Source organism: Coffea arabica, chromosome 2c (assembly GCF_036785885.1).
Source record: "Coffea arabica cultivar ET-39 chromosome 2c, Coffea Arabica ET-39 HiFi, whole genome shotgun sequence".
NCBI classification, from domain to species: domain Eukaryota; kingdom Viridiplantae; phylum Streptophyta; class Magnoliopsida; order Gentianales; family Rubiaceae; genus Coffea; species Coffea arabica.
The window spans coordinates 59062440-59134528 of record NC_092312.1 but is presented as its reverse complement, the minus strand read 5'-3'; the positions used below and the strand labels follow the sequence as shown (position 1 = coordinate 59134528).

Below are 72089 nucleotides of genomic sequence, written 5' to 3'. Positions count from 1 at the left end.
TAAGAAGAAAAAGAATTTATAATAAAGGTAATACCAAAGATTGGAAAATGATTAGTACTAGAAATTATTATCCAAGACCTAACCCTCCAAATATTCAATATGAAGAAAGATCAAAATTTCGAACTACTAAATATGATGGAGATTCAATTTATGAATGGAATATAGATCGAAAAACAGAAATCAGTGAAATCCTTTGGTGCAAACCTCTCAACCACTCTCAACCACTCTCAACCCACTCTCAACTAATCCCAACTACTCTTGTACTCAAACTATTGTATAGCATTCTCCAAATAAAGTTTTAATAAGAAAATTCAAGGATTATACATTCATCAGCTTCCGTATTGCAACTCAACATTTTGTAAGTTCAACTATTTATGATCATTACAAGTTTTTATTGCCTGGGTAGAAGTTAGGATTTAAATGTGAAGACAATGGTCTATAATATATTCTATATATTACTGTAAAATTCTTTGTGTGTTTTTCAAATTCATTTCCTTGTAGATGAATATCTAATATGACTGAATTCAAAATATGTGGGTCTGTTAGGTCTATTGAAAAATTTGGAGCACAGTTAAAATATATGGGTCCATTACAAACATTTGTTTGAATCATAGAAAGTAAAGAAGTTTTATATCTCTTGAGTCTAGTATCTCTTAATGCTAAATATATTGGAGCATCTACTCCTAGATGGAATAAAGGTTTTACTGCAATTTGTATTAAACCTATATGAATATATCGATATCCTTTACTTAAATATTTTTGAATTGTACTATGATTTAATAATGGAATAGATTGATATTCTTCTTGAATAGATATTGTTTCTTCATGTGTTTTAACTGATAATGCTGTTTTGAAATCTAAAGGGCCTATTTTATAAATATGTTCTATTTTTTCTTCTGGAATTGTCCAATCTAAATTATTAACAGGCATATGATATTCATGACTTTGTACTATATTGTCTTGCTTTGAATTAGATCCTATTTTTAATTGTCTAAGAAATGCAGCCATGTTGTATATTTAATTAAAGTTTTACCTAATCAGGAACAACTGAGCACTATGCCGGAAACATCCTACCCTGGACTTACCAACGGTCTAACAAGGCATCAAAGTCTTACCAATGATTTCAGTAAAAGTTTAATAAAATATGTAAACATAAATGCATGAATTAGCCAAGTCAAAATAGAAACGTAATTCAAAGAAAGAAATAGTAGTTCAAAATCTTAAATATGCATTTGCATGTATAAGTCTGTGTGGCTCTGATACCACTTCTACCCAAACAATAAAAACTTGTAATGATCATAAATAGTTGAACTTACAAAATGTTGAGTTGTAATACGGAAGCTGATGAATGTATAATTCTTGAATCTTCTTATTAAAACTTTATTTGGAGAATGCTATACAATAGTTTGAGTACAAGAGTAGTTGGGATTAGTTGAGAGTGGGTTGAGAGTGGTTGAGAGGTTTGCACCAAAGGATTTCACTGATTTTTGTTTTTCGATACCTCGTCTTCTGATGTTGAATCTATTTATAGAGTTCTTCGAGCTTGCATTTCATCTTCATTTGAATTTCATTTGCTTTTTCTTTGAAATATGGCCGACATCTTTATTCAAAAGTCATTTGAGTCTTGTCCGCATGGTCCTCCGAAAGGATAAAAAATAGATTCGGATGATCCTGCTGACTCCTCAATTTTGTCGGTTTCTTCATTCTTATCCTACTTTTGCAAATAGTCCAAGTATTCTTTGAACATCTTTGGGTCCTGCATCATCTTTTTCATTAAAAAGTCGTTTATAATGGCTTCGGATACCATATTAACAACTTTTTCTTTTTCTTTCTTTATTGGAGTGGTTGGCATAGTTGTTGTAGTGGTTGGCATAGTTGTTGGAGTAGGTGATTGATTTGTCCATTTGAGTTTGTCCCCTGTAGTTAGAAATCTTATCACGTTTGTTTGGTCTCCAAACTGTTGATTGAATCCTGTCCACCATTTGATCTTGAATTCTCTGACCAATGACATTGGAAGTGGTTTTTCTAATTCTTGATGAATTTTGAAACTCCAGCAAAATATCCATGGTAATTTGAATTCCATGTGAAATAGTATTGGCCTTGTATATTCTTCCCCCCTTGCTTTTTTGAGATAGGTTTGAAATCCCATAAGAACATTTGGAGGTAGAATTTCAGGTTGAGGACCGAACCATTTCCACCAATGATTGAACCAAATTGGAAATTCTCTGCTACAACTTTCTTTGAATGTAAAGAACCACGAATGATTGAATGGTCTATATAAAAAAGCACGATACCATGCCATTTTGTAATCTTGATAAGTAAATCCGTTTGGAATAAATCTTACTGAGAAGGATTTCTTGGAATAAAGAGAAGTCCATTCATTAGGAGAACAAACTTTCTTTATAATGCATTTTGAATGGCTGATAATGTTTGAATTTTTCCTGTCTGGAATGGGGAATATTTCTACAGATTGAGTATCTGTACGAATTAATTCATAATAATCTAAAGTTTTGGAAGGATCATCAGGCTGCCAAAAGCATTTTTTAGGAAAGATTCTTTGAGTAATCTGATTGAGTGTAGAATATAAAGGTATTTCTTGAAATCTGGTTAAAGTAATATGTTGAGTAAATGGTTTTGTGAAATAGGTATTTTCATTAGATTTTTCAGAGAGTTTGGGAATCTGTTGGAGAGGTCTTATTTGAGAAGAAGTTGGAGTACAAGCAGCTTGACTATAGGTCAATGCTGGGAAATCTTGTAGTATTTGGAATCTATTTTGAGTTATAGGAGTAAAACTCATCTCATAATCCTGAGGAGTCTTTGGTCTGGAATTTCTTGCTTTTGAATCCATATCCCTGCAAAATCATTAAATAACATCTTTTAATTGATTAGATAACTGTCTATTTCGATCCTTGTAATATTGAAGAATTTCTTCATATTGAGGATTTTGCTCATTTCTTCCAGCTCTTTGAAGAACTTGAATTCTGAGAAGGTTTCTCTGAATACCTTACCTACGAACCCCACCCCTCCAGTTTTAACGAGAATTTTAAATGTGCAACTCCCATAGTGGGTTGGGTATCTAGAGAAGAAAGGGTTGGCATAATCCTAAAGTGAGATTCCCTATATGACATTCCCTTCTAAGGTTGATGCATGATACCAATTTATCAAAATGAGTAAATATGCGAGAATGGAGATTAAACATGACCTATAGGAACCCTTTATATGTCAAGGTAAGCCTAAAAATGAAGTGCAATATTAAAATACAATAACTCGTAATTTAAACGTGTGAAAATTTATCTACTAAGGTGGTCTCTAAAAAAGTACCATGTCAGGACTCTTATTTTCTAAAATTGATGGATGCAAGAGAAAATAAGAAAATATTAGTTTAACAAATAACACATAACACTTTCGAACAATAAATGATATAAAAGTGGAAATTAAAGAAAGTGGGGTAGAACCCCTCCCCTCGTGCCTAGTGTTCCTAGTTGGGTGAGGTTGACTCTATCCTAAGTAATTTCTAACATGGATGCATGAGGTTGGGTTTACTAATGCATCTAAACTCGATAAGATTTCAGACTCTCAAACCTTCAGACTAAGAGGCGAAGGGTCATCAATCCCAAGACCTCTAGTCAGTGGTTCGAGTGATCCCTCAGGCATTGCTACGCGCACGTCGTGCCATGGCCACATGTCCAAGTGAATCGATCCTAATCCTACTAGGGAGAAGTTGTGCGACAACCACTAAAAAGAAAATAAGATGAAGGGTTATAGATAAATAGCATGTGCACGTGTGAAGTGCTCCTTTGAGGGGAGGAATTGATATTAAACACGTGCGAAGTTTCTAAGGTAATATTCTCTCCCCCACCTCTAATGCAAAAGTGCAATAACATAAATGAAAGTAAATAAATCATTCATTACATACACAGAAAGTGGGAGGCGGTCGTGTGTGTGAAATGCAATAATTCTAAAAGGGAAAAGAAAAAGAAAAATGCTACCTAAAACATCTTAATGTGATATGTAAAAAAGTTAGAAAAAGAAAAGAATCGACTAAATCAAGTGCTTGGACTCTCTAAAAATCTCCAGTGGAGTCGCCAGCTATCACACCCTATTTTTTTCGAAAAATAATAAAATCTAAATATTTAAGTATTAGAAAAATGAATTTTTGATTTGGAAAATGAATTTTTTATTTTAGAGAATAAATAAAGAAAAAGGGCCTAAAATGGGACTTAAAAAAGTACGACGGTTTTGGTTCAAAATAATAGTCTAAAAAAGGTTTTTAGGAAAAATAAGAGTCGCCACTTAATATTGAATTAAGGTGTACCAAGTCACCCAAAAATATTTTTTTTAAAAAAATAAACAATACCTTTTTTAGATGACTCCAGGTCTTTGAAAAACAAGAGAAAAAAGTTCCGGAATCATAGTTGAAGAAAGGGAAAGCAAAAATTTGATCTAAACCACCCTTTCAACCTAACCAATGCTAGTTGCGTGATTTAGTCGAAAATTTTCTTAATCTAATCTATAAAATTTATCACATTTGGGTGTTTCTACATGGATGCAAATCTAGGCCTAATGGATATCAAGATGGTCAAAATATCTCCTTAAAATTTAATTGGTACAAATCACATTAATTGTGATATCCAAAAATGATTCTTAAAAGAGGTCATGAATATGCAAAAATGAGACTCAAAAAAAAAGAAAAATTATAATATATAAATATATGTGATCTAAAAGAGAGTAATGCAACATAATGGGTATGAGAGACTAAGATTCGTGACTTAATTTTTCTTTTTATAAAGGAGACATGAGCGTGCTGAGGTTAAGAAGCCATACTCATCCATTTCTCATATTTGAAGGGTGACTTTTCTAATCTAATCAAGCAAATGAACTAACCTATATCTAATTTTCTAAATGAGATGCAAATCTAAATGTCATGTTTCACACATAGGAACGAGAAAGGTAATATACAGGAAATATCATGCAAAATGAGAAAATATCCTAAAAACATAAAATATGTATGAAATGCGATGAATGTCATGCAAAAGGAGTGAATCTAACGCGAGACGGCTTAAAGGGTCTAGCATTGGACTAACTCATTTCTATAAGTCTTCATTAGCATTAGACTAGTGAGAAATCGGGGAGAAAAACTACAACTAGCGTTGGACTAGTGTGGTGATGTCATACATTTATTATAAACAAATAAATCAGATAAAATATAATTAGAGCAAATAAACACATAATGCACATAGAACACATAATGCATAAGCATAATTTTTAGATGAAAAATCATAATAAAAATGAATAAACACGTAAACACACAAGCATGCAAGCACACAAGCAAATAAAGTAAATAGAAACTTAACTATTACATTCGGGGCTCTAATTACAATTTAAAGGGGAGAAATTTAAAAATAATAACCTAACTATTATATTTATCTAACTAAATACATTTTTAGCAAAAATTAAAACATATTTATTACATAGGCTAGCTAAATACATATCTTGAGCGCTTATCTATTAAAATTTGGTATTTTAATGCCTCACAAATAATCATCAAAATTAAATAAACTAAATGAAATTTAAATGAATAAAATGAATAATTAAAACACTTAAAACATATAATTACACATAAAAAACACATTGGAGAATATAAAAGAATTTAAAATAATAAAAGAGGTTACCTCCCTTGAAGTCGTGGTTAAATGGGATGAAATTTGCCCTATTTATTTTCCAAAATCAACAAAATAATCAAGGCACCAATTTAATTATAAAGAAATGAGAATAATCATGAAATCGATCAATTAAAACATTTAAATGAAGTATAATTAACAATTAAAGAAGAAAAGTAACTTGTATTTAAGAAATCAAAACTATCAAGGACCTAATTGCAAAAATTAAGAAAGTTTTTGGGGTCAAATTATAATTATTACAAAAATTAAGGGATCAAAATCAAAGGAAAATAAAGTTTAGAGACCAAATTGTAATTAATTTAGGGACCTATTTGAAAGATATCTAAAGTTTGTAGGATCACAATAAGATTACTAAAAAGTACAGGGACCAAGTTACAATTTTCGGATCTGGTTTTCCTAATCTAACAAGCAATGGGGCCATTCTTTTATTTTCTTGGGCCAGAAGCCACTTAGCCCAACCGAAAGTTCAAAGAAAACAAACAGGCCAACCCATGTTTTTATGACTCAAACCCAATCGAAAAATGCATGGGCTTTGGTATTCAAGTCCAATCGAAATCCAACCAAAATCACTTACAACCCACTATCTAAAGCCCAGCCAAAATTCAATCAAAATAAACCAATGACCCATTCCCTAAACCCAAAAACTAGCTTTCTTACAAAACCCAACAAAATATTAAATCAACTAAAACTATTAAATCCCAATCATGCCCTAAAGTCCAAAATTAATTTGTCTAAAAACATGATTAAAATATGCAAAAGATGATTAAAACTTAAAAGGGATCAAAATGGTTCATTTGTAGAAATTTTGGGGCAACAATAGAATTATGCAAAAGTTGGGAGGTCAAAATGAAATTTTCGAAAGATCCCATGCATCTTGTTCGAAGCATTCTTTCTGCAACTCTCTGGGAAGACTTCCTCCTCAACAAAATGTTGGGAACTTTATGGTTAAGCCTTTTTAGTGACTTTTGAAATAGTTTTTTTAGATGAAATAATTTTTACAACATCAAAAGCAGACGTAAAGCTTCAAACAAGATCTCAATCAGCATAAATATCAATCAAAAACAAATTTTGCAGTCCAAGAACAAGGCTGCAAGTTTCATAACATGTCCGCATCAAACATCAAACCAAAACTCTCATGAGACCCCATCCAAAAGTATAAAACAAATCAAGGGGTCTTCCTAGACCCAAGAGTTGGAATATTAAGAAAAAGTTAGATCTTTAATCCATTAAACAAGTTTTTGTTTCTTTTGCCTATTAAAAGAACCCAGCATGACAAGGAAATCCCACAAAATCGGATTCCAATGAGATAAATAAAAAGGCCGAAGTTTAGAAACGTCTACCTTGATGTATTGGTCAAAAATGAATTAAAACGAACAGGCTTTGAAACTGCAAATTTGATTTCAAACTCCAAGAACTTCAGATACCAGGGTTGGTTTTCTTCCAAATTTGGCGTCAAATTTGATAGCATCAAAGTTGTTTTCTCCCAAAACCTTCAACACAAAAGTTCTTTACCTACATCTGTAGAGTATGCAGAAAAAAGAATCGATGAAAAAAAGCTAAAACGAAAGAGAAAATGGCATCCAAAGATGGCTACTCGATCAGCCTGGCTTTTTCTGCAGAAAATTTTTTCTCTCTCTTTTTTCTTTCTTTCTCTCTCTTTTGCTGTTTTTCTTTCTCTCCCTGCCACTCTTTCTTTCTCTTGTCTATTAGGGCTGTATTTCTATCCCTTTATATGGAGCCAAAACTCCCCTCCAACCCTAATGTCAATGGTGATGTGAAACCCCGATCTAGACAACCAAAACACCATGGCTTAGGCAGTGGAAATTTGACCCAACTAATTCCTAGAAATCACGAACAATTTTGATATTATCTCAACCCGTCACTACTCGAATTAACGAACCAAATTGGAGGTAGTAGAACGCCACAATCAAGGAGATACTCGATTGATAAGTTCAGGTGAATAACTTGAGAAGATTCTCAAGTATTCAAAGGAAACTCTCTTGCCAAAGAGAAAGTGAAAACTCACTAATTGTATTTAATAGCCAAAAACTGCTCCCAAAACAAAGAGGAAGTGGGGCTATATATAGCCCTTACAAGCATTAACCATAATCCAAAAATTGACCAAACTACCCTACATACTTAAGGAAGATTTTGGGCCTCACTTACTAACAAATGGGTTGCAATTAAACTAGCTTAATTACCTAGACTTTCTAAAGCGAGAAATAACCAAAATCAACGAGAAAAATCAAATAACCCTACTAAACTCAAGTATTCGTGCAATCAACTAGTCTTCACTTGAATCTTCCAATTCTCCATGTGCTTGAATGAGCCTTGGTCTTTATATTCTCATCATTCCCCTCCTCTTAAAGGCGATTTGTCCCCAAATCATGACTCTCTTACAAAACAACAGTGATGAGAGCATGTGTATAGTCACCAAGCAGCCTGCATGTCGCCATCTTAAGCGAAGAATGATCATGACATCCTTGTGTGGAACAAGGACAACTCGTGATGGTGATAGATACATGTTGCGGACAGCAAGATTTCCATGACAATGGTCACACAAGCGACGTCTCAACCCTATGGGTGGATCGTGAGCGGACGCCCGGTGAACCAAGGTTTGGTTGGGCTGCGAGTTGTACGCATCAAGACGTGCAAAAACTGCATCAAAGGCCAATGTAACTCGACTACTGTTGGTTGGAATTATTGGACCAGCACTCTCTTCGCAGATCTCTATGGTTGCGGGTATTGCACACTGCAAGATGAAGGATATCTGACCACGAACAACCTGCACAAATGAAAACACGTTAAACACCACAAAGGTGGAACGATTCAGCTCCCAGTGCCCGATGTTGTCCTCAGCCTTAGCGAGCAAGATCAAAGTTCGCCCTTTCTTCTCCTTGCCTTCTAATCGATCCAACTCCCATTCCCTCTGTAAAACATTTTGGTCCTCTCGAACTTGTGTAGGTGAGAGTGGAACAAGTATGATCCTTGTCCCTTTATGCATGAACAAGTATTTGTTGGAATGACCTTCATAAGTAACCTCGCGATTAAATTGCCAAGATCTTCCAAGAATAAGATGGACAGCTTGCATAGGAACCACGTCACATACCAACTCATCATCATATCTCCCAATGTTAAACTTCACAGAAACCTGCTTGGACACTCGCACTTCGCCGCAATCACTAAACCATTGAAGCTTATATGGTATAGGGTGATCCTGGACAGGTAGGTGTAATTTCTTGACAAATAAGGCACTGGTGACATTGGTACAACTTCCCCCGTCGATAATCAAGCTACACACTTTCCCGTTAACTAGACATCGGGTGTAGAAGATGTTGGTACGCTGCTCTTCTTCATTTGTGCGTTGAGCACTCAATGCCAACCTTGTAACAAGGTCTAGTCCAACTGGTTGGTCAGGGGCAATTATCTCTTCTTCCTCAACCAATGGTGGCATGCCTTCATACTCATCCTCCTCATCCGTTAGCACTTCACCACTTGGAAGCATGAGCATGGCCCTTCGGTTTGGGTATTGGGACGCGATGTGGCCGAAACCTTGACACTTAAAGCACTTAGTGTCGCGGTTTCTAGGTTTAGATGCCCCTAGATCAGCCTTAAATTCGGCCCTTTGGGTCGGTTTTGAAGATGACGAACCAGGCACCCATGCTCCATTCGAAACCCCACTCGCCTTGGCTGACTTTTGCTCACTCGTGTGGGTAATCTCGCCTTTATACTGCTGAGTTCTCCAATTTCCAGATTGGACATTGGAGCTTTGGTGGGGGATACCCCTCCTCTTGAGCCTCCTTTCCACCTTGATAGTTTTATCCAATAATTCATCCATGTTAAGATAATGTTGGAGCTCCACAACATCGGCAATTTCAGCGTGTAGTCCTCTCAAGAAAGGTGCCATGGTTGCTTCTATATCCTCCCGAACATCAGCCCGTAGCATGGCCATCTCCATCTCCTTGAAGTAATCCTCAATTGTCAAACTTCCTTGGGTGAGAGTTTGCAATTTATGGTGCGAATCCCTGTGGTAATACGCTGGTATGAAGCGCTTCCTCATGATCCTTTTGAGTTCTTCCCAAGTGCGAATGAGTGGTTCTTCATTTCTCCTTTGTCTGGTGCGAATCTGATCCCACTAAACGGCTGCGTATTCAGTGAACTCAATGGTTGTCAACTTCACTTTTTGGGACTCTGAGTAGTGGTTGCAGTCAAAGAGCATCTCAATCTTCCTCTCCCATTCCAAATATGCTTCAGGGTCCGACTTGCCTGGGAAGGTAGGAATTTTGAGTTTGATTCCCTTTAGTTCATCATCCCCTTGATTAGGGATACGTTTATAATTCCGGAATCGATTTCCATCTGCTATGTCCTCCTCATTGTTCGAATCACCTAACTCCTCCACGTATGGTTGTCTCTTGGAGGCATTCTTGCCTAGGGTTGATTGCTCCACCCTATCCTCCAGTGCATCAATTCTCTGAGCCATGCGATCAATGGCGCCTGTTAATGCTTCAAGAACATGTTTCATGTCATAAGGGTCACTTGTCGCATGAGTTTGAGACATGTTTGTAGAGTACCTGACTTGCACTTAACTGTTTTGAGAAGGAGTAAGATACGGCTTCTTGGACTCTTTTGGGGTAGGTGTTGCTGCTGATGGTTGGGTTTCTCACGGGTTTCAAGTTGCCTAATCAGAAATTGGGAATCCAAGTAGAACTAGGAATTGTTTTTACAACCCAAGTCAGCTTTGGTTTCCTAGTTCTAATAGGTCTCCTTGTAATGGTAGGACCGAATCTGGTTGCCTTTGTTTGCGTCTCCCTTTTTTTTTTTGTAGTATTGATACAAAACCAGATTGCTTTTTCTTCTTCTAATTCGGTCACAACCCAAGGTGAAGGTTTGGTTATGTCTTGTGATTAAGATCAGCCGCTAATACAAGGATCAAGAATTGGTTTCAAGAGTTTCAAGCTACACTCACGGTTTCCAAGATTTTTGTCCAAGAACTTGTTGGCAAGTTCAAGATTTCAATTAAGACTCTCAAGAATCAAGGTGAGTCAGCCGTATAGTAGTGCAAGATACCAAAATATCCCAACCCCTTGTTCAAGAATCTGAGTTGCTTCTCAAGACTAGCGAGCAGAATTTCTGTGTTGAGAAATCCGAATTGCTTTATCAAGATTAGCGTCCAGAATTTCTATTTTGCTTTGTTTTGTTTTTTTTTTTTTTTGACTTGACAATTGAAGACTTGAAGATGCGGCAATTAAAGAGTTTCAACTAGACAGAAACAATATTGTATTCAGCAGCAACTAGACAACAACGGATAGCAAGGAACACGGAAAACTAATGACACGAATTTTTTTTTCCAACATTTGAGACCCAATGGACACGACAACAAGAACACAAAGCTTGGACAGAAACAACAACTAAATTCGGAAACAATGAAAACAACAGCGGACAGCAACGGAACAAGAAACTAAAGAAAACTAGCGATATAATTTTTTTTTATATGCAAACCAGATTGTTTCCTTTTGTTTTTCTCTTGGAATGAAGACGCAATCGGACAGGTTTGGTCACAACTCAACAATAAGAACAAATGACCAAAAGAGCGGACAGATTTGGAACACAAAGACGCGACAACAATCGTGAGCAGAATTTTGAAGCGACAAGAACAAGAGCTACACGGACAGAATATTTGTCTTTTTTTTTTTTTGAATGAAGGCTCAAACGAACAGACCTGGACACGACTTCAACAACAAGGTGAGAAGCAAACGCGGACATAATTTTTTCAACAACTCCACGACCAGAAATTTAACAACAATCAGAAAATTTTTTTTTTTTTTGGTTCTAAACAAACGAACAGATTGGGATAAACATATATGACTCGAAATAAATGAAAAAAAAAAGATATAACCTGGTGGTTGTCGACTAGCTCTGGTACCAACTGATGTGAAACCCCGATCTAGACAACCAAAACACCATGGCTTAGGCAGCGGAAATTTGACCCAACCAATCCCTAGAAATCACGAACAATTTTGATATTATCTCAACCCGTCACTACTCAAATTAACGAACCAAATTGGAGGTAGTAGAACGCCACAATCAAGGAGATCGATTGATAAGTTCAGGTGAATAACTTGAGAAGATTCTCAAGTATTCAAAAGAAACTCTTTTGCCAAAGAGAAAGTGAAAACTCACTAATTGTATTTAATAGCCAAAAACTGCTCCCAAAACAAAGAGGAAGTGGGGCTATTTATAGCCCTTACAAGCATTAATCTTAATCCAAAAATTGACCAAACTACCCTACATACTTAAGGAAGATTTTGGGCCTCACTTACTAACAAATGGGCCGCAATTAAACTAGCTTAATTACCTAGACTTTCTAAAGCGAGAAATAACCAAAATCAACGAGAAAAATCAAATAACCCTACTAAACTCAAGTATTCGTGCAATCAACTAGTTTTCACTTGAATCTTCCAATTCCCCATGTGCTTGAATGGGCCTTGGTCTTTATATTCTCATCAAATGGGTGTGATGAAACAAGTTTTCGCTGGTTTCTTTATAGCCATTCGATGGCTTTAATTCTAGAAAGATCTTGGTATGGATTAGGGAAATGAGGTGGCAAATGGTTGGGGAAAAAGGAAAAGCAAAAAACAAGTGAAATTGGGCCAAAGATGGTTGCTGCAATTTCCATTTCTGTATTGAAATTTTCGTACCTGCACGCACGCGTGGGAAGGAATTTTTTTTTTATTTACAAAAACTACTTTGATTTTTTCCTTTTTTTTTCCTTTTTCTTTCCAAATTTCTAAAATGATTTTTCTCTAGAAATAGAAATGAAACAAAATAAATTAAAATTAAATTAAAATTTAACTAAAAATGAACAAAAATATAAATAAAATAAAGACAAATAAAATGGTAAAATTTTGGTGCCTACAGCAGTTTTACCATCGCAAAATTCATTTGTTTTGGGCAGTGTCTCACGTGATGTCCAGGTTTACCACATCTAAAACATGCACCAGTTTTCCGATTACACAATCCAGTATGAATTTTGTTACAGCTTTCACACTTAACAACTACAAACTCTTCTTGATGTATCCATTCTTTCTTTTCTTCCTCGCTTTATCCTTCATAGCAAGGTCATCTTCACTAGTCTCTTTACGTTTCTCTTTAGTATCCCGGGAGTTTCCTTTACTACTTTTAACTTCATTATTAGGAATGTCTTGAAATGTAACTTGACTAGTTGAATGCACCAATTCAAACCCATTCCGCATCTCCTCCGGTATCCTTTCGTATTTCTTTTGTTTAGTTCCATGTTCTTGCGTAGTAATTCAATTTTCTCCATGTATTCTTGTTTCCATCGGTCTTTTCAGTGATTAGCCAATTTCTTTTGAAACTCTCCCTCCTTTCGAAGAATCTCTATTTCTCAATGTATAGCTTCCCAAATCTACATATCACGCTTCTCTTAAACTCATGTAATCACAAAGTAGAGATCTAACCTCGTATGTTCTTTTGTTTCCAAACCAGACATGAAAGATTAAGCCTTTCTCTTCTCAAATTGACTAGACGCGAAATCTAAACACGAATAGGGTAATACCTCAAGATATGATGACACTTACTCCTATTCTTGGATCTTAACAAAAGGGTTACTATCATCGCTTGTACACACAACAAAACACTAAATCATACTTCTTAGATCAAAAATTTCACACCTCAACTCACTCTTCATTATACACACATCTTAAATAGACTTCCTCAAGAAAAACTATAACCTTTTCTTCCCAACAGTGCCTTTTACAATCTTCACTCAGAGCGGTCATCATAATGTCACCAAGAATTTGTATACAAGATTAGAATCCAAATCTTTTTCTCAGAACTTTCATATACAATCCAAAACTTTCAATCTTAGAAGGATGGGAATAAAGGTCAAGTCCATATATTGACATAGAATGATAGGGATATAGGCAAGGGTAGTCAATCACCGCATCAAAATTAAGTAAACACATATCAGGTTCATACATTCACAGAAGAAATTAAACAGGTCTGTAGTGCTAGCCCTTAAATATTCACGACAACTATCAAATTTCAAATTTAGCCATCATCTATAGAAACCCTAGCCAAAGCTTTATTGGACTAGTCCACAAAAACACTCATTGGTCCAATCTCCTTGATTGGTTCAATTTCAGATCCACTACTAGAATCTTCCGCACCTTGACCTTTGCCGTTAAAACTTACCTCAAATTGAATCATAATTTCTATTTGCATCATAATGCAATATACTATATCCTTCCTAATTCACAAGTATTCCATCAGAAGAAATATTTAGTACTCAAGTACAAGAATTTGAAAATAGAATGATTCACAACTCAGGCTATACACTTTCAAGTGCAAATCAACCAAGTTTGAGATTCCCACTCGACATACATATCCATTTTTTCCCAACACTAGTAAACAGTTTCACACTTAACAGGCCATTCCCCACAGTCTGAGAACCCTCTCCTGGCTTGAATTCAATAAGAGTTCTGATACCATTTGTGACGACCTCACCTTCCCCTAAGGCATACCTTAAAGGTTACCAGACCGTCTGTCCAACTTTCGTCAGGATTCATTCACTAACATTTCCAAATCAATAACATTAAAATCCTTCAATATAACATTTACATGCTACAAATCGTCGCAATATTCAAACCAAAGTACAAGTAAAAAGAAAAATAACATAACAACTAGTACTATGATGTAATGTCGACCAAATACAAGTTCCTATTACAAACTATTACGATTCTTGTCTCTCTCATCCCGCACCCTGTTAAGGACAATAAATAATGGGGTAAGCTAAAAGCCTAGTGTGCTTCCAAGAAAACATATAGTCAAATTGGTAAGATATCAATCACATATATTAAAATCATAAAGCGAAAAAGGTGAACAATTACAAGCAAAGTCATTAACAGTTTACATATTCAAATAAGTAATTTAACACCAGTAAAAAAAGGATATAGTACTAATACGGTGGCTCCCGCTAAAATCTAGGTAGAGCACCCAAAATTCAAATGTTGATACAACTGATACAGTGGCTCCTGTTAGGTTCTCGGCAGAGTACCCAAGATTCAAATATTGATACAATTGATACAGCAGCTCCTGCAAAATTCTAGGCGTAGCAATTAGTCCTGTTCAGTGTTTCACTTGCAACTCAAGGATATAGCGGGTTCTGGCAAGTCAGTTCCGTAACAATATTTTTCGAGTCCGTTGACACTCTATCAATGTTTGAAATGCAGCAATAACAATGTCCGTAAATCCCCGCTTAATTTCGGTTTCTATCCACCGATCAATCCCTTTGCTGGGCCCAAATTTCAAAAATACTAGAATACCAGGTGGTAATACTCGAGTATACTGATTCCAAAGGATGCATACAATGGATGAAACAATAAACACTAAACACTACCCATGATTTTATCAATCTCTTCAACCAAACCCTTGCTGGCTCGATTCGACTAACTAGCTGATGGGGTTTGGGATCCCAAGCACTCAGTTTGATCAATAAGATAACATTTCCAACCAACTTTCAAGTCATGTACATGTGTATCAGTCCACTTGTAAACAGAATAACAAGAGTTCAATCAAATTAGGTCAAGTACGATAAAATACACATTCATCTATGCACTAACAATTTAAGATATCTAGTAATTTCAAGGAACAAGTCACATTTGACATCAATCAAGTAAATCACATGGTCCTAACATATAGTTGGAACACTCACCAATTGATCTCAATCTTTCCACTTCAAACCTTGATTCTTTCTCTTGGTCATTCTCAAGTCCTATGATCATATCATACATCAAGAGTCTAATAATTTAAATCCAATATAAATGAGTAAGTTTCACTTAGCAAACACAGCAATTTACAGGTTTAACCCCAGCATAACTTTCAAGAGGGTAAAGTTTTCTTGTTCAAATCAAAGGACAAACCACGTGCATGCTAAATCAATGTCTCAATCAAAATATGGAGTAAAAGTATATCGATTATAGTCAAGAGTTTGGAAGAAAACTGGTCAAGACTTTTGATGTTCAAAACTAAAAATTTTTTACTGTAAACCAATTTGGAGAAAACTCATTTCCTTTTGTTTAAATCTCTTTGTTTTGGCTCAAAACCAACACACATGTGAAGATCAAAGTTTTGGCAAGTATTTTGAGCAAAAGTATGTCACAAGCACCATAGAAATTCTAGCACTAAAGTTGACCTTTTCTAACTATCAAACGTTTTGGAGCAAACATCATTTTCCTTTCCTTAAATCAAAATATGGAGTAAAAGTATATCGATTATAGTCAAGAGTTTGGAAGAAAACTGGTCAAGATTTTTTATGTTCAAAACTGAAAATTTTCAACTATAAACCGATTTGGAGAAAACCCATTTCCTTTCGTTTAAACCTCTTTGTTTTGGCTCAAAACCAACACACATGTAGAGATAAATGTTTTGGCAAGTATTTTGAGCAAAAGTATGTCACAACCACCATACAAATTCTAGCACTAAAGTTGAACTTTTCTAACTATCAAACGTTTTGGAGCAAACATCATTTTCCTTCCCTTAAATTGCTTTGTTTTGTCTCAAATTCAACCTATATATGAAAATCAAGGATTTCTCAAGTAAGTCGAGCAAAGGTAGATCAAAACCAATCCAAACCTAAAACTCAAAAGTTCCAAATCAACATACATTTGAAGATTAAAATATTAGCAACTATCTTGAGTATAATATGTCAAAACCATCCCAAACTGTCAACTCAAATAAGAATTTCCAACAACTTGTCCTTAAATTCTTTTTCTCTAACTTCAAAGTTTCAACCTTATCTTCATAAAAGAAAAAAACACAATAAATCATGGCTAGCATAACATGTGTCATATGGTATATATTTTTTACAAGAAAAATCATCAAAATCACACATATATAATTTGAATCTAGGCTATGCACTTCATGTACCAAAGTTAAAAATTGACAATATGACTTGACCAAATCATGAAATCTTCTATAAAGATTTTTTCTTTTGCTTCTATAATATCATACATCAAATAAACTCAAAGGTAAGGGAAGAAAACTAAGATTTCTAGCCAAATTTACCTCTTTACCTCCAAATCTAAGGATCGCAAGCAAATTCAAGGAAGATCAAGACTTTCTTCGTCCAATAGCTTCCTTCCAAGCTTAATTCAAGATTTTATGGAGTGGATTAGGGTTTTCTCTTATTTTTCTCACTAATCAAGCAAGAAATCAAGGCTTGAACTTGGAGTTTTTCTCTCCCTTTCTCTCTCTCTCTCTCTCTATTCAACTAAGACAAGAAAGCAAAAGAAGAAAAAAATGATGCAGAACTAAAGCTTTGGTTGAATAAGAATAAGGTTTAGTCTTGATTCAGAAGTTGTAATGGTTTGACAAGTGGTAAGATATGGATTAGTCTTGGTGGTCAAAATATTGTAGTAGTTACAAGTGGCAAGATAAGAATTAGTCTTGGTCAAGGTTTTAGGATAAGTGACAAGTGGCAAAAAAATCAAGTTATCTCTATCCAATTGTCTCTAATCACCAAAATATCTAGTGCTTCTCCAGTTAACTCTTAACATTTCTTGTCTCAGAATCCCTTTGCATAAAACTCCCTCTAATCCACCAAATTTATTACACACACCTCACTAGTTGGTCACACTAGTACAATGCACTATGAAACTCAACATGCATCAAGTTAAATAAAGCAAATGGATGAAAATCATAATTCAACCATTAAAGTAACCAAAAATGCAAGGCAAGTAAATAAAACTAACAAAAATCATAGGAAACAAATTTTCGAGTCCTCACAACTACTCCATTGCCTCCTTTTCAATGACAGCCCATACTTTTGGCCACTAGCCATTGTTGGAATCAGCTTCAATTACTGTCAACAGCTGACCCAAATAATCAATTTTCTGTGGCATCTATCCAATGCTATAATGGGCTACAACCATTAGTGAAGCCCTTTTTCAAAGGACTCAAATAGCAATAAAATCTTTGAATGATAGGTCTACCCTCAGGACCACTTTTTGGCATGTATTGAATATTAATAATTGTATTTGGACGGGTCTTTTGTAATTCAACAATATATTCCTAAATAGTAGCATATTGTTCTGCAACACTACCCTTAACATTCTTCCTAGCCAGGTTCCTAGCCTTGTATGTCTTACTCCTTGAAATCTCACACATATATTGCTCATATACAACTTACCTTGTCAGTTTTACTGGCATGTTCATATTGGACTTGATAATGTCTTCGTACCTTTCGGCTAATCAAGATATGGACATATGCTTGTTCTTCTAAGCATGATTGTACTAGGAATGCACATTATATAATCTATTCACAACAAAATTAGCATTATTCAAGGTTGGGATCTTTGAAGCATAGATACCATAGGCAAGGACTCTCACATTTAGCTCTCTATCTAGATTTGTCTTTTATATACATAAAAAAAGGTCTCCAAGTTTGTCAGGATCAAGCGCTTACCTTGCACCAAAAGCTATAACTGTTAGCGAAAGCGTAACTTTGTTTCCTTAACCACAATGGCAGCACAAAACACCGTACCACGCTCGGCGAGCATGAGAGGCTGCACCCCTGGATGCCACGGGTTGGGCGGTTAGTCCCTTCGAGTCGAGATCTGAGGGATGTTGCTGATTAGGCCAACAATTTCTCTCCCAACAACAGTCAAGGAAACTCGAACCCGCGACCTCGGTCTGATACCAAATGTAAGGATCGAAAACAACCTAAGAGGGGGGTGAATTAGGTTGATTAAGAAACTAATCAAGTTATGGGCATTTTATGCTCAATATGAAATTTACCCTCTTTTCTAGGTAATCACACAATAAAGCAATTAATGAATGAACAATATCAATTGAGAGAAGTAGAAGAGATAAGCAATTTAATGATCACAATATAACAATAAATAAATGAGAAGAAAGGGATTGAAAATCAATTGACTACCAAGCTCCTCTTGAACTTGTAGGTCAATTCAAACAAGGCTCTTCAAATTGATGAAATACAACCAATCTTGTGTACAAAGGAAGTCTCACTTCTTCCTTACCCCAAGTTTCACTCGATCAAGTTAGGAAGTTTTACTATCCGTCAGGACAACTCTCTCAGAGCTATACTATTGAAGTATTCACTCACAAATGAAAAGCTTACAATGAACTTCACACCACCAAGACTACAAATCTTTTTTGGTGAATGTTTTCTCACTAAAACTACTTTAAATCTTTTGTATCTTCAATGTGCAAAAGTTATTTGTATCTTGATCTTTTGTTTCTCAGCATAACAATAAGTAAATAAGAAGAAAGGAATTGCAAACCAATTGACTACCAAGCTCCTCTTGAGCTTGTAGGTCAATTCAAACAAGTTTTTTCAAATTGATGAAATACAACCAATCTTGTGTACAAAGGAAGGCTCACTTTCTCCTTGCTCCAAGTCTTACTCGGTCAAATTAGGAAGTTTTACTATCCCTCAAGACAACCCTCTTAGAGCTACATTATTCAAGTATTCACTCACAAATGAAAAGGTTATAATGAACTTCACACCATCAAGACTACAAATCTTCTTTGGTGAGTGTTTTCTCACTAAACCTACTCTAAATCTTTTGTATCTTCAGTGTGCAAAAGTTATTTGAAATTTCTGACCATACTCTATTTATAGGAGACCAAGAAAGTGCTTCATTAATACTTCCAATGGATAGAAAGTAACTGAAAAGTCAACTAGCCGTTGGGAGTATCGGACGTCCGGTACATCCGAATCATGCGTCCAACAGCAGGCAGTGAGTTTGAAAAATCTTTTTCAATTCTATCGGACGTCCGGTATTGTCTTTGTAAGCGTCTGACAGCTTTCGTCGAATTTGAAGGATTCTATCGGACGTCTTGTACTTTTGTCCAATAGCAGACAAAGAGTTTGAAGAATTCAATTGGACGTCCGATGCTTATGTCCGATCGAGGTCAGTGAGTTAGGGAGAATGTCTTATTTCCTTCGGACATCCGGTAATGGAGTTCTTCATGCGTCCGAAGTTGCGCAATAATTATTGGACGTCCGATCCTGCTTCACAAGCGTCCGACAGCTTTCAGCAACTTTTGTTTCTTTCAATTGCACTTGATCTTTGAAGATTTGTTTCATAACTGAAAGTATATTTTGAAGAGATATTAGTATCATCCATTTGTTTTGTAAATATCAAAAGGTAGACACTAAGATTAACATTCTCCCCTTTTTTGATGATGACAAAATAATAGATGGAAGAAAGAAAAAAAATTGAGCATAAACTCCCCCTTACTTATTGCATCCAAAATTTTTAAGTGCCAAATTTATAATCTCAGAATAACTCCCTCTTACACATAGCATCCATTTCTCCCCCTTTTTGTCATCATAAGATGAGAGTAAAAAATAACAACCATAATCTAGTAACAATAACAGAAAATCCAATATTTCAAACAAAAATGAAAAAATGATACCAGAATTCAGCAATTATCAACATACCAACATTCAGCAACCATCAGCCAAACAATAGAAAATTGATACCAAATAGAGAAATCACAATCAAAATAATTATTAAAATAAATCATCATTAGATCAGTATTATTCTTTTCTTCCCCTTTTTGTCATCGTAAAAATTCAGTAATATCCAAAAAATCAAGGAAAACTCAGTTCAAAACATTAGAAACATCAAAAGAAAATTACAAAAGAACATTATGAACAAGAATCTCACCAATCTTATAAATATCTCCTATTCCAATTGTTTTAGTTTTCATGTCATCTCCAAATGTCACTTGCCACAAGACTTTGGTTTGAGTTTTGATGAATTGTGATGAATCACCAGTCATGTGTCTTGAACATTCACTGTCTATGAACCACTTTGATTACTTAATAATATTCACTAAGTTCACCTATTCAAAAGTTCAAGAACTAATATATGGTACCCAAAAATTTTTGGGTGCTTGAGAGTTAGCATCTTGTCTAACTATCCACATGCATTTCATGCCTCTTCTCATGTTCTTCCTCACATAGCAATTACTTTTCAGTGACCTTTTTGAAAACAAAAATTACACATAACCAACGAGTTATTTGTATAAACAGATTTAATAAATCTCACTTATCTTCTCTTATAAACAGCAAAATCATTTGCAACAGAATTTAACTTCTTCTCATGAGTGCCAAAGATGAGTCTTTGATTCATTCCTTTGAAAACAGTCATGTTTTTTATGTTGGAGTAACTTATTTAAATTATCCATTCTTCTTTTCAAATCACTTTGTTCATTTTTGAACATTTCACAAAATTTTATTTTTCTATCAAACTTATTTTGTAAATCAATGTCATTCTTTTTCAAGAAATCATTTTCAGTTTTCAACTTCTTGTTTTCTTGAATAAGGCGTGTATTATAATGAAGAAGAAAACTAATTTTATGTTTTAATTTCTTATTTCTAACATAAGATTCTTTCAAACTATCATGCAACTTTTTGATGAAAGATTCAAGATTATCATTAATTTCATCATCACTTCCAAATTGAGAGTTAGAAGTCGTTACCTCATTATCTTCAATGACCATAAAAATCAATTGAGCAGCTTCTTTTTCCTCTTTAATTTCACCATCGAAGTTGCATTCATTTCATGTGAATTGAAAGTTGTTGAATCTTGATTTTCTTCCTTCTTCATCATTGGACACTCACTCATGTAGTGTCCAAGTTGGTCGCATTCAAAACATTTGTCAGTTTGCTTTTTGTTGGCATCTTGCTTTCCTTTGAATCTTGCATTGTTGGACTGATTGGAATTTGAATTGCTAAATCTTCCTTTTCTGAATCTCCTTTTGTTGAGGATTCTCGTGATGAGAGCTAGATCATCATCATCCATATCTTCACCATCCAATGAAATTGAGTCATCTTCATCTTGAGATGCTTTTAGAGCGATGCTTCTTTTCACTTTTGCATCTTTTTCTTCTTGTAACTTGATCTTTAGCTTCAACTCATAAGATGTTAGAGAGTTTATAAGAGATTCAATAGGCATTGAATTCAAATCTTTTGTCTTTTCAATAACAGTCACCTTACTTTCCCAATCTTTAGACAAAGCATTCACGATTTTTCTGTTTTTCTCTCCTAAGATATAGTTCTTTTCCAAAACCTCTAAAGCCTTTATAAGATCATTGAATTTACAATGCATTTGATCAATATTTTCATGAGATTCCATTTTAAACGACTCATATTTAGTAACTAAAATAGATTTCTTTTGTTCTCTAACATTCTCACTACTTTCATGAATTTTTTTCAATTTGTTCCAAATTTCTTTAGTTGACTTGCAACTCTTGACTCTAATAGATTCATTTGAGTCTAAAGCACTATATAACACATTCATAACTTTTGCATTTAAAGTGAGATGAGCTCTATCGTCAGCAGTCCGTTCATTTCTCGTTTTTGGTCTAGATCTATAAGTATTTTCATCTATAACAGAAGCATCATATGGACCTTTACTAACAATAAATCACAATTCAATATCAACCGATTGCAAGAAGATAATCATTATTTCTTTACAACTCACATAATTTGACCCATTAAACATTGAAGGTCTAATTACAAATTGATTTTCAAAAAACATGACATTGTTGGTTGTCATCTTTACTCCTAAGCCGCTTAAGCTTAATCTATAGGAGACCAAGATCTGATACCAATTGTTAGGATTAAGTGCTTACCATTGCACCAAAAGCTATAGCTGTTAATAAAGGCGTAACTTTATTTCCTTAATCACAATGGTAGGGCAAAGTACCATGCCACGCTCGGCCAGCATGAGGGGCTGTACCCCTGGATGCCACGGGTTGGGCGGTTAGTCCTTTCGAGTCGGGATCTGAGGGATGTTGCTGATTAGGCCAACAAAGTTAAAATAGAATGGTTTTTAATAAAATTTATAAATAAAGCCTTGCTTCCAAACTTGTGAATGATTTCAAATTCTAAATTTTTCATACACTTCTTTATACCAAAATTATGATACCTTGGGGCTGCTTTCTTATTCTTCTCATCGGATACCAATAATGGATTCTCATTTTCTTCCTGGCTGCTCCTCTTTGCTATGTAGTCTTATTGATAGTAGTGTCCTCATTGGTGCATGATCTTCTTAATATATCACTCCTCTTTTGCTGTTTAGAAGAGTTGGCTGAATTTCTTGATGCTTGAGTCAATGATTTTGAGTTTGATCACCTTGTAGCTGCTGGTTGGCTACTTCTCTATCTTCAACCTGACCTACCAAAATCTATTGAGTTTGAGCCTACTCCTTTGTGGTACACTAAGTGGCCGTTTCAATTCCTTTAATTGGCTTATCTTGATGCATTCAATTAGAATCTTATTCAAGCTGTTCCTCATATATGTCATTATCTCTACAATATTCTTTATAGGGTTCAAAGTCCCTCTCATGACTCATTGAATCATCCTTATTATTCTTAGCTTCTTCCTCGTCTATTACTTGCCCATAAGAGTCGTGATAAGTTTCATAATGTTGGCTATTACTTACATCATCTTGGCCAAGAGTTTTGTCCATAGGAGCTTCATTTCCACCTTCCAAATTAGATTGATGAGGTGCTTCTGTATATCCATTTGCACTATAGTCCCTCCATTCTAAAGCAGCCACTTTTTAAGGGATATAAGAACACTTTCTACCAGATTGACTACTCATTCATTTATTGATTTTGGGATCACAATCATCATCAATCTCTGTTATGATAAATGAAGACTTTCTCAAATATGGTTTGACCACCAAGGTCTTCTAAATTTTGTACATCTCTTTGTTTGGCACGTGATCACAATACACTTCCATCAACTTATACTCCTCAATCCAACTACAGAACTCCCTAATATGGTCATCAGTTTGAAGCCCCCTCAATTCTTGGCTTATATCACTTCTGGTCTCAATATAGTAGTATCAAATGACTCCACTCCTCTGGCCACATTTCTTCACTATTCGGTTAATCTCATGAATTGACATCCTTTCCCTATCACAAATGTTAAAATAATCTATCTCTCCACCCATATAGCTCTTGTACCTTTCTGTTGACCTTAGTCCCTAACTTTTGATGTTTACAAAATAAAAGGATGATACTAATATCTTTTCAAGATATACTTTCAGTTATGAAGCAAATCAGATTCAAAGATCAAGTGCAATTGAAAGAAACAAAAGTTGCTGAAAGCTGTTGGATGCTTGTGAAGACAATATCGGACGTCCGATAATCATTGCGCAACTTCGGAAGCATGAAGAACTCCATCACCGGGCGTCCGAAGGAAATAAAACATTCCTTCTAGCTCACTGATCTCAATTGGACTCAAACATCGGACGTCCAATTGAATCCTTCAAACTCTTTGTCTGCTATCGGACAGAAGTACCGGACATCCGATAGGATCCTTCAAACTCGACAAAAGCTGTCGGACGCTCACAAAGACAATTTCGGATGTCTGATAGAATTGAAGAAGATTTTTCAAATTCACTGCCTGCTGTCGGATGCATGCTTCGGATGTACCGGACGCCCGATACTCCCAACGGTTAGTTGACTCTTCAACTACTTTCTATCCGCTGGAAACATTAATAAAACACTTTTTTGATCTCCTATAAATAGAGCAAGGTCGGAAACTTCAAATAACTTTTGTACATTGAAGATACAAAAGATCTAGAGTAGTTTTAGTGAGAAAACACTCACTAAAGAAGATTTGTAGTCTTGGTGATGTGAAATTCATTGTAAACTTTTCATTTGTGAGTGAATACTTCAATAGTGTAACTCTGAGAAGGTTGTCCTGAGGGATAGTAAAACTTCCTAACTTGACCGAGTGAGACTTGGGACAAGGAGGAAGTGAGCCTTCCTTTGTACACAAGATTGGTTGTATTTCATCATTTTGAAGAAGTTTGTTTGAATTTACCTACAAGCTCAAGAGGAGTTTAGTAGTCAATTGGTCTGCAATTCATTTCTTCTCATTTACTTATTTGTTATATTATGATCTTTAAATTGCTTATCTCTTCTACTTCTCTCAAGTGATATTGTTCATTCATTGATTGATTCATTGTGTGATCACTTAGAAAAGAGGGTGAATTTCATATTGAGCACAAAGTGCCCATAATTTGATTAATTTCTTAATTAACCTAATTCACCCCTCTCTTAGATTGTCTTCGATCCTTACATTTTCTCATTTGATTCTACCACCATGATGCAATTTAATCGAATATAATTGGCATCTCGGCTCTAAAATAAGAAATAAGAAATCAAACGTATTATATATTGTACATGTGATTGTTCTTTGTTGCTAGCTCTAATAAATTGTCTAAAATGTTCAACTTTTAATAATATACCAATTATCTCCTATTAATTGTTCAATCTAAAGTGCATGTTGGCATAATGAACTGACATATGTCAATATAGTATTGCCATCAGTCAACACATGCAACCAAATTCCATCACTCTACCTAATTAATTTTAGCATAGACACATGTTTGTATGGGGACCCATATAACCTACTACGCAGACAAAAAAAGAGGCCCATGTTCTCATGCCTATTTCAACCTAAAATGTAGCTTATTACCCATCATTTTCCTACCAAGGTTCACTTAATTAAGTTTTTCCTTCTTTGTTTACAGAATTTGAGAGAGAGGGTTCTATTGAACATACCATACAATGTGTATAGACCGAGATACTCCCTTCTTCACTTGACCTAGTCCATCTTTAACCACTATATTGATGATTTCAGTCGCTGCTGAAGCTGGTGAGACAAATGCACTGAAAAATTCCTCGTCTGGTGGTTCAATTTGGTAGATCTGAATGGAGAAGGGTTTTCCCCTCTTTCGGATAAGAAGATTCAAAGAGAATTTTTTCTAACTTTTCATGTCCTTTTTTGCTGAGGGCTTCCTTATGTCCGATTACTTTGTTGGACAATTTTGCCCATAAGACAATATTTGTCCAAACAAAAGTTTTTAACAACTAGTTATTTTACTGATAGAATTTGACAAAATGACCTCTGTGGCCCCCTTTTGTCAGCTTAGTGAATAGTGACCTTTGTGTCCACAAAAAAAGTTTGATGACTGACCTATGCCATACTTAATAGTTTAGTCATCATTTTGGTCATCCACTCTAGATATTATGGTATATTTAGTTTTATTTTAGCTCAAATGTTGTTGTGTGTGAAATAGTGGATTAATTTATAATTTTATTTATGCGAATATATGAAAATGTATTATTTAAATCTTTGCCATTCTTTTGTACAACTCATAAAATAAGTATTTACTAGTATTCTAACACCATGCTATGCACGGGTTTATATCTAAGATAATAATAATAATAAATGAATTATTTATAATAGTTATATGAAAAAAGCTAAAAACTTAAAAGAGTACTATTTTAGTATCTAATTTATTTCGTATTTATGTGTCTTATCTAAAACCTTAAGTATACTAAAAAAAATGAAAAAGAGCATTAAATGAAAAAAAAAAACCAAAAGCATACCAAACACAATATTATTATTTTTCTTTGCCATATTCTCCACTTTCACGTCAGTTCCCCAATTCCATAATCCCCTTTCTTCGATTCTCGCTCCATCTTCCACTACCTTCTTCCTCACCTTCTTAGCCAACATTCTCAAATCCCTACAATCATTTTGCATTACCCCAAATCCTATTTTCTTTTCACCTTACCCCGCTCCTACCCAAATACCCCATCTTTTATCCAATTTTACAACCCACTTATCTCCTATCCTATTATTCTTTTCTTCCATTTATAGCTATAAATGTAACCTATTTACTTGGTTGGACCATCAAGAAATGGGTTTACGTATATAATTTAATTGGATTCAAAGGGGTAACCCAATTAAATCCATTAATTAGTGAGTATTAAATTGACAGATTTGGATCACTTATTTAGACCTAATTAAATTAGACATAGATTAAAACTCAATCATTAGTGGGTAATTCTAAATTATTACCAATCCAATAATTATATTCTAATTTTTTTTAAAGTCTTCTTTAATTTCCCTTGTTTTATTTTTAAAATTTTATCCTTACTTTCTCCCTTCCTTTCGTAAAAGTCTAATAAATTTCTTGAGTGCTAATTGATTATTTGCATTAATACCTAAATTATGTTTAGATGTTTGTAAATTGACAAAATTTGAAACTCACAATGATCACCATTTTAGGTTCCTCTATGTAATTTTTTTAAATGTTTTTTCTCTTTATTTGGGTAAAAATTTATTTACTAACTTGACATGTTGTTATTTTTTCATTACAATAATATACTATTTTGTTGCTAAACAAAATATGGAAAAAAAAGGTAACTAAAATTTAATAATGGGCCATGAATAGGTAATTGGATAACTGAGACCCATCTAAAACTATATTCATTTATGACTCATCCATTTTGAACCATTAACTAAATAGTTGTATATAGGTTAACCTAATTATAAATTGTTCAAACCCACATGAATTATCCAATTTGATAGCTCTCCCCCAAGTTTTTTCATCTCCAACCCTACGATCCTATATTTTTTTATCCCTTTTCATTATTTCGGATTCATTACCTCACTTTTTAAAGTATTTTCAGTCATATAAAAAGTTAGAATTATCTTTTCACTACTTTCACTATCTAGGATTCATTGCCTCATTTTGCAAGTATTTTTAGTCAAATAAATATCAAGAATTGAAGTAGTTGAGAAAAAGTAAGCTTTTGGGTGTAAGTTTGGTGAAATGTTGCACTTCATCAAAGTTTTGGTAAATACCGCAAAAAAAAAAAAACCATCTAAATGTACCTTTCTTGATTTAGAATTCAAAAATAAATTTTCTTTTAGATGCACTTTTTGATGTACATGTACTATATGAAAAATCATCTAAATGCATGCACAATATTAATATTGAGTTTATTCTAAGTGCAAATAAAATGCCATAACCATTATTTACATAGTCCAAACTTAATGTTAAAATATAAGTTTTGATGTTAAAAATTTAAAACTTTAGAAAAAATAAACCTACTAAATAAAGTCCAACATAAAAAAAATATAAAACTTAGAAAAAACAAACCTACTAAAGTGCCCTAAGCTCACTAAATAACAAATAAAATAATATGATAAGTTTAAGCCCACAAGAAAATTGATTTAGTAATTATAGGATGAATCATTAAAGAATAGGAGTAATCGAATATATCCTTAAACTTGGCAAATGATTACTGTACCAAAAGGAAAGTGACAAATATTCAATTAGGTGAATAACTTAAAAACAGGACTTATCACATTATTCCTAAAAATCTTACTTGACAGATCAATCTTCTTTAACGAAGGAGTAATAAGTGGTAAAGTGATAAAGGCAAAATGGGGTGAATGATTTTAAAATGAGACTAATCAATTATCCCTCAAAATTTGATTTGACAAATGTATTTTTCAATTATGAAGTTAAAAGGTTTTAAAGTTTGAATAATAAACTATAAGTGGTTTACGAAACAATCAATTGAATCATCTAACAAAGAGATATTGAGAAAGTTTTAAATTCTAAATTTGATTGGTGATACAATTAGTTATAATCAAGTATTTCAAATTTTTTTAATTAGATTTTATGTATTAAAATAAATAAAAAATCCAGAAAAAAGAATGAAAAGTTTGGAAGTTATCGAGGGGTCTCCACTAAAAATTCCTTCTACAATATATAAATATAAATATATATATATAGATGTTAATATAAATTTTAATATTTCTTTATATACTAAAGGGATAATTTCGGAAACCTGCCCTGAGGTTTTTGACAATTGCAGGTAGTACCCCTCTAATTTGAGATATTATAAAGACCCCCCTTGGCTTATTGAATTACCTAAAATAACCTTGTTTTAAATGTTAATTTACATGGAAAAAAAGAACTATTAAGAAAGAGGTTAAACAAAAAAAAAAAAAAAAAAAAAATTCCCAAGCAACGGAGCTTCTCTCTCTACTCTTTCCCCCGACTTCCCATTTTATGCTCTTTCCATCCCCTTTGCGGAATCTCTCTGATTTTCTGCCACTCGTTACTGTAAACTGGTCGAAGAAGGAAAGGATTTTCTCTTGAAAAATATCTACCCAACCAAAACTTAGTCCAACTCCTGGCAATGCCTGCAGCGATTTCCATCAATGGGTCTCTCTTGCCTAGACGAAGGAAGAGCATCGGTAAGGTTGCCAAACCACCCTCTATTCGGAGCCAACACTCCTCTTGTCCTGCCACAATGGAAATCTATGCCAATTTTTCTTGTTCTTTTGTTTAGACCCAAATCGTCCGCCTTTCAAATATTCTTTTTTTTTTCTCTGTTCTACTTCATACACCCACAACCAGTGGCTCTCGTCATTTTACCCTTTCTCTAATCCCCGAAATACCTATTTTATGTAATGTATTGTCCATGGACATGGATATTTTGGGGATAATGGCAGCGGAGTTGTGGCTACTGGTCTTTGCATTTTACTTGTGGCCTTTATGCTATTGTTACGAAATTAAATGAGAATTTTCGTGGACAGTTAACGGCCATGGTTAACACATATAACTATTGCTTAGAACAAGAATCGGAGATATAATTGTGGAGTAGGGAATAGGTGCACCATGCTTGGCCAATGAGATTTGTAGCTCACTGATTTCTCTCTTTTTATTTTTCCCCCCTTCAACAATCACGTTCACAATTTTAATGTGTCTGTTTGTGGAGTCTTTAATACACTATCATTGTATGTTTAGTTATATATATATATATATATATATATATACACATGTACATATATGCATGTATGTATATATTGAAGTAATTTGTTGGTGATGGTTTTTGTCTTGTGTTTGTGAGAGGTTCTGGAGGCTGAGCTTTTCTGCTATAAATGGATAATGCAGGAAAAAAAATGGCAAATGAATTAATGCCTCTTTATTGGGCCAAAACATGAGATGCATGAATAATGTGCTTATATTATTTGGTCACCAACATTTGTAGGTCGATTTTGTATTTTTTGTGGTGAAGATAATTTAGATAACTAACCAAGCCTTGTGCATCAGAGCTTGGACAAATTATGACAAAGATAATTGACAAAAAAATAATGAAAACTAAGAGGTCATCTTCCCACCAAATGTTCCTTTTTTTGCACATAAAAAGAATCATATAAAAAGAATGCAAAATGTGGATGAATATCAGAAATGAGTGATCTTGTGACGCTGCTCACCCAATAATGTAGAAAATTTGCTGTTGTTCATTACGCTTCAAGTTATTCAGATGGAACCAAGAATTTTTCTTTTTTTGCTCAATGAATTAATTGAGTAGGATTAGTAGTGGAGCTCTAGTTGATTTCTTTCACATATTACATTTAGTGCTGTTAACAAGTTGTTTGTTTGGATAGATTATTATTTGAAATAATTACTGTAACATTTTTTGTGATGTGATGTATATGAGATAAAAGGGTGATTGGAAATATAAAAATGTGGATTGGAAAATGTGTTTATGATGCAAGCGAAATATTATTTGGAATAATTTCATTATCCAAACAAATCCTTATAATCCTTGAGAAAACACTGCATTACTTTTAAAATTTTCCCTGATAGCCTAATTGTCACATTTAAATTTCAATCTCTCATTTAAAGTCTTCCGTCCGGTGTCATGCTTTATAGGTTCCCTAAAATGTTTCTTGAATCATGACTCGCACATAATGTATTAGTGTGCCTGAAAATTTTGATTCTAATGGTTCCGCCAATTCAAATTATAACAACACCTCAATATCTCTGCCTCTCTATCCAAATCTCACCCCTACCACCTCTTCCTCCTCCAGAGCAAATTACTTTCTCAAACTCCTGATTAAAAGTCTAGAAGCTGCAAAGACCCTATCCCTTCCGTGATCACCATGTTATCTTACTATGGTTCTCAATCTCCTGCTGTTGTTGGGCAAATCTGTATGTTTTCTCCGTCTCAATCTCCCTTTCTCTTATACAGCTTAACAATCACACCACTTAAATAAACTTTTGAAAGGAACAGGTATCTTTTCCCCGTGCCTCCTCCTTCATGAACTTGGTACAGAGTTAAGGAAAAATCCAAGTTGTTTCCTTTCAAAGATTTAGTTAGTGGAGGTTATAGTGGTAAATTTATTGCCATTGATCTGGCCTTCTCTAAATTTGGGATGCTGATTTTCTTTTGCTACTTCTTTATATGGTATTTAATAAACAGAATCAGGTCATGGTGCTTCATATTTGACACATTTGTTTGTTCAGGGGTTATAATACTACTTGTACTATTGTCTTTTGTTTTTTCTCTTTTATCTTTTGCAAATTAGTTTGACTGTCGGCCACATTTTGTTCATCTGGTGATTCAGATTTTCTTTCCTGTGGGTCATTTTGCTTCTGCTATTATTCATTCTATTGCATGTCTTATTGGAATCATGCATGTTAAGATTGCTCCTATGTAAATAATAGCATGATCCATGTTATCATTATTTCTACTAGATAAAGTGCTCATAATCAGCTCTGTTTTATGCTACTAAAATAGAAAAATACTCACGAGGCCTGCTGTATTTTCGCTTAATACATACGGACTGTTGATTCTCTTTCATTGGCGGATATGGGATTGTAGCAACGATGGCATCTACGCAAGAGTGGCTTTGTTTTTGGAGAAGAGGTGCTCTGTTTTGATTTGTTTTAAATGCTCTGTAAATGAGGTGACTGCAACGCTGAATGAGGGATGAGGAATATAGGGTTTGGCTATGATATTTATTTTGCAATTAAATCCCTGTATTTTGATTAATCATTATTTTCAACAAGTAACTTAATCTCTTTACAATTTTGCACTTTATAATATAATTTCAGCCTCTTAGACTTGAAAAATTTACCTTTCTAAACAAGCTTATGGTTCTTTTCAACCTAATTGCACATTTAATTAAAATTTTTTATTAAAATACACTTTATATATCATTGTGCATAAATTTTAGAATAATTTATTTCTAAAAATCTTATCCATCTATGAGTTTAAGGAGCACACCCTTGCACCTGTGCCCAAAATTGGACACGTATCTCTGAATCCTACAATTTTCAGATATGCGAATCTAACACTTCGACATGCACCCATATCTGACCCCTGCCCCCAAGTTCATGTAACATAGGTATTTGAGGTTCAGTTTGTACTGATACTTCAGTGGTTGTTCTATCAATAAAGGTTGAGCACTCACATTGAGTAGATAGTTTTTCTGTTTAGGCTTTTCTTAGTGCTCAATGTGTGATTATTTTTCCATATGTCGTTATGTTTTGTTATATGTGCTATTTCTTCTGCTTCACTTCCATTACTTAATCTATGCATCTGTTTTCTTTCAATACTGCCCCAAATAGAGAAGAAGCACATATCTCTTAAGGAAAGAGTAGGATAAGGTTAAACAGATGATTAGGTTTTTCAGCACTTGACATCCTCTTAGTGCTTGTGTGCCTTTTGAAAGGATGTTCATTTTATGAGAAGGTATTTTGATATTTGAAGTTAGTCACTGCCACTATAAAACCCTGCAGATCCCATGGGCTAACACAACTAAAGTGGTTTCTCTTGAATAACGTATCTGGTATCTATCATTGATGTCAAACTCTTTCACACTTGGTCTGACGAGGTAGTTTCCCATATAGGTTTTGCTGCTTTTCTAACTTCAATTCTTAGTTCTATGTGCTATTATAGCGATTCTAACTTATCTAGAGTTCAACCTTAGGTTTGAACAGATCATGTCACTCTAGGTTGAGACCTCTATGTTTTAAAATTTCTTTGCCAACGCAGATCATCCAAATATCTGGCTTTGCAAATTTTCAGTGCCTTCTGGGGACCCTCAAGCATAGGCTTGATGCACAAGACTAGCTTGGTGTGAACTATCTGGATGTCCCTCTAGCTCTACCTATCTTTCATAATTTGACATTTGCTGGAAAGTTTGTTATTTTAATAAGAATTCTGAATTTAATGACCCGGGTACTAGTATTATTAATGGGATTTTTTTAAGGAGTCTGGTATTTTCTTGGTTTGTTTGTTTTAATGTTCTTCTCTTGGATTCTTGTATATCACTCTGTTTATTCTTGGAAATCACTATATTTATTTCTGTTTCTACTTCTTCCAAGTGCAGGATAACCCCAAGGGGTTGTGGGTGTTTTTCTACCAATTGGAGTTCTCCCATGTTTCAAACCAAAAGAATTAGAAAAGACAAATTCAAGCCCTAATGAAAGTCATGAACTACTTGGGCGAGCACCGGAGGAAATTTCATTTAAAAAAAAGGCATTCTTGGGTGTTCATTAATGCCTTTTAAATAGTATTACTAGCAAACTTCCCGACAGCCATCAAGCACTACAACTTGCATCACCATCAAGAAAATCTCATTTTCTGGCCCACACAAACAACTCTATGTGAAGATAATGATGAGGAAATCATCTTCAATTGATCCTCGTGACCATACCTGCCTCGTGCTCAAGTACGCCATATCATCGCGGCTTTTGTTAATAACCTTGATATCTCTCTGGCGATCTTTTCTCAGCCCATACGACACCTCCGCTTTTATTTACCCTGGCTGCCTCTCATCCGCAGACGCCAACGCCAATGCTGATACAGATCCTCAACTGCTGTTTCCACATGTTGCGTCTGCATTGGAGGGCAGCATTGTTTGGGACAGTGTTTACTATGTTCGTATCGCACAATGTGGCTATGAATATGAACAGTCCTACGCCTTTTTCCCTTTGCTCCCCATTTGCATCTCTCTCTTATCTCGAACTGGTCAGTTTTTCTAATTTTAATTTTACTGAATAAGTCCTTTAAATGGGACATCCAAAATCAAAATTGTACCAGGAATTTGAAGGGTGGGGGAGGGGAGAAAATTGTTTTTATTTTTGTATTAGTGATATTGTGCAAAATTTCTTATATTAAAGTTTTCTTATGTCTCTTTTCCCGCAGTTTTTGCACCATTGATACCAATTATTGGACATAAAGCTGTACTGGGATTATCGGGATATGTACTTAACAACATTGCATTTGTTTTCACTGCTTTATATATTTACAGGTTCGCAAGGATATTTTTGGCATGATGCATTTAAATAGTTATCTTTCATGTTGAGATAATGTGAAAGGCTTTTTGTCATTTAATGGTATATTTTCCATTTTAAACTCTGGTCGAGGAATGCGATGTCTTGTGGATATGCTCTTAATAGGATTAACATACAAATAAAGTGAATTTCAGAATAATGAAATGGAAACTCTGTTATCAGAGTAATTAAAAGATGATATATATATATATATATATATATATATATATATATATATTGCTCACTTGATGTTTTCAGGCGTGTCAAATATGTCTGTTTTGTGCTTATTGCTTTGTCCTTAACCATGTGTATTGTCACTTCCAAACATAAAGTTTATCAGATGGAAGTTAATATAACAGTATATGATCGCGTTATTCGTCTAAATGTTGCAATAGTTCAAACATACTGCATCTATTGCTATTAAAACATATATTCATCTGTATGACAACAATTTAGCCCCTAAAGAAGAAAATCTTGTTAACAATTGATGGAAGTCTAGCTGCAATAAAATCAGATTAGATTGCTGTTTGTTTTTGTGGTTCTGTGATTTAGCAGTATCCTTCGTAGCTTCCAACATACTGGCAAATGCATTTGTTTATATAAATAAATGTGTGTTTGTGTGTGCGTCCTTTTTTTTAATGGTGATACAGACCTATTTGGTTTCTGACTTCCGCTTTTGTTTTTTTCTTTCAAACAGGCTTTCAATTCTTATATTGAATGACTCAGAAGTAGCATTGCGAGCATCAATTTTGTTCTGCTTTAATCCAGCCTCCGTATTCTACTCATCAATGTAATTTCATGTGCCAAACCTTTTTTAAGCATGAATAAGAAATATTTAGGCTGAACATAGCTTGATCTTCTGATCTGCAGATATTCTGAGAGTTTGTATGCTGTCTTCTCAATTGTGGGATTGTACAATTTATTGGGTCATGCAAATAATGTTGCAACACTTTGCTTTGCTCTCTCTGGCGCTGCTAGGTCAAATGGGATGCTCAATGCTGGCTATTTTTGCTTTCAAGCAATGCATCAGGCTTATGATGCCATCATTCTCAAAAAGCATGCTTCTGTAAGTGCCCTATTTCCCCTTCTAAATAATCCTTTTCTGCTGGTCCTTAGCCAGTAATAAGGTTAAATTTAGGCTACAAATAAATTTTCAACTATTTATTCTTGGTTCTTTCTGTTTGGATGTGCAATATCTCTATATACCAAATGGAGATATTAAAACTTCATAAAATCTGCAAAATCTCTACGGGTAGTCAGACTGTGCATTTCCATCCACAGCACAAAAAGCTGGAGTTTTTCTTGTCACCTTTATCCTTTCTTCTTTGACATACTAGGATTGGCATTAGTAGTGACTTGAGAAACATGTTAATTTCTTTGGTAGAACTTCTGTGTGTGTTATGGTCATACTTTTTTGTGAAGCAGCATGGTACGGATCAGTGTGTTTGTACGTAGATAGCTACTGGTGGTGTAGGTAGTCCCTAATTGAGTTGAATCTTTCACCAGCTTTGAGTGTGTGCATGCAGACTGTATTTGATCGTTGGAACCCCTGATCTATTCTTATGTATGTTTGAAACTGTTCTACCATTTTTTTTCTCATGAATGTATATGATCTTTGGGATGCCTGTGATCTTTTCTTGACATTTGCTTGAACTTTATCTTCCTGAGCAATGACCTACTAACAAATGGCTTTGTGTATCAATTTGATTGACGGTCTTGTTAGTTACTCTTGTCATCTTTACCTATTGTCTGGTTTTTATGCATTGATAAGATGATTACTAGACTAACGGTTCCAAGAGCCTGTAGCTTAGTGATTGGATTTGTTTACTTTTTAATCCCTTTCAAGATTAATAATTCAAGAGTGTAGAGTTGCACGAACTGTGGAGAAGAAGTATCCTCACCAATAGTTTTTAACTTTTACATTTGATTTGGTTCTTAAGAGAAAATGATAACTTTAATGTTAATTTTTCATTCCCTTTGATGTGTAGAATTCCTGGTTGTGGCTATTATCAAACTCAGGTTATGTCCTAATTATTCCTTTTATTAATGCCAGCTTGCTCTGCCGGTGGTTGTTTCTGGTGCTTTCCGTTGCTTCTGTATCTTTATTCCTTTTGTCTCTTTTCAAGCATACGGATATTTAAATATCTGTAGAAGACATGCAGAGGATGAAATGATCCCTTGGTGCAGGGCAAGAATACCTTTGCTGTACGATCATATTCAGAGTCATTATTGGTATGTTGATGCATTTTCTTTCCTCTCAAAGTTTATGCCTGTTATACATGCATAGTCAAATGTACTTTGGTGTCCAGTTGAAACACAAACTGGGTTGTTGGTTCATCTATTAACTTAAATAAATTGGAAGCATGCTGTGACATATCAATCATTCTCCATAATACATCTGCATTGGATTAGCATTAGTAATTTAGTATGCTTACTCCTAGACTTAATGCACTCCATACATGAGCGCTTTTCAGTGATTATCCAATTTGTAAGTTCATAGCTGATAAACATGCATATCTATGTTTCGTCCTTTTTCTTCTGCCACTATTGAGGTTAGTATCATTATTAAGGTGAAATTTTTTTCTGTTTTCAATAAGTTCTAATGTTCAATAACGCTTGTCAACAAGCAACAACTCTCAGGCATTCTTGCAGTCAAGCTGTCATCCCTAACTATTCATTGTTGAATTCTTTCTTGTGCATGTATATATAGTTGGGTATCTCACATGTCTAGGATGCTGCATCAGTCCAATGTTTGTGGTCGATCCAAGTGTTTTGGTGGTAACATTTTTTTTGTGATTCCTGCCCTTGTGCCATTTTCTATATTTTTTGGTCTTCCTGCAGAAGAACAGATAGATGTGGAGACAGGAATTTTTACTATACGTGTTGCAATTGCTTCTGTCCTGCTGCTATACTTGCAATTTACTTTTCACCTTTACATTATTCATGTGTTTTTGGAATAATTTTTCAATTTATTTTTTAAATTCGAGCTGATTTTATTTTATTTTTTAAATTCTAGGGGAGTGGGCTTCTTGAAGTATTTCCAAGTGAAACAGTTGCCCAACTTCCTCCTTGCGACTCCGGTGTTGTCTCTTGCTATCTGTTCAATTGTATATTACGTGAAGCTGTCTCCTAAAGTTTTCTTTTCTCTTGGTTTGGGAGCTTTTCCTGCTAACAAAGAGTTGTTTGCATACATTATACCCCCGGGAACAACTGGAGAGCCCGAAACTCCTGGCTCTCTGGAAGATGAAACATCAAGCACACTGCAAGGTATTGCTTTCCAATAGTTTGTGTTCAAGACTATTCAGCACCTCTTTATCTGGTAAAGTAGTAAGCAGTAGGTTAAAGAACCAAGAAAGATAAGGTTTGTGATGCTGCAGTTTTCCATCTACCTCAGAGTTTGCCCATCTATGTTGCTAGTTATCTACCTCAGAGTTTGCCCATCTATGCGGCGAGTTAGTTATCTCCAAGTATTATTTGAGGTGCTGTTACCATGTAATTTGGGAAGGCATATGATGGGATGGGGATTGAAAGATTTGTTCCTGTTAAGAGAATATAAGTATTCTTGTAGATAATAAATTAGTAAGGGTATTCTTGTAAATAGTTTGTTAGGTTTGTACTCCTAAAAATACTAGTTGGTCACACATAATACTGTGACTAAATGTTTTCCTCCCAAGATACCTATTGTCATGGTATCAGAGCAAAAGTCCTAGAGTTAGGGTTAAACATCTAGCAAAAGTTTTGGTCATCGCGACTGTTCACGCGATACTGTTCATTGTGGTACTGTTCACACGGACTATTCATCGTGATACTGTTCACACGACACTGTTCACTGTTCACGGCGCTATTCACGCTCTCTGTTCACTGTTCACGGCACTGTTCCGTCACTGTCATTTCGAGTTTTGACCCTGTCTTTGGTTTGACGTGCTATTCGTCATGGTTGAAAGGTTTGTTAATACGGTTACCACTGACCAAATTGAATCGAGTTTTTCAGCACATGGATCCCAGAAGACTGTTACTATATCTGAGGAAGATTATGTTAAATTCCTACAGTACCAAGCTACAAATCACGCATCTTTTCCCTCTGCTTCTTTAGCACAAAAAGGTAATGACTCATGGATTATTGATTCCGGGGCTACTGATCATATGTCAGGTACCTCTAAAATTTTTTCTAATTTTCAAGAGTCTACTCCCTTTCCTCATGTTACTTTAGCTGATGGATCTATCACTAAAGTTAAAGGACTAGGCACTGTAGAAATTAATCCATCACTTCCGCTGTCTTCTGTTCTTTACGAACCCAATTTGCCCTTTAATCTAATGTCTGTTAGTAAGCTCACTAAATTTCTACAGTGTACAGTTACTTTTTCTCCTGATTCTGTTGTCATTCAGGATTTGAAGACAGAGGACGATTGGTGGAGGGCATGAGCATAATGGTCTTTACTTTCTCAACTTCAATGGTCCGATAGCATGTCCTGCTACTGTTTCTCCTCTTGAAATTCACTGTCGTTTAGGTCATCCGTCTTTACAAAATTTGAAAAAGTTGGTTCCTACTTTGAGTCAATTATCTTCGTTAGAATGTGAGTCTTGTCAGTTAGGAAAGCATCATTATGTTTCTTTTGCTCCTAGAGTCAATAAACGGGTTTCTGAACTCTTTTTGTTAGTTCATTCTGATGTTTGGGGTCCTAGTCGAGTCACTTCAAAGTTAGGTTTTAAATATTTTGTAGTCTTTGTTGATGATTTTTCCAGAGTTACGTGGCTTTATTTAATGAAAGATCGTTCAGAATTATATTCCATTTTTTGTGCATTTGTTACAGAAATAAAGAATCAATTTGGTGTGCCCGTACGTATACTTCGCAGTGATAATGCGAAAGAATATTTTTCCACTCCTTTTAATACCTTTATGACTAAGTCTGGTATTATTCATCAGTCCTCTTGTCCTCACACTCCACAACAGAATGGAGTTGCTGAAAGAAAAATTGGGCATTTAATCGAAATTGCTCGAATACTGCTGTTGCACATGAATGTGCCCAAATAATTTTGGAGTGATGCAGTTTTAACTGCATGTTATTTAATTAATCGCATGCCATCTAGTATTCTTGGAGGTCAATTACCTCACTCCATTCTTGTTCCTCATGAACCTGTGTTTAAATTGCCTCCGCGTATTTTTGGATGTGTGCTTTGTTCATCAGCTTGCTCCCGGGGTGGATAAATTAGATTCTCGTGCTATTAAGTGTATTTTCTTAGGATACGCACGAGCGCAAAAAGGGTATAGATGTTACAGTCCAGTTTTAAATCGATTTTTTACTTGTGCTGATGTTACTTTCTTTGAATCCACTGCATATTTTGTCAAACAAAGTATGTCTTGTGAGTTAAACCAGTGTCCCTCTTTTTCCTCTCCTGTTTTACCAGTCCCTTCCCCTTTATTACCTGAGTTATCTAGTTCACCAGATTCCATAGCTCGATTATCTCGTCCTCATCTTCAAGTTTACTCTCGTCGTTCCATGGTTGAGAAAGTTCCTGATATGCCACGCACTTCACCAATTAACTCTCAATCTTCAAATCCAGGTATGACGCTCTCCTCTGAGTTAGATCTTCCTATTGCTTTACGCAAAGGTAAGAGAAATTGTACTTCCCATCCTATTTCTAATTTTGTTTCTTATTCTCGTCTCTCTATGTCATACTCTTCTTTTGTTGGTTTCCTTAATTCTATCTCCATTCCTAAGTCTATTACCTATGCTCTTAATCATCTTGGTTGGAGATTAGCTATGCAAGAAGAGATGTCTGCTTTGGAACAAAATGGTACTTGGGATCTTGTCCCTCGTCCTTCAAGTAAGCCTGTTGTCGGTTGTAAATGGGTGTACACTATAAAAGTGCAGCCTAATGGTTCTATTGATAGATTGAAGACTCGTCTGGTAGCTAGAGGATTTACTCAAGTGTATGGAGTAGACTACTTAGAAACATTTTTTCCTGTTGCAAAGATTACCTCTGTTCGTCTTCTTATCTCTTTGGCAGCAACTTATAATTGGCCATTGCATCAGTTGGATGTAAAAAATGCATTTCTGCATGGAGATTTGGAAGAAGAGGTATATATGGAACTTCCTGGATTTGTTGTTCAGGGGGAGAATCCGCGGTTGGTTTGTCGTTTGAAAAAATTCTTATATGGATTGAAACAGTCTCCGAGGGCTTGGTTTAGCCGGTTTAGTAGTGTTGTCATGGAGTTCGGTCTGACAAGATGTGGAGTAGATCACTTTGTATTTTATCGGCATTCTAATGCTGGTAAAATTTTATTAGTTGTTTATGTGGATGACATTGTGATTACAGGTGATGATGTTTTGGGGATCTAGAAACTTAAATCCAATCTGCAGGCAAACTTTCAAAGGATTTAGGTCATCTACAGGATTTTCTGGGTATTGAGGTAGCTCGGTCTAAATATGGGATTTATTTATGTCAAAGAAAATATGTATTCGATATGTTGAGTGAAGTTGGGATGTTAGGTTGCCGACCTGTGGATACTCCTATAGATCCCAATGTAAAATTAGCAGGAGATCAAGGTGCATTACTTGATGATCCTAAGCAATATCGAAGACTTGTGGGTAAATTAAATTATCTCACTGTAACGAGACCTGACATTTCGTTTGCAGTGAGTGTTGTGAGTCAATTTCTTGATACCCCTCGTACTAGTCATTGGGATGCTGTTATACGGATTTTCAGGTATCTTAAGAATGTTCCTGGAAAAGGGCTGCTGTATCAAAATCATGGACACACTGATATTGAAGGATATAGTGATGCAGATTGGGCTGGTTCTGCCTCAGATCGAAGATCGACTACAAGATATTGTGTATTTGTTGGTGGTAATTTAGTGTCGTGGAAGAGTAAGAAGCAAACAGTTGTATCCAGATCAAGTGCAGAATCTGAATACCGCGTTATGGCTCATACTGTGTGTGAGTTGGTTTAGTTGAAGAGCATGTTACTGGAACTTGGGTATGAGCATAAACAGCCTATGAATTTAGTGTGTGATAATCAGGCGGCTGTTCATATTGCGTCTAATCCAGTGTTTCATGAAATGACAAAACATATTGAAGTTGATTGTCATTTCATTCGAGAGAAATTGTTTGACGGGGTCATCAAGACATCTCATGTACCGTCTGTAGATCAATTGGCTGATGTGTTTATCAAGAATTTAGGGGGCTCTAGGGTGAAATACATTTGTAACAAGTTGGGTGCTTATGATATATATGCTCCAACTTGAGGGGGAGTGTTAAGAGAATATAAGTATTCTTGTAGATAATAAATTAGTAAGGGTATTCTTGTAAATAGTTTGTTAGGTTTGTACTCTTATAAATACTAGTTGGTCACTCATAATACTGTGACTAAATATTTTCCTCTCAAGATACCTATTTTCAGTTCCCTTGGTTAATTTTACAGGAGTATTATGTACGTGCAGTTGGCTTGACTAGCCTAAGATCTGTGTATTCCCTAATGTCTTTATCTCATAAATTTAATATTTGCCATGCAGATAAACCATTGGTTAAGGTTTAATCATGAGACCAATTTTCACTAGTATTAGATATCTGCAATTGTTTACTAGTTAATTCATGAAATGTGTGGCATGCTTTTATTGAAGATGTTGCTTACCCATAGTTCGACATAATATGTTGTTCTTTCGATGAAGTTTGCAATTCTGTTTCTTTGGCTACAACTTGCAAATTTTATTGCAATTTAAAAGTTTTGTTATTTGCAGATGCTCAATCTCTTAGACAGAGGAAAAGGTTTACCAAGGGATGGAGCACTGTTAGGAATGTTTCATTACAATCAGGCAATGTGTCATCAGAAGGACGTGCATGTTTACCGGTTCTCGTTATTCCTTTCATTCTACATACTGGTTTCATGGCTGCCACAGCTTTTCTAGTCATGCATGTGCAGGTTGGATTTCCCTCTGTTTCTTTACCTCTCAAATGTCTTGTATTTGTTCTATTACTATATGTGAAGAAGATGTTAGATTATTATATTGCTGATGTGTGAGATGCTTTACTAGTCATGTTTAGTTGACTTGGCTGGTATTTTCTGAGTTTAATGCTACATTCTTTTCCTTTTTCTGTTTCTTTACCAATGATATATTCTGTTTCTTTGTTTGTGGCCTTGATTTTTCTTCTTCTGGTGATATGTCATGCCTGTAGTTTTGGTTTGTCTTTTTGCTTCCAGATGTTGCAAATTGAGATGACTTTGTGTGTGCCTTAAACAATTAACTAACTACTGATTTTTAGTCCCTGAAATTGTTTTTGATTTAGTAAGCCATAGTGAACCAAAATATCTTTAGATTGGATCTGATTTAGACACTTCTGCTGGTGATGGTGGATTGTTAGTTCTCATGAAATTTGGCAGTTTTCTTTCTCCCTTGTAGCCTGTTTTCCTATTTGGGTAGAGGGCAGCAAGCATGCACTTGTAGAAAAGTTTTTGGTTGATATTAGGTCATCAATCCTGCCTTCTGATAGAAGAGGTAAAAATTTAAAAGGGCGGATGACTGAAGGATCAATATGGCTTAAGACACACTTGGAAACCAATTATGGGCTTGAACCAATTGGAAATTTTTTTCCCCTCATGGATACACAGCTGCTTCCTAACTAGAATTTCATTTAGTGTCTTGTTTTTGTAAAGTTTTATGATGCAAAGGACGAACAAATATTTGCTCTTCGCTTCACATATTCGTGCCAGCACATATAGTTCTTACAATTGAACTTGTGTAATTACTCATAATCATCAACTAAAACCTTGTTGTTTGATAGGGCTGTAGTTATAAAGTTTTAACATGGAGAGTAAGGAACCAAACCGGTTTTATTTTTTACCATACTAGTTATGTATGGCAATAAATGTACTGGATACAGAAGACCAATTGTGCAATTAAAAAGTACATGACAGCTTAGATTATGATAGAATGTCCCTTGTGATATACATGTCAAACTACGTGGATCTTGGGATTGAGTTCTACTTCCTACTCCTACAAGTTTAGTGCAAGTAATGATTGTCCGTGGACATTTTAATGTATCATTCCATTTCCAGATAATACTTTTAGGAAATTGTGGGCATCGAGTATATGCATCTGTCTCTTTCAAGTATACACTTCAAATTCATTTGTGAAAGATAAGAAGCCGTTCATTCAATTTTTTAGACTTTTGATTAGCATATATTTCGTAATTTAATAACATCAATTATAATATGACCATCACCATGTTTTAACAGGTTGCTACTCGATTCTTATCTGCCAGCCCTTTGCTTTATTGGTTTGCCTCCCATGTCATGATGACACCCAGTATTGCCAAGAGATGGGGGTATTTTATTTGGGTATACTGTGCATCTTACATACTTATTGGCAGTTTGCTTTTCTCAAACTTTTATCCCTTCACTTGAGAATTGAGATGCTTGAATTCTCCGAAAAGTTATGGATGGTCAAATCTGGGTCATTATATTATGTTCTGCAGGAGATGAAGTTTTGATGCAACACTTTTGGAAAATCATCTTTGCCTGGCAGGCAGGGAAATTCTGTAGAGTGTATGGTAGCTGGATCTTGCTAATTGATCAAACATATGAACTAATTTAAAACTTGTCTCTATATGAATCTGAGTCCAGTTTTGGAATGTCAAGATAAATAGCCTGTTTGTGATTTCATAGTTGATTTAATTGCATGAATTGAGTTTCTTCTTGCAATGTGCATTTAATAGCAATATTTGAATTGTTCACGCTCCAGCTTCTTCCATGGAAGGGGAAGCTTGAGTCTTTGCTAATATCTAACTGTTATGCTTCAACCTGAGAAGCCAAAGAACATGATTCACCTACAGTCTAGTCTTGTAATTAACTATCTACATGTGGACATCAAATAGTGTCCCTTTCCAAAGGATGGGATGGTGATGTATCGAGCTTCTGATCATTTGGACATCAGGGAAATGCATGAAACGCTGTAGTAGAAGAAAAATAATCACAAGGTCAGTAAGCTGCACTTGCTGCTATATGGTAATAACACGAGAAGTTATCTTGTTCTTAAGTTTACATTCCAGCCGTAACTATAAACTTGTGCTCTCCATTGAGAGAGAGAGAGAGAGAGATTATGCACGTTTCTCCATCAAACTAAAGCCCGAGGTTGGCTACAATCGGCCATTTCAGTTTTCTCCTAGGAGCAAATACTGCATTTGCGCATGGAACACTTTAATGATCAAAATTTGGCACCTGAATATAAACATTTGGCTACACCAAATTCCACTGGTAATAAAACAAATCTGTGCTACCGAAAGCAGTGCCATATGATCAACTATTTTAAAACTGTGTTTCCAACACATTCAAGGCTTTGAGACACTGCACTTGAAGATAGCATGCTAGCGCCAGATCATCCAATTGTTGTAGGTTCACTTTTTTTTTTTTTTTTTTTATAAAATTTTTGGTCTTTTTACACCAAAAACAGAACCAATTCGATTCATCAATTACACTAACATAGGATCAAAGCAGTTTTTATTACAATTTCGTAATTCGACCCATCAATGGTTATATATGTTGATATAATTGAATAATATGAATCATAAATGATGAGAATATAAAGATTTAGATTCCCTTCAAGTTCAAGGAAATTCGTTTGATGATTGATAGTGCAATCGGGCTCAAGAATCATTGAAGATTTGTCCTGTTTATTTCTTGTTATTTATTTAAGTTTTCAACAATAATTGTTAGTTAATTAGAGTTAGTCTTGAGTTATTTTTGAGTCCTTAATAAGAGGAATAAAGGCTAAGGTCATGTTGATCATAATTAGGCCAATTTGAGTTAGTTTCCTATTCTAGCTGAATTAGAGTTTTAGAAAAGTAGTTAATTGCTTCTAAATTTATTTAGGAAGTTGTGTCAAGTTTAGAAGTCAAGTAAAATAAGAAAACTTGTATTGTTTCCAATTTAGATTAGGTTTTTGAGTCTTGTAAGGCTATAAATAGCCAAGTTTATGATATTATCAGTAGTGAGACAATTATAAATTGAATAAAAATTAAGAGTTTTTCTCTCTCAAGTTCCTTTGGAAGTGGTCCCTTGATATAAAGTGAATTGTATCTCCGTTCAAATTTTAGCTTATCAATTCAAAACCACATTGAATTGTGGTCCTATTCTACCAATACATCTTGGTTCCCTAATCCATTAGCTTGTGAGTTGAGATAATATCAAGATTGTTCGAGCAATCTCAGAGATTAGAGGGATCGAGATTGTTTCATCTCTGTATTCATAACTTGGTTAAGATAGATCCTTCTAAAACCTCAAGCCTAGAACGTCCTCAGTCAACAGGGGAGGACGCTAATCCAAGTATCAGAGAACAGCAACTGACAATTTGAACAATAAAAAGGCGAGGAATTAAAGAATTACTGATGATATATGGTCCAAATATTTATCATCAATGTGATAAAATGCATATTTGATGATTATTGATACAAATACCTGTCAGCTAACATATCAAGCCTACAAAAATGGTATTCATCACTGCCAAGATGTACACTACCCAAAAAGAAATTCGACTTTAGGGTGGATGGTTTAGGAATCCAAGGAATGCAAATTCCTTGGAGGGAACAGGTAAAAAAAAGGCTAGGGCAACAACAAAAAAAGGAAGGTGAAAAAGAACAAGGACTCCATGCTGCACGTGCTATGCTGCAACTCCCTCCTCTCTAAGCAGAAACTGCTGTCTTTTCCACCTTTGTAGCTCTCTTTTCAGTCTTCATAGATGGTATAGGTTCAGGCTTCGCAATTCCTTGTATATCAGTTATCCTCAACTTTGTTAGTTCCTAAGCGAGAAAAATATGCAAAGGTCAAAACCTTCCAATCACTCCCTCTCCAAAATACAGAAGAGAAGTCACATCAATAGCTTAGGGTAGACATAAACAAAACGCATGGGAAAATGACAAGGTACAGGAAATTCAGAAATTATACTTAACCGCTAATTGTTAACTTACCTGCCGATGCCCTTTGGTTCTTCTATAGTTCTTCCTCCTCTTTTTCTTGAATATGATGACTTTTGCATCTAATGCCTGACAGGAAGCATTTAAGTAAAAGAATTACAATGGGCAACTGAGAAAGAGAGCTAATGAAGAATAATTCATATAATGAATTGTTTTAACTTCAGCTAAACAACAAAATGCAGGCACAGGCATAACACCTGACTAACAGTATAATGAAAAGAGCGGCCCCATAAACGAAAAGCAAAGCCAGGGCGACGTGCAAAATTAAACTGGTGAAGTAACCAAGTTTTAGATAGCGTGAACACATGTTTAGTGCAGCTAATTGGTGACAAGGAAAGATGTAAACTGATGTCATTTTAACAGAATGCACAAATGTCCTGAAACTCCAGAAAACAGGTGATGATCTACTAAAAGGAAACAGGTGCTGATCTACTAAAAGAGATGTAGATGATTGGACAATAGGAGAAAGAAAATAACTTTGCCCTTGACTACCAAAATGCATTATTTTCTAATTGGAACTTTAATTTGGAGATAGGACTTAAAGAGTCTATTACAAGCTCTCTCTCTCTCTCTGTCTCTCTGTCTCTCTCTCTCTCTCTTCCCCCCAAGATAAGAATGCCACTATCTCAGTTTAATTGGTAAAGTTTCCAAACATGTAAATTCTTCCTCAAAGAAGAAAGTGATCCATCCTCCATTTAACCTCTCACCAAGTACTCAATAAGTCCCCGCTAACCTAGCACAACTCTTCTCATGTCAGCTCAAATCTTCAAGCTTGAATTGGATGTTAATATTGTGTAAACAGAGAAAATTGTTGACATTATTGATCATCACTCCATTGCAAGAAACTCGAGTTAGCTCAGTAATACACCATTAGAAACCATGATGCATTTCAACTTTGAGGAGAAAAACTAGTTTTTCTCTCATCAATAATATACCCATAAATCATAGACAAAATTATTACAATAGAATGAAACTTTATGCCACGCACACATTCATCCTATTCGCCCACAACTGTCTACAAGATACATGCCAACTAGCCCTTCCATCATTAATAAGCTACCCTGCAGAACTAACTACAATTAGAAAGCCACAAAATGCTACAGTGCCACAGTCTTAGTTAATCTCCAATTTTCTTTCCAACATCCAACATATATAGCACGCCATGTAGTAAAAATGGAAAGTGGTAATTGTGAATTGAGTTCAATGTGCCAAGAGAAAAAGGTGTTGCCCTAGATAAAAGTTCATTGGGCTGGTTGCTGCAATTTTATAAATGCAGATGAGGGAAAAGGCAATTTTATAAACGCCCTAGAACTTCAAAATTAATGCAGATGAGGGAAAAGGCAATTGTTCTGTTCAATAGCCACACATGCAAGGTCAAAACACAGATCTGTTTTAGTTGAAATCAAAAGATCAAAGTGATAGATTCTGTATCTTACATGCTCCTCAACAACAGCATGAACAGCTGCATCAGGCAACACTGGACGACCAATAATTGTCTGGGCCGTAGACCCCAGCATGAGAACCAGGTTTAAGATTAACTGCAGGAGCATATGTTTATAAATATTCAAGCCAGAGTTGATGTTTTGGTAATGTCAGAAAGCAGAATTATCAAAAGTTCAACGGTCACAGAAGAAAACAAAAGGAAACTAAACAAAAGATAATAAGAAAATTTTTAATTCATCACTCCGTTGCATAATAGCATCACTCCACCATTATCTATGTGCATGATAGGTATATTCAAACAAATGGCTCAAGGGAATTCGCATTTAAGTCCTAAGACTAACTAGTCAAACAAAGAACAAAGAGTTCAGTGCCAAATGCTTGCAAAGCAGCTCTTATGATTGGAAAAAGTTTGATAACCATGGAAAATGGAGTGGAAAGCAGCTTCACCATTATGCCGCTTATATGGTAGGAAAGGATGTAGTAAAAGGAAAGCCATAGAAACTTCATTGCTTAAGACACTTTCATTACCCAGTACAAAAGAATATATGAAGAACAAAATTTTTTATCTCTACAGTCTCTCATATGGCACTTAACAACACACAAGGAAATGAGATTTTTCCAAGAAAATGTATGCTACATGTTTTAGGCAGAAAATAAGCCTTCAAGAAAAAAACAAGACCTTCCTTCATCATTACTTCAGTTAACATGCAAAGTCTGAAAACCATTGGTAACATATGCATCGACATTCATCAATGAACAGTAGACAGTGAAGTACACAGCAGCCTGGCACAATGAGTATCAGCGGAAACATCTGTATTCCTACATAGGAGATCCAACAGACAATCATGATAACTAAAAGGAAGCAAATCGTCTTTAACCCTTAGCACACAACAATCAGCAAATTATTTTCTCACACTACTGGGAAAGCTTCAACTTTTAGCATATTAAACATCAACTAAGCCCATCATATGATAAATTCCTCCAACTTATGCCAATCAGCAGCTCGTTTTTTCATTTTGATTTGGTTTATTACCAGGAAAGGAAAGAAACAACTGTTAAACAATGAAAAGTAGGGCCGAATACTTCCAAAATCAATACTCCACACAAAGCACAGCCTTCTCTCGAAAGCTTAACTTTTAGGATACACACTAAAACTTAATGACAAGGCATTGAAATGCATAACAAGATGCACCGTCAAGGTGTCAACCACTTTATAAAGATAACAAAAAATAATTTTTACTAGAACGTTAATAATACAAAGCAGTTTGGTGCAATCTACATTATACAAATTTAGCACTCAGTCAGGTCATTCAGTACAGAAAACTATTGAAAAATTAACACAGTATATTTATCAATTACAGAAGCAAATCCCAATTTCGGGTAAAACCAGAACAGCAATAGTAATTTCGACTTATCTCATTCTACACTACTCCGATTGACCTGAAATTTTGTAGGCACCTATAAAATATCATTCCCTACAACTTTAATGTTTTGAGCTAAGGCCAATTCGGCCTCTATCTAGGACCTAAAAATTCAGACAGAATGTTCATCACAAAACCCTCACTTTTCAATTTTTGGTCCAAAACAGAAATTGGTTGCAATTAATCACTTTTTTCACCTCAAAGAGTCCTTAAACATCATTTCCAATCATCATATGTAGCCACACAATCATGTTCATATTAAAATAGAAAAATCCCCAAAAATAATAAAACTTCATCACTTCAACCACAAATCAAGAAATAATCCATAATATTGCATCTCATACCACCACCAATCATGATTTAAGCATCCCGGCCATGACAAGAAAATGGGAGAAAAATTGGGTCCAAATTTGTTTTAGTAAAGTTAGAAAAGTCTTTGTCAAAAGTCAAGGTCCAATGGTTTTGTGACAAATGGTCCTTTAGGGTTTTAATCTTATCTTTTTGTCTCTCCAATACAAATATCTTAACACATTGTAAAATAATATCACTTAATACAAAATTCCTACAAGTTGTCAAAAATATAATGCATTTACCTCACTTGCGGGTCCCACGTCCAAAATACGCTATTAATTTCTCAAAAACTAACCGATACTAGAAAAATCATTTTAAAACTATTTTTGCTCATAAAATTTATGTGGGGAATTTTTCTAATCAAGAAAATATAGAAAAGGCGAGCGTTAAAAAAAATAAACTCTAGAAAATTAGAAATTTTCCGGGTTCTCAAACTCATTTTTTTCGCGGCGTCACAATTTCCCCTACTTAAAAGAATGTCGTCCTCGACATTCCCTCTTGTACCAATCAAGTCAAGACATCCCGCACAAATCTCTCAAGAGTCAAATCAAACCCACAGTCCGGCATCCTAAACTTCAAGCCTAGGATACACTACAGATATCTGAAGCCTAAGCTCTGATACCAACTGTGACGGCCCCACCTCCCCCTAAGGCGAACCAGAGGGTTTGGAGGGTCGCCTGTCCAGTTCTCGCCGGGACTCAATTGTTCACTACAGTTCTCAAATGAATTACAATACAAATCTCAAATATACATCACATGGTCGACAAACATACATCCAAGTCTCCAATAATTACATGTCATAAGGGAAGCGGAAACGACTCTCAACTATACATAAAATGATTCCAAATCCAAATTATACAAGATATATGCAAACCAGTCACGTGAACAAGTACTACAAGTCCTTCCTTCGCCACGAGCCCTGTGGAGGGGAATAAAATATTTTTGGGGTGAGCTAGAAGCTCAGCGAGTAACCAGAAAAATCAATAATCAAATCGGTTTCATAATAGTTCATTTCAATGATGTCATAAATCAATGATGTCATAAATCAAATGATAAGTCCAGAAACAATTACAACATTTTTAATACAATAAATATGGAGTATCAATAATTCAAGAAACATTTAGCATGGAAAGCAATAAGAACACATTCATTAAAAAGATACGGGCTCACAAGGAGCCAAATGTTCCCGCGCGCGCTCGTTCTCCTGACATTTCTTTTTTTTTTCTTTTGAAAATGCATTTTTTTCATTCAACCTTTCCCGGACATCGTCCAAGCTCCACCAACCTCCACCAACCTACAAAGGTAATACTCGAGTATACCAAACGTTCACCCAGGTCCCTAATCGCCCGACCGAGTCCTCTTCTGACTCGAGACGACCGGTAACAAGGGGCAATGGCCAGTTCAGCCCAAAAGGCTTACATTCATGCGCAAGTAGCATTTAATCATTAATCATGAAAATTTCACATTTATTTAGGTCGAGTGCGATAAAGTACACACTCGCCCAGAAAACTCGTTTTAACAATCATTGAAAACACTTAACACATTATCAATCCATAATAACAAGCCCATAAGTCAAGGAAATATATCAAACAAGGAACACTCTCATATAAGCACACATGATATGCAAGAAAACAGTTCAAAAGTAACTTTGGAAATAGTTCAAAAGTAACTTTGGAAACAGTTCAAAAGTAAATATTGCAAGAAACGTTTCACAAGTACTTTGGAAATAGTTTAGGGTCACTCACCTCCGTGGCTCAGAAACCATCCATCATATATCATTGCCTTGCTCAAATCCAAGTCTTAGATCACAAACTCAAAGCAATCAAACCCTTTAAAACTTCGGACAACACTTCCCCTACATTTGCTTACTTTCCCAGCCATCATGGCTTCATTATTTTTTCAGCCAGTCCCAAAGGTACACACACAACAACAAGTTCATCCAATAGCCATTCAACAAGCTCCAAGTAGTACTAGTACAAGTCAAGCTAGGGAAAAGTTCGGAAATGAAGGTTAAGCTCAAAACCAGAAAATAGCTTTTGACGTCATTTTGCGGTAATGGTACCAAAGGCGCTACGATTGTCAGATGAAGGTACAAGACCCACCGTTTCGAAGCTAAGAGATAGGTGTACAATATTACAGAAGGTCACTCAACCCAGTTTCGAGTGTAACCAGGTCAAAAACACAAGAAACTACACCAGAATCACAAAAACAGCTTCACAGAACGCATTCTAGCGGAAACATCATAACTCAGGCTCTCCAAGTCCAAATCCAGAAATTCCAAAACCAGTTGAAAGCTAATAAACAGGGTTAAATTTCATCATAAGGCCTCAACAACTCATTCGGAAGCAATCCAGACCAAAACAACCAATTACAGAAGCAAATCCCAATTTCGGGTAAAACCAGAACAGCAATAGTAATTTCGACTTATCTCATTCTACACTACTCCGATTGACCTGAAATTTTGTAGGCACCTATAAAATATCATTCCCTACAACTTTAATGTTTTGAGCTAAGGCCAATTAGGTCTCTATCTAGGACCTAAAAATTCGGACAGAATGTTCATCACAAAACCCTCACTTTTCAATTTTTGGTCCAAAACAGAAATTGGTTGCAATTAATCACTTTTTTCACCTCATAGAGTCCTTAAACATCATTTCCAATCATCATATGTAGCCAGACAATCATGTTCATATTAAAACAGAAAAATCCCCAAAAATAATAAAACTTCATCACTTCAACCACAAATCAAGAAATAATCCATAATATTGCATCTCATACCACCACCAATCATGATTTAAGCATCCATTAAGGGAGGAAAGGGATCCTTCACCACTCACCTTGGTAACCAAAGAGATGGAGCAACCTTGCACTTAAATCTTCCAAATCACTCCAATAAACACCTCACAAATACTCACTTAATGTTTTCTATGGAGCAAAAACAAGATTCAATGGTTGATTTGGTAGATTGGAGTAAGATTGAAGCTAGAAAGTGGAGTAGAAAATGAAGTTTTTCCTCTCTTATTTTGCTCCTCTTAACAACCGGCCATGACAAGAAAATGGGAGAAAAATTGGGTCCAAATTGATTTTAGTAAAGTTAGAAAAGTCTTGGTCAAAAGTCAAGGTCCAATGGTTTTGTGACAAATGGTCCTTTAGGGTTTTAATCTTATCTTTTTGTCTCTCCAATACAAATATCTTAACACATTGTAAAATAATATCACTTAATACAAAATTCCAACAAGTTGTCAAAAATATAATGTATTTACCTCACTTGCGGGTCCCACGTCCAAAATACGCTTTTAATTTCTCAAAAACTAACCGATACTAGAAAAATCATTTTAAAACTATTTTTGCTCATAAAATTTATGTGGGGAATTTTTCTAATCAAGAAAATATAGAAAAGGTGGGCGTTAAAAAAAATAAACTCTAGAAAATTAGAAATTTTCCGGGTTCTCAAACTCTTTTTTTTCGCGGCGTCACAATCTCCCCTCCTTAAAAGAATGTCATCCTCGACATTCCCTCTTGTACCAATCAAGTCAAGACATCCCGCACAAATATCTCAAGAGTCAAATCAAACCCACAGTCCGGCATCCTAAACTTCAAGCCTAAGATACACTACAGAGATCTGAAGCCTAAGCTCTGATACCAACTGTGACGGCCCCACCTCCCCCTAAGGCGAACCAGAGGGTTTGGAGGGTCGCCTGCCCAGTTCTCGCCGGGACTCAATTGTTCACTACAGTTCTCAAATGAATTACAATACAAATCTCAAATATACATCACATGGTCCACAAACATACATCCAAGTCTCCAATAATTACATGTCATAAGCGAAGCGGAAACGACTCTCAACTATACATAAAATGATTCCAAATCCAAATTATACAAGATATATGCAAACCAGTCACGTGAACAAGTACTACAAGTCCTTCCTTCGCCACGAGCCCTGTGGAGGGGAATAAAATATTTTTGGGGTGAGGTAGAAGCTCAGCGAGTAACCAGAAAAATCAATAATCAAATCGGTTTCATAATAGTTCATTTCAATGATGTCATAAATCAATGATGTCATAAATCAAATGATAAGTCCAGAAACAATTACAACATTTTTAATACAATAAATATGGAGTATCAATAATTCAAGAAACATTTAGCATGGAAAGCAATAAGAACACATTCATTAAAAAGATACGGGCTCACAAGGAGCCAAATGTTCCCGCGCGCGCTCGTTTTCCTGACATTTCTTTTTTTTTTCTTTTGAAAATGCATTTTTTTCATTCAACCTTTCCCGGACATCGTCCAAGCTCCACCAACCTCCACCAACCTACAAAGGTAATACTCGAGTATACCAAACGTTCACCCAGGTCCCTAATCGCCCGACCGACTCCTCTTCTGACTCGAGACGACCGGTAACAAGGGGCAATGGCCAGTTCAGCCCAAAAGGCTTACATTCATGCGCAAGTAGCATTTAATCATTAATCATGAAAATTTCACATTTATTTAGGTCGAGTGCGATAAAGTACACACTCGCCCAGAAAACTCGTTTTAACAATCATTGAAAACACTTAACACATTATCAATCCATAATAACAAGCCCATAAGTCAAGGAAATATATCAAACAAGGAACACTCTCATATAAGCACACATGATATGCAAGAAAACAGTTCAAAAGTAACTTTGGAAATAGTTCAAAAGTAACTTTGGAAACAGTTCAAAAGTAAATATTGCAAGAAACATTTCACAAGTACTTTGGAAATAGTTTAGGGTCACTCACCTCCGTGGCTCAGAAACCATCCATCATATATCATTGCCTTTCTCAAATCCAAGTCTTAGATCACAAACTCAAAGCAATCAAACCCTTTAAAACTTCGGACAACACTTCCCCTACATTTGCTTACTTTCCCAGCCATCATGGCTTCATTATTTTTTCAGCCAGTCCCAAAGGTACACACACAACAACAAGTTCATCCAATAGCCATTCAACAAGCTCCAAGTAGTACTAGTACAAGTCAAGCTAGGGAAAAGTTCGGAAATGAAGGTTAAGCTCAAAACCAGAAAATAGCTTTTGACGTCATTTTGCGGTAATGGTACCAAAGGCGCTACGATTGTCGGCTGAAGGTACAAGACCCACCGTTTCGAAGCTAAGAGATAGGGGTAGAATATTACAGAAGGTCACTCAACCCAGTTTCGAGTGTAACCAGGTCAAAAACACAAGAAACTACACCAGAATCACAAAAACAGCTTCACAGAACGCATTCTAGCGGAAACATCATAACTCAGGCTCTCCAAGTCCAAATCCAGAAATTCCAAAACCAGTTGAAAGCTAATAAACAGGGTTAAATTTCATCAGAAGGCCTCAACAACTCATTCGGAAGCAATCCAGACCAAAACAACCAATTACAGAAGCAAATCCCAATTTCGGGTAAAACCAGAACAGCAATAGTAATTTCGACTTATCTCATTCTACACTACTCCGATTGACCTGAAATTTTGTAGGCACCTATAAAATATCATTCCCTACAACTTTAATGTTTTGAGCTAAGGCCAATTCGGCCTCTATCTAGGACCTAAAAATTCAGACAGAATGTTCATCACAAAACCCTCACTTTTCAATTTTTGGTCCAAAACAGAAATTGGTTGCAATTAATCACTTTTTTCACCTCAAAGAGTCCTTAAACATCATTTCCAATCATCATATGTAGCCACACAATCATGTTCATATTAAAATAGAAAAATCCCCAAAAATAATAAAACTTCATCACTTCAACCACAAATCAAGAAATAATCCATAATATTGCATCTCATACCACCACCAATCATGATTTAAGCATCCATTAAGGGAGGAAAGGGATCCTTCACCACTCACCTTGGTAACCAAAGAGATGGAGCAACCTTGCACTTAAATCTTCCAAATCACTCCAATAAACACCTCACAATTACTCACTTAATGTTTTCTATGGAGCAAAAACAAGATTCAATGGTTGATTTGGTAGATTGGAGTAAGATTGAAGCTAGAAAGTGGAGTAGAAAATGAAGTTTTTCCTCTCTTATTTTGCTCCTCTTAACAGCCGGCCATGACAAGAAAATGGGAGAAAAATTGGGTCCAAATTTGTTTTAGTAAAGTTAGAAAAGTCTTTGTCAAAAGTCAAGGTCCAATGGTTTTGTGACAAATGGTCCTTTAGGGTTTTAATCTTATCTTTTTGTCTCTCCAATACAAATATCTTAACACATTGTAAAATAATATCACTTAATACAAAATTCCTACAAGTTGTCAAAAATATAATGCATTTACCTCACTTGCGGGTCCCACGTCCAAAATACGCTATTAATTTCTCAAAAACTAACCGATACTAGAAAAATCATTTTAAAACTATTTTTGCTCATAAAATTTATGTGGGGAATTTTTCTAATCAAGAAAATATAGAAAAGGCGAGCGTTAAAAAAAATAAACTCTAGAAAATTAGAAATTTTCCGGGTTCTCAAACTCATTTTTTTCGCGGCGTCACAATTTCCCCTACTTAAAAGAATGTCGTCCTCGACATTCCCTCTTGTACCAATCAAGTCAAGACATCCCGCACAAATCTCTCAAGAGTCAAATCAAACCCACAGTCCGGCATCCTAAACTTCAAGCCTAGGATACACTACAGATATCTGAAGCCTAAGCTCTGATACCAACTGTGACGGCCCCACCTCCCCCTAAGGCGAACCAGAGGGTTTGGAGGGTCGCCTGTCCAGTTCTCGCCGGGACTCAATTGTTCACTACAGTTCTCAAATGAATTACAATACAAATCTCAAATATACATCACATGGTCGACAAACATACATCCAAGTCTCCAATAATTACATGTCATAAGGGAAGCGGAAACGACTCTCAACTATACATAAAATGATTCCAAATCCAAATTATACAAGATATATGCAAACCAGTCACGTGAACAAGTACTACAAGTCCTTCCTTCGCCACGAGCCCTGTGGAGGGGAATAAAATATTTTTGGGGTGAGCTAGAAGCTCAGCGAGTAACCAGAAAAATCAATAATCAAATCGGTTTCATAATAGTTCATTTCAATGATGTCATAAATCAATGATGTCATAAATCAAATGATAAGTCCAGAAACAATTACAACATTTTTAATACAATAAATATGGAGTATCAATAATTCAAGAAACATTTAGCATGGAAAGCAATAAGAACACATTCATTAAAAAGATACGGGCTCACAAGGAGCCAAATGTTCCCGCGCGCGCTCGTTCTCCTGACATTTCTTTTTTTTTTTCTTTTGAAAATGCATTTTTTTCATTCAACCTTTCCCGGACATCGTCCAAGCTCCACCAACCTCCACCAACCTACAAAGGTAATACTCGAGTATACCAAACGTTCACCCAGGTCCCTAATCGCCCGACCGAGTCCTCTTCTGACTCGAGACGACCGGTAACAAGGGGCAATGGCCAGTTCAGCCCAAAAGGCTTACATTCATGCGCAAGTAGCATTTAATCATTAATCATGAAAATTTCACATTTATTTAGGTCGAGTGCGATAAAGTACACACTCGCCCAGAAAACTCGTTTTAACAATCATTGAAAACACTTAACACATTATCAATCCATAATAACAAGCCCATAAGTCAAGGAAATATATCAAACAAGGAACACTCTCATATAAGCACACATGATATGCAAGAAAACAGTTCAAAAGTAACTTTGGAAATAGTTCAAAAGTAACTTTGGAAACAGTTCAAAAGTAAATATTGCAAGAAACGTTTCACAAGTACTTTGGAAATAGTTTAGGGTCACTCACCTCCGTGGCTCAGAAACCATCCATCATATATCATTGCCTTGCTCAAATCCAAGTCTTAGATCACAAACTCAAAGCAATCAAACCCTTTAAAACTTCGGACAACACTTCCCCTACATTTGCTTACTTTCCCAGCCATCATGGCTTCATTATTTTTTCAGCCAGTCCCAAAGGTACACACACAACAACAAGTTCATCCAATAGCCATTCAACAAGCTCCAAGTAGTACTAGTACAAGTCAAGCTAGGGAAAAGTTCGGAAATGAAGGTTAAGCTCAAAACCAGAAAATAGCTTTTGACGTCATTTTGCGGTAATGGTACCAAAGGCGCTACGATTGTCAGATGAAGGTACAAGACCCACCGTTTCGAAGCTAAGAGATAGGTGTACAATATTACAGAAGGTCACTCAACCCAGTTTCGAGTGTAACCAGGTCAAAAACACAAGAAACTACACCAGAATCACAAAAACAGCTTCACAGAACGCATTCTAGCGGAAACATCATAACTCAGGCTCTCCAAGTCCAAATCCAGAAATTCCAAAACCAGTTGAAAGCTAATAAACAGGGTTAAATTTCATCATAAGGCCTCAACAACTCATTCGGAAGCAATCCAGACCAAAACAACCAATTACAGAAGCAAATCCCAATTTCGGGTAAAACCAGAACAGCAATAGTAATTTCGACTTATCTCATTCTACACTACTCCGATTGACCTGAAATTTTGTAGGCACCTATAAAATATCATTCCCTACAACTTTAATGTTTTGAGCTAAGGCCAATTAGGTCTCTATCTAGGACCTAAAAATTCGGACAGAATGTTCATCACAAAACCCTCACTTTTCAATTTTTGGTCCAAAACAGAAATTGGTTGCAATTAATCACTTTTTTCACCTCATAGAGTCCTTAAACATCATTTCCAATCATCATATGTAGCCAGACAATCATGTTCATATTAAAACAGAAAAATCCCCAAAAATAATAAAACTTCATCACTTCAACCACAAATCAAGAAATAATCCATAATATTGCATCTCATACCACCACCAATCATGATTTAAGCATCCATTAAGGGAGGAAAGGGATCCTTCACCACTCACCTTGGTAACCAAAGAGATGGAGCAACCTTGCACTTAAATCTTCCAAATCACTCCAATAAACACCTCACAAATACTCACTTAATGTTTTCTATGGAGCAAAAACAAGATTCAATGGTTGATTTGGTAGATTGGAGTAAGATTGAAGCTAGAAAGTGGAGTAGAAAATGAAGTTTTTCCTCTCTTATTTTGCTCCTCTTAACAACCGGCCATGACAAGAAAATGGGAGAAAAATTGGGTCCAAATTGATTTTAGTAAAGTTAGAAAAGTCTTGGTCAAAAGTCAAGGTCCAATGGTTTTGTGACAAATGGTCCTTTAGGGTTTTAATCTTATCTTTTTGTCTCTCCAATACAAATATCTTAACACATTGTAAAATAATATCACTTAATACAAAATTCCAACAAGTTGTCAAAAATATAATGTATTTACCTCACTTGCGGGTCCCACGTCCAAAATACGCTTTTAATTTCTCAAAAACTAACCGATACTAGAAAAATCATTTTAAAACTATTTTTGCTCATAAAATTTATGTGGGGAATTTTTCTAATCAAGAAAATATAGAAAAGGTGGGCGTTAAAAAAAATAAACTCTAGAAAATTAGAAATTTTCCGGGTTCTCAAACTCTTTTTTTTCGCGGCGTCACAATCTCCCCTCCTTAAAAGAATGTCATCCTCGACATTCCCTCTTGTACCAATCAAGTCAAGACATCCCGCACAAATATCTCAAGAGTCAAATCAAACCCACAGTCCGGCATCCTAAACTTCAAGCCTAAGATACACTACAGAGATCTGAAGCCTAAGCTCTGATACCAACTGTGACGGCCCCACCTCCCCCTAAGGCGAACCAGAGGGTTTGGAGGGTCGCCTGCCCAGTTCTCGCCGGGACTCAATTGTTCACTACAGTTCTCAAATGAATTACAATACAAATCTCAAATATACATCACATGGTCCACAAACATACATCCAAGTCTCCAATAATTACATGTCATAAGCGAAGCGGAAACGACTCTCAACTATACATAAAATGATTCCAAATCCAAATTATACAAGATATATGCAAACCAGTCACGTGAACAAGTACTACAAGTCCTTCCTTCGCCACGAGCCCTGTGGAGGGGAATAAAATATTTTTGGGGTGAGGTAGAAGCTCAGCGAGTAACCAGAAAAATCAATAATCAAATCGGTTTCATAATAGTTCATTTCAATGATGTCATAAATCAATGATGTCATAAATCAAATGATAAGTCCAGAAACAATTACAACATTTTTAATACAATAAATATGGAGTATCAATAATTCAAGAAACATTTAGCATGGAAAGCAATAAGAACACATTCATTAAAAAGATACGGGCTCACAAGGAGCCAAATGTTCCCGCGCGCGCTCGTTTTCCTGACATTTCTTTTTTTTTTCTTTTGAAAATGCATTTTTTTCATTCAACCTTTCCCGGACATCGTCCAAGCTCCACCAACCTCCACCAACCTACAAAGGTAATACTCGAGTATACCAAACGTTCACCCAGGTCCCTAATCGCCCGACCGACTCCTCTTCTGACTCGAGACGACCGGTAACAAGGGGCAATGGCCAGTTCAGCCCAAAAGGCTTACATTCATGCGCAAGTAGCATTTAATCATTAATCATGAAAATTTCACATTTATTTAGGTCGAGTGCGATAAAGTACACACTCGCCCAGAAAACTCGTTTTAACAATCATTGAAAACACTTAACACATTATCAATCCATAATAACAAGCCCATAAGTCAAGGAAATATATCAAACAAGGAACACTCTCATATAAGCACACATGATATGCAAGAAAACAGTTCAAAAGTAACTTTGGAAATAGTTCAAAAGTAACTTTGGAAACAGTTCAAAAGTAAATATTGCAAGAAACATTTCACAAGTACTTTGGAAATAGTTTAGGGTCACTCACCTCCGTGGCTCAGAAACCATCCATCATATATCATTGCCTTTCTCAAATCCAAGTCTTAGATCACAAACTCAAAGCAATCAAACCCTTTAAAACTTCGGACAACACTTCCCCTACATTTGCTTACTTTCCCAGCCATCATGGCTTCATTATTTTTTCAGCCAGTCCCAAAGGTACACACACAACAACAAGTTCATCCAATAGCCATTCAACAAGCTCCAAGTAGTACTAGTACAAGTCAAGCTAGGGAAAAGTTCGGAAATGAAGGTTAAGCTCAAAACCAGAAAATAGCTTTTGACGTCATTTTGCGGTAATGGTACCAAAGGCGCTACGATTGTCGGCTGAAGGTACAAGACCCACCGTTTCGAAGCTAAGAGATAGGGGTAGAATATTACAGAAGGTCACTCAACCCAGTTTCGAGTGTAACCAGGTCAAAAACACAAGAAACTACACCAGAATCACAAAAACAGCTTCACAGAACGCATTCTAGCGGAAACATCATAACTCAGGCTCTCCAAGTCCAAATCCAGAAATTCCAAAACCAGTTGAAAGCTAATAAACAGGGTTAAATTTCATCAGAAGGCCTCAACAACTCATTCGGAAGCAATCCAGACCAAAACAACCAATTACAGAAGCAAATCCCAATTTCGGGTAAAACCAGAACAGCAATAGTAATTTCGACTTATCTCATTCTACACTACTCCGATTGACCTGAAATTTTGTAGGCACCTATAAAATATCATTCCCTACAACTTTAATGTTTTGAGCTAAGGCCAATTCGGCCTCTATCTAGGACCTAAAAATTCAGACAGAATGTTCATCACAAAACCCTCACTTTTCAATTTTTGGTCCAAAACAGAAATTGGTTGCAATTAATCACTTTTTTCACCTCAAAGAGTCCTTAAACATCATTTCCAATCATCATATGTAGCCACACAATCATGTTCATATTAAAATAGAAAAATCCCCAAAAATAATAAAACTTCATCACTTCAACCACAAATCAAGAAATAATCCATAATATTGCATCTCATACCACCACCAATCATGATTTAAGCATCCATTAAGGGAGGAAAGGGATCCTTCACCACTCACCTTGGTAACCAAAGAGATGGAGCAACCTTGCACTTAAATCTTCCAAATCACTCCAATAAACACCTCACAATTACTCACTTAATGTTTTCTATGGAGCAAAAACAAGATTCAATGGTTGATTTGGTAGATTGGAGTAAGATTGAAGCTAGAAAGTGGAGTAGAAAATGAAGTTTTTCCTCTCTTATTTTGCTCCTCTTAACAGCCGGCCATGACAAGAAAATGGGAGAAAAATTGGGTCCAAATTTGTTTTAGTAAAGTTAGAAAAGTCTTTGTCAAAAGTCAAGGTCCAATGGTTTTGTGACAAATGGTCCTTTAGGGTTTTAATCTTATCTTTTTGTCTCTCCAATACAAATATCTTAACACATTGTAAAATAATATCACTTAATACAAAATTCCTACAAGTTGTCAAAAATATAATGCATTTACCTCACTTGCGGGTCCCACGTCCAAAATACGCTTTTAATTTCTCAAAAACTAACCGATACTAGAAAAATCATTTTAAAACTATTTTTGCTCATAAAATTTATGTGGGGAATTTTTCTAATCAAGAAAATATAGAAAAGGCGGGCGTTAAAAAAAATAAACTCTAGAAAATTAGAAATTTTCCGGGTTCTCAAACTCATTTTTTTCGCGGCGTCACAATCTCCCCTCCTTAAAAGAATGTCGTCCTCGACATTCCCTCTTGTACCAATCAAGTCAAGACATCCCGCACAAATCTCTCAAGAGTCAAATCAAACCCACAGTCCGGCATCCTAAACTTCAAGCCTAGGATACACTACAGAGATCTGAAGCCTAAGCTCTGATACCAACTGTGACGGCCCCACCTCCCCCTAAGGCGAACCAGAGGGTTTGGAGGGTCGCCTGCCCAGTTCTCGCCGGGACTCAATTGTTCACTACAGTTCTCAAATGAATTACAATACAAATCTCAAATATACATCACATGGTCCACAAACATACATCCAAGTCTCCAATAATTACATGTCATAAGCGAAGCGGAAACGACTCTCAACTATACATAAAATGATTCCAAATCCAAATTATACAAGATATATGCAAACCAGTCACGTGAACAAGTACTACAAGTCCTTCCTTCGCCACGAGCCCTGTGGAGGGGAATAAAATATTTTTGGGGTGAGCTAGAAGCTCAGCGAGTAACCAGAAAAATCAATAATCAAATCGGTTTCATAATAGTTCATTTCAATGATGTCATAAATCAATGATGTCATAAATCAAATGATAAGTCCAGAAACAATTACAACATTTTTAATACAATAAATATGGAGTATCAATAATTCAAGAAACATTTAGCATGGAAAGCAATAAGAACACATTCATTAAAAAGATACGGGCTCACAAGGAGCCAAATGTTCCCGCGCGCGCTCGTTCTCCTGACATTTCTTTTTTTTTTCTTTTGAAAATGCATTTTTTTCATTCAACCTTTCCCGGACATCGTCCAAGCTCCACCAACCTCCACCAACCTACAAAGGTAATACTCGAGTATACCAAACGTTCACCCAGGTCCCTAATCGCCCGACCGAGTCCTCTTCTGACTCGAGACGACCGGTAACAAGGGGCAATGGCCAGTTCAGCCCAAAAGGCTTACATTCATGCGCAAGTAGCATTTAATCATTAATCATGAAAATTTCACATTTATTTAGGTCGAGTGCGATAAAGTACACACTCGCCCAGAAAACTCGTTTTAACAATCATTGAAAACACTTAACACATTATCAATCCATAATAACAAGCCCATAAGTCAAGGAAATATATCAAACAAGGAACACTCTCATATAAGCACACATGATATGCAAGAAAACAGTTCAAAAGTAACTTTGGAAATAGTTCAAAAGTAACTTTGGAAACAGTTCAAAAGTAAATATTGCAAGAAACGTTTCACAAGTACTTTGGAAATAGTTTAGGGTCACTCACCTCCGTGGCTCAGAAACCATCCATCATATATCATTGCCTTGCTCAAATCCAAGTCTTAGATCACAAACTCAAAGCAATCAAACCCTTTAAAACTTCGGACAACACTTCCCCTACATTTGCTTACTTTCCCAGCCATCATGGCTTCATTATTTTTTCAGCCAGTCCCAAAGGTACACACACAACAACAAGTTCATCCAATAGCCATTCAACAAGCTCCAAGTAGTACTAGTACAAGTCAAGCTAGGGAAAAGTTCGGAAATGAAGGTTAAGCTCAAAACCAGAAAATAGCTTTTGACGTCATTTTGCGGTAATGGTACCAAAGGCGCTACGATTGTCGGATGAAGGTACAAGACCCACCGTTTCGAAGCTAAGAGATAGGGGTACAATATTACAGAAGGTCACTCAACCCAGTTTCGAGTGTAACCAGGTCAAAAACACAAGAAACTACACCAGAATCACAAAAACAGCTTCACAGAACGCATTCTAGCGGAAACATCATAACTCAGGCTCTCCAAGTCCAAATCCAGAAATTCCAAAACCAGTTGAAAGCTAATAAACAGGGTTAAATTTCATCAGAAGGCCTCAACAACTCATTCGGAAGCAATCCAGACCAAAACAACCAATTACAGAAGCAAATCCCAATTTCGGGTAAAACCAGAACAGCAATAGTAATTTCGACTTATCTCATTCTACACTACTCCGATTGACCTGAAATTTTGTAGGCACCTATAAAATATCATTCCCTACAACTTTAATGTTTTGAGCTAAGGCCAATTCGGCCTCTATCTAGGACCTAAAAATTCGGACAGAATGTTCATCACAAAACCCTCACTTTTCAATTTTTGGTCCAAAACAGAAATTGGTTGCAATTAATCACTTTTTTCACCTCATAGAGTCCTTAAACATCATTTCCAATCATCATATGTAGCCACACAATCATGTTCATATTAAAACAGAAAAATCCCCAAAAATAATAAAACTTCATCACTTCAACCACAAATCAAGAAATAATCCATAATATTGCATCTCATACCACCACCAATCATGATTTAAGCATCCATTAAGGGAGGAAAGGGATCCTTCACCACTCACCTTGGTAACCAAAGAGATGGAGCAACCTTGCACTTAAATCTTCCAAATCACTCCAATAAACACCTCACAAATACTCACTTAATGTTTTCTATGGAGCAAAAACAAGATTCAATGGTTGATTTGGTAGATTGGAGTAAGATTGAAGCTAGAAAGTGGAGTAGAAAATGAAGTTTTTCCTCTCTTATTTTGCTCCTCTTAACAGCCGGCCATGACAAGAAAATGGGAGAAAAATTGGGTCCAAATTGGTTTTAGTAAAGTTAGAAAAGTCTTGGTCAAAAGTCAAGGTCCAATGGTTTTGTGACAAATGGTCCTTTAGGGTTTTAATCTTATCTTTTTGTCTCTCCAATACAAATATCTTAACACATTGTAAAATAATATCACTTAATACAAAATTCCAACAAGTTGTCAAAAATATAATGCATTTACCTCACTTGCGGGTCCCACGTCCAAAATACGCTTTTAATTTCTCAAAAACTAACCGATACTAGAAAAATCATTTTAAAACTATTTTTGCTCATAAAATTTATGTGGGGAATTTTTCTAATCAAGAAAATATAGAAAAGGCGGGCGTTAAAAAAAATAAACTCTAGAAAATTAGAAATTTTCCGGGTTCTCAAACTCATTTTTTTCGCGGCGTCACAATCTCCCCTCCTTAAAAGAATGTCGTCCTCGACATTCCCTCTTGTACCAATCAAGTCAAGACATCCCGCACAAATCTCTCAAGAGTCAAATCAAACCCACAGTCCGGCATCCTAAACTTCAAGCCTAGGATACACTACAGAGATCTGAAGCCTAAGCTCTGATACCAACTGTGACGGCCCCACCTCCCCCTAAGGCGAACCAGAGGGTTTGGAGGGTCGCCTGCCCAGTTCTCGCCGGGACTCAATTGTTCACTACAGTTCTCAAATGAATTACAATACAAATCTCAAATATACATCACATGGTCCACAAACATACATCCAAGTCTCCAATAATTACATGTCATAAGCGAAGCGGAAACGACTCTCAACTATACATAAAATGATTCCAAATCCAAATTATACAAGATATATGCAAACCAGTCACGTGAACAAGTACTACAAGTCCTTCCTTCGCCACGAGCCCTGTGGAGGGGAATAAAATATTTTTGGGGTGAGCTAGAAGCTCAGCGAGTAACCAGAAAAATCAATAATCAAATCGGTTTCATAATAGTTCATTTCAATGATGTCATAAATCAAATGATAAGTCCAGAAACAATTACAACATTTTTAATACAATAAATATGGAGTATCAATAATTCAAGAAACATTTAGCATGGAAAGCAATAAGAACACATTCATTAAAAAGATACGGGCTCACAAGGAGCCAAATGTTCCCGCGCGCGCTCGTTCTCCTGACATTTCTTTTTTTTTTCTTTTGAAAATGCATTTTTTTCATTCAACCTTTCCCGGACATCGTCCAAGCTCCACCAACCTCCACCAACCTACAAAGGTAATACTCGAGTATACCAAACGTTCACCCAGGTCCCTAATCGCCCGACCGAGTCCTCTTCTGACTCGAGACGACCGGTAACAAGGGGCAATGGCCAGTTCAGCCCAAAAGGCTTACATTCATGCGCAAGTAGCATTTAATCATTAATCATGAAAATTTCACATTTATTTAGGTCGAGTGCGATAAAGTACACACTCGCCCAGAAAACTCGTTTTAACAATCATTGAAAACACTTAACACATTATCAATCCATAATAACAAGCCCATAAGTCAAGGAAATATATCAAACAAGGAACACTCTCATATAAGCACACATGATATGCAAGAAAACAGTTCAAAAGTAACTTTGGAAATAGTTCAAAAGTAACTTTGGAAACAGTTCAAAAGTAAATATTGCAAGAAACGTTTCACAAGTACTTTGGAAATAGTTTAGGGTCACTCACCTCCGTGGCTCAGAAACCATCCATCATATATCATTGCCTTGCTCAAATCCAAGTCTTAGATCACAAACTCAAAGCAATCAAACCCTTTAAAACTTCGGACAACACTTCCCCTACATTTGCTTACTTTCCCAGCCATCATGGCTTCATTATTTTTTCAGCCAGTCCCAAAGGTACACACACAACAACAAGTTCATCCAATAGCCATTCAACAAGCTCCAAGTAGTACTAGTACAAGTCAAGCTAGGGAAAAGTTCGGAAATGAAGGTTAAGCTCAAAACCAGAAAATAGCTTTTGACGTCATTTTGCGGTAATGGTACCAAAGGCGCTACGATTGTCGGATGAAGGTACAAGACCCACCGTTTCGAAGCTAAGAGATAGGGGTACAATATTACAGAAGGTCACTCAACCCAGTTTCGAGTGTAACCAGGTCAAAAACACAAGAAACTACACCAGAATCACAAAAACAGCTTCACAGAACGCATTCTAGCGGAAACATCATAACTCAGGCTCTCCAAGTCCAAATCCAGAAATTCCAAAACCAGTTGAAAGCTAATAAACAGGGTTAAATTTCATCAGAAGGCCTCAACAACTCATTCGGAAGCAATCCAGACCAAAACAACCAATTACAGAAGCAAATCCCAATTTCGGGTAAAACCAGAACAGCAATAGTAATTTCGACTTATCTCATTCTACACTACTCCGATTGACCTGAAATTTTGTAGACACCTATAAAATATCATTTCCTACAACTTTCATGTTTTGAGCTAAGGCCAATTCGGCCTCTATCTAGGACCTAAAAATTCGGACAGAATGTTCATCACAAAACCCTCACTTTTCAATTTTTGGTCCAAAACAGAAATTGGTTGCAATTAATCACTTTTTTCACCTCATAGAGTCCTTAAACATCATTTCCAATCATCATATGTAGCCACACAATCATGTTCATATTAAAACAGAAAAATCCCCAAAAATAATAAAACTTCATCACTTCAACCACAAATCAAGAAATAATCCATAATATTGCATCTCATACCACCACCAATCATGATTTAAGCATCCATTAAGGGAGGAAAGGGATCCTTCACCACTCACCTTGGTAACCAAAGAGATGGAGCAACCTTGCACTTAAATCTTCCAAATCACTCCAATAAACACCTCACAAATACTCACTTAATGTTTTCTATGGAGCAAAAACAAGATTCAATGGTTGATTTGGTAGATTGGAGTAAGATTGAAGCTAGAAAGTGGAGTAGAAAATGAAGTTTTTCCTCTCTTATTTTGCTCCTCTTAACAGCCGGCCATGACAAGAAAATGGGAGAAAAATTGGGTCCAAATTGGTTTTAGTAAAGTTAGAAAAGTCTTGGTCAAAAGTCAAGGTCCAATGGTTTTGTGACAAATGGTCCTTTAGGGTTTTAATCTTATCTTTTTGTCTCTCCAATACAAATATCTTAACACATTGTAAAATAATATCACTTAATACAAAATTCCAACAAGTTGTCAAAAATATAATGCATTTACCTCACTTGCGGGTCCCACGTCCAAAATACGCTTTTAATTTCTCAAAAACTAACCGATACTAGAAAAATCATTTTAAAACTATTTTTGCTCATAAAATTTATGTGGGGAATTTTTCTAATCAAGAAAATATAGAAAAGGCGGGCGTTAAAAAAAATAAACTCTAGAAAATTAGAAATTTTCCGGGTTCTCAAACTCATTTTTTTCGCGGCGTCACAATCTCCCCTCCTTAAAAGAATGTCGTCCTCGACATTCCCTCTTGTACCAATCAAGTCAAGACATCCCGCACAAATCTCTCAAGAGTCAAATCAAACCCACAGTCCGGCATCCTAAACTTCAAGCCTAGGATACACTACAGAGATCTGAAGCCTAAGCTCTGATACCAACTGTGACGGCCCCACCTCCCCCTAAGGCGAACCAGAGGGTTTGGAGGGTCGCCTGCCCAGTTCTCGCCGGGACTCAATTGTTCACTACAGTTCTCAAATGAATTACAATACAAATCTCAAATATACATCACATGGTCCACAAACATACATCCAAGTCTCCAATAATTACATGTCATAAGCGAAGCGGAAACGACTCTCAACTATACATAAAATGATTCCAAATCCAAATTATACAAGATATATGCAAACCAGTCACGTGAACAAGTACTACAAGTCCTTCCTTCGCCACGAGCCCTGTGGAGGGGAATAAAATATTTTTGGGGTGAGCTAGAAGCTCAGCGAGTAACCAGAAAAATCAATAATCAAATCGGTTTCATAATAGTTCATTTCAATGATGTCATAAATCAAATGATAAGTCCAGAAACAATTACAACATTTTTAATACAATAAATATGGAGTATCAATAATTCAAGAAACATTTAGCATGGAAAGCAATAAGAACACATTCATTAAAAAGATACGGGCTCACAAGGAGCCAAATGTTCCCGCGCGCGCTCGTTCTCCTGACATTTCTTTTTTTTTTCTTTTGAAAATGCATTTTTTTCATTCAACCTTTCCCGGACATCGTCCAAGCTCCACCAACCTCCACCAACCTACAAAGGTAATACTCGAGTATACCAAACGTTCACCCAGGTCCCTAATCGCCCGACCGAGTCCTCTTCTGACTCGAGACGACCGGTAACAAGGGGCAATGGCCAGTTCAGCCCAAAAGGCTTACATTCATGCGCAAGTAGCATTTAATCATTAATCATGAAAATTTCACATTTATTTAGGTCGAGTGCGATAAAGTACACACTCGCCCAGAAAACTCGTTTTAACAATCATTGAAAACACTTAACACATTATCAATCCATAATAACAAGCCCATAAGTCAAGGAAATATATCAAACAAGGAACACTCTCATATAAGCACACATGATATGCAAGAAAACAGTTCAAAAGTAACTTTGGAAATAGTTCAAAAGTAACTTTGGAAACAGTTCAAAAGTAAATATTGCAAGAAACGTTTCACAAGTACTTTGGAAATAGTTTAGGGTCACTCACCTCCGTGGCTCAGAAACCATCCATCATATATCATTGCCTTGCTCAAATCCAAGTCTTAGATCACAAACTCAAAGCAATCAAACCCTTTAAAACTTCGGACAACACTTCCCCTACATTTGCTTACTTTCCCAGCCATCATGGCTTCATTATTTTTTCAGCCAGTCCCAAAGGTACACACACAACAACAAGTTCATCCAATAGCCATTCAACAAGCTCCAAGTAGTACTAGTACAAGTCAAGCTAGGGAAAAGTTCGGAAATGAAGGTTAAGCTCAAAACCAGAAAATAGCTTTTGACGTCATTTTGCGGTAATGGTACCAAAGGCGCTACGATTGTCGGATGAAGGTACAAGACCCACCGTTTCGAAGCTAAGAGATAGGGGTACAATATTACAGAAGGTCACTCAACCCAGTTTCGAGTGTAACCAGGTCAAAAACACAAGAAACTACACCAGAATCACAAAAACAGCTTCACAGAACGCATTCTAGCGGAAACATCATAACTCAGGCTCTCCAAGTCCAAATCCAGAAATTCCAAAACCAGTTGAAAGCTAATAAACAGGGTTAAATTTCATCAGAAGGCCTCAACAACTCATTCGGAAGCAATCCAGACCAAAACAACCAATTACAGAAGCAAATCCCAATTTCGGGTAAAACCAGAACAGCAATAGTAATTTCGACTTATCTCATTCTACACTACTCCGATTGACCTGAAATTTTGTAGACACCTATAAAATATCATTTCCTACAACTTTAATGTTTTGAGCTAAGGCCAATTCGGCCTCTATCTAGGACCTAAAAATTCGGACAGAATGTTCATCACAAAACCCTCACTTTTCAATTTTTGGTCCAAAACAGAAATTGGTTGCAATTAATCACTTTTTTCACCTCATAGAGTCCTTAAACATCATTTCCAATCATCATATGTAGCCACACAATCATGTTCATATTAAAACAGAAAAATCCCCAAAAATAATAAAACTTCATCACTTCAACCACAAATCAAGAAATAATCCATAATATTGCATCTCATACCACCACCAATCATGATTTAAGCATCCATTAAGGGAGGAAAGGGATCCTTCACCACTCACCTTGGTAACCAAAGAGATGGAGCAACCTTGCACTTAAATCTTCCAAATCACTCCAATAAACACCTCACAAATACTCACTTAATGTTTTCTATGGAGCAAAAACAAGATTCAATGGTTGATTTGGTAGATTGGAGTAAGATTGAAGCTAGAAAGTGGAGTAGAAAATGAAGTTTTTCCTCTCTTATTTTGCTCCTCTTAACAGCCGGCCATGACAAGAAAATGGGAGAAAAATTGGGTCCAAATTGGTTTTAGTAAAGTTAGAAAAGTCTTGGTCAAAAGTCAAGGTCCAATGGTTTTGTGACAAATGGTCCTTTAGGGTTTTAATCTTATCTTTTTGTCTCTCCAATACAAATATCTTAACACATTGTAAAATAATATCACTTAATACAAAATTCCAACAAGTTGTCAAAAATATAATGCATTTACCTCACTTGCGGGTCCCACGTCCAAAATACGCTTTTAATTTCTCAAAAACTAACCGATACTAGAAAAATCATTTTAAAACTATTTTTGCTCATAAAATTTATGTGGGGAATTTTTCTAATCAAGAAAATATAGAAAAGGCGGGCGTTAAAAAAAATAAACTCTAGAAAATTAGAAATTTTCCGGGTTCTCAAACTCATTTTTTTCGCGGCGTCACAATCTCCCCTCCTTAAAAGAATGTCGTCCTCGACATTCCCTCTTGTACCAATCAAGTCAAGACATCCCGCACAAATCTCTCAAGAGTCAAATCAAACCCACAGTCCGGCATCCTAAACTTCAAGCCTAGGATACACTACAGAGATCTGAAGCCTAAGCTCTGATACCAACTGTGACGGCCCCACCTCCCCCTAAGGCGAACCAGAGGGTTTGGAGGGTCGCCTGCCCAGTTCTCGCCGGGACTCAATTGTTCACTACAGTTCTCAAATGAATTACAATACAAATCTCAAATATACATCACATGGTCCACAAACATACATCCAAGTCTCCAATAATTACATGTCATAAGCGAAGCGGAAACGACTCTCAACTATACATAAAATGATTCCAAATCCAAATTATACAAGATATATGCAAACCAGTCACGTGAACAAGTACTACAAGTCCTTCCTTCGCCACGAGCCCTGTGGAGGGGAATAAAATATTTTTGGGGTGAGCTAGAAGCTCAGCGAGTAACCAGAAAAATCAATAATCAAATCGGTTTCATAATAGTTCATTTCAATGATGTCATAAATCAAATGATAAGTCCAGAAACAATTACAACATTTTTAATACAATAAATATGGAGTATCAATAATTCAAGAAACATTTAGCATGGAAAGCAATAAGAACACATTCATTAAAAAGATACGGGCTCACAAGGAGCCAAATGTTCCCGCGCGCGCTCGTTCTCCTGACATTTCTTTTTTTTTTCTTTTGAAAATGCATTTTTTTCATTCAACCTTTCCCGGACATCGTCCAAGCTCCACCAACCTCCACCAACCTACAAAGGTAATACTCGAGTATACCAAACGTTCACCCAGGTCCCTAATCGCCCGACCGAGTCCTCTTCTGACTCGAGACGACCGGTAACAAGGGGCAATGGCCAGTTCAGCCCAAAAGGCTTACATTCATGCGCAAGTAGCATTTAATCATTAATCATGAAAATTTCACATTTATTTAGGTCGAGTGCGATAAAGTACACACTCGCCCAGAAAACTCGTTTTAACAATCATTGAAAACACTTAACACATTATCAATCCATAATAACAAGCCCATAAGTCAAGGAAATATATCAAACAAGGAACACTCTCATATAAGCACACATGATATGCAAGAAAACAGTTCAAAAGTAACTTTGGAAATAGTTCAAAAGTAACTTTGGAAACAGTTCAAAAGTAAATATTGCAAGAAACGTTTCACAAGTACTTTGGAAATAGTTTAGGGTCACTCACCTCCGTGGCTCAGAAACCATCCATCATATATCATTGCCTTGCTCAAATCCAAGTCTTAGATCACAAACTCAAAGCAATCAAACCCTTTAAAACTTCGGACAACACTTCCCCTACATTTGCTTACTTTCCCAGCCATCATGGCTTCATTATTTTTTCAGCCAGTCCCAAAGGTACACACACAACAACAAGTTCATCCAATAGCCATTCAACAAGCTCCAAGTAGTACTAGTACAAGTCAAGCTAGGGAAAAGTTCGGAAATGAAGGTTAAGCTCAAAACCAGAAAATAGCTTTTGACGTCATTTTGCGGTAATGGTACCAAAGGCGCTACGATTGTCGGATGAAGGTACAAGACCCACCGTTTCGAA

General features: G+C 35.9%; 2 protein-coding genes across 12 annotated transcripts; one reads left to right on the top strand and one right to left on the bottom strand.

Annotated features, from left to right (window-relative positions):
- The first annotated feature begins 28591 nt into the window (after window positions 1–28591).
- Window positions 28592–43357, top strand: LOC113727384 (uncharacterized). Of its 11 annotated transcripts, none has more exons than XM_027251519.2 (9): window positions 28592–28821; window positions 32752–33392; window positions 33570–33675; window positions 34395–34487; window positions 34676–34763; window positions 35751–35929; window positions 36714–36964; window positions 41436–41617; window positions 42932–43357. In XM_027251519.2, exons 2-9 carry the CDS (start codon window positions 33038–33040, stop codon window positions 43097–43099), a joined length of 1422 nt encoding a protein of 473 aa, XP_027107320.2. In that variant the 5' UTR covers window positions 28592–28821; window positions 32752–33037; the 3' UTR covers window positions 43100–43357. The 11 variants fall into 11 exon arrangements, with proteins under 11 accessions (XP_027107320.2, XP_027107319.2, XP_071932141.1 ...); XM_027251518.2 differs by having other exon boundaries at window positions 34568–34763; XM_072076040.1 differs by having other exon boundaries at window positions 32747–33392; window positions 34568–34763.
- A 1707-nt stretch (window positions 43358–45064) lies between these two features.
- LOC140035359 (large ribosomal subunit protein bL21m-like) lies at window positions 45065–47526 on the bottom strand. Its single transcript, XM_072076036.1, has 3 exons — window positions 47100–47526; window positions 45658–45732; window positions 45065–45489 (listed from the first exon to the last, which is right to left on the bottom strand). The coding sequence occupies exons 1-3, from the start codon at window positions 47211–47213 to the stop codon at window positions 45373–45375; spliced, it is 306 nt and encodes a 101-aa protein (XP_071932137.1). The 5' UTR covers window positions 47214–47526; the 3' UTR covers window positions 45065–45372.
- Window positions 47527–72089: the final 24563 nt, after the last annotated feature.

What these genes read in the sequence shown, in the direction of transcription:
- LOC113727384 (XM_027251518.2), top strand. Translation starts at nt 33,038, where the DNA reads ATGATGAGGAAATCATCTTCAATTGATCCTCGTGACCATACCTGCCTC. An exon ending in ACTGCTTTATATATTTACAG is followed by an intron (nt 33,676 to 34,394) that starts GTTCGCAAGGAT and finishes TCTTTCAAACAG; the next exon opens with GCTTTCAATTCTTATATTGA. An exon ending in TTCTCAAAAAGCATGCTTCT is followed by an intron (nt 34,764 to 35,750) that starts GTAAGTGCCCTA and finishes TATTAATGCCAG; the next exon opens with CTTGCTCTGCCGGTGGTTGT.
- LOC140035359 (XM_072076036.1), bottom strand. Translation starts at nt 47,213, where the DNA reads ATGCTCCTGCAGTTAATCTTAAACCTGGTTCTCATGCTGGGGTCTACG. An exon ending in ATGCTGTTGTTGAGGAGCAT is followed by an intron (nt 45,733 to 47,099) that starts GTAAGATACAGA and finishes GCTTCCTGTCAG; the next exon opens with GCATTAGATGCAAAAGTCAT. An exon ending in GAACCAAAGGGCATCGGCAG is followed by an intron (nt 45,490 to 45,657) that starts GTAAGTTAACAA and finishes TTTCTCGCTTAG; the next exon opens with GAACTAACAAAGTTGAGGAT.